This window comes from Eubalaena glacialis, chromosome 7 (genome assembly GCF_028564815.1).
Source record: "Eubalaena glacialis isolate mEubGla1 chromosome 7, mEubGla1.1.hap2.+ XY, whole genome shotgun sequence".
Lineage (NCBI taxonomy): Eukaryota > Metazoa > Chordata > Mammalia > Artiodactyla > Balaenidae > Eubalaena > Eubalaena glacialis.
Window position 1 is genome coordinate 119460275 of NC_083722.1, and position 71670 is coordinate 119531944.

Below are 71670 nucleotides of genomic sequence, written 5' to 3' on the forward strand. Positions count from 1 at the left end.
CTTCTTTGTAGCGCTGATTTGCCTTTCGGGCTTGCCTGGTTGGCCAAAAAGGGCGTATGCGTTTTTTCCTGAATATATTCAGGAAAAAACGCATACGCCCCTTTTGGCCAAGGGCATCATTGTCAACGCTTTGCCGCTTTTCATGTGCTTTCAAGGCGAGTCGACTCTGCCTCCTGAAACCTGTTTCCTGCAATTCTGCCTTGCTTTCAAATCCTCTTCGTTGCCTTCCCTCAATATATTTGTGGACGAGAGTTATCATTTATAACTCTGCAGGTTTGTGAATTGCAGTGCCCCTGAGCTCCATTTGTCAACTCGCTTTTTTGGGAGCTGGCCGCCAAAGCGCAGGATTGCTTCAGGCCGTATTCTGGTTCCGGGGGGCAGGCTGAGCCTGTGGTTCATTCTTCTTCCTGATGGGAAAATAGAGTGACCTGTGCCTGTCCCAACACCTAGAGCTAGTCTCTCATTGGTTCCCCGTCTTCCCGTTCATCCTCAGGCCAAATTGCGACCTGTCCGAAACAGGAGGTTAAAGGTGCAGATTCTCCAAGTAGGGAGATTGTTAGTAGAGCGGCTGGAATGGCGAACCCGAGCACAAGGAGAGGAGAAATGAGGTGCGTTTGAGAACCCTTTCCCGATCACACGGTGTACCATCTTCTGGGTTTCCCACACATGTTTTCGATGTAGGAAGATGCCCTTGAACCTGGAGATTTGGGACCCACGGCATGGGTACCACGCAGTAGGACTTTAAAGGGTCTGCGTTTGCTCACCCAAGCTCACCAATCCTCTCAGCCCCAAGAGTGTCCAGCCTCATGTCTCATCCAGCTGTGGGTCTAGATATGGTCAATCCAGGTTGCATCAGAGCCCCTGAACGGATTTTGTAAGAATTTCTCTCTCTTTCACTGTCTTTGTTTTATGGGGTTTTTTTTTAAGTAATCTATTTTTATAATGGGGTTTAGCTGCTTTTCACTGCTGTGTTTATGCCGCTTTACACCCTCTTGATGCACTTCCAGAGAGAGATCAATACATAGGTTTTAAGACTCTTACTCGTCAGATATATTCTTGGGCGGTGAATAGGGGCTGTTGAGTCCAGTTCACTGAGCAGGGAGTAGGTCTTGTCTATTACATATTTGGCTTGTGGAACGGTATCTGAGCTAATTTCAAACCCTTGTTTTATGCATCACCCCACCTCACCTTTCCCGTTAAGCAGCCATAGTGTGTTTTCTAAATGTGTGACTCTGTTCTGTTTTGTAATTCAGTTCAAGTGTAGCGATTTTGACATTCCCTCTATAAGTGATATCTTAGGATAAGTGTCTTTTTCTCTGTGACTTATTTCACTGAGAGTCATCGTACCTAAATCCACTCATCCTGCTGCTACTAGCCTTATGACATTGATTTCATGGCTGAGTGATATTCCATTGTGCCTAAGTACCACAACTTCTTTATCCATTTTTCGCTTTCCTGGGATATTGAAGGTGTACCGAAGTGGAGGTTCTTGGAAACAGAGCAGCCCTAAACTTTGGGGTGCCTGTGTCTTGTTGATTTTTAGGTTTCCCGATTTATACGCCCATGAGTGGAAGTGCCCTATGCTCTCTAAGCTGTGCTTATTACATGTTTCAGGACACACCGTACACTTCTCCAGAGTGGCTGCTGGCAATTTACAGCCCGCCCATCAGCGTAGCAAGGCTCCCATGTCTCCATGGCCTGTCCTGCATTTCTGGTTTTTACACTTTTTTCAGCATGGCCCTTTTGACCGATGGCAAGCGAGACTTCTCTGTAGCGCTGATTTGCCTTTCGGGCTTGCCTGGTTGGCCAAAAGGGGCGTATGCGTTTTTTCCTGAATATATTCAGGAAAAAACGCATACGCCCCTTTTGGCCAAGGGCATCATTGTCAACGCTTTGCCGCTTTTCATGTGCTTTCAAGGCGAGTCGACTCTGCCTCCTGAAACCTGTTTCCTGCAATTCTGCCTTGCTTTCAAATCCTCTTCGTTGCCTTCCCTCAATATATTTGTGGACGAGAGTTATCATTTATAACTCTGCAGGTTTGTGAATTGCAGTGCCCTTGAGCTCCATTTGTCAACTCGCTTTTTTGGGAGCTGGCCGCCAAAGCGCAGGATTGCTTCAGGCCGTATTCTGGTTCCGGGGGGCAGGCTGAGCCTGTGGTTCATTCTTCTTCCTGATGGGAAAATAGAGTGACCTGTGCCTGTCCCAACACCTAGAGCTAGTCTCTCATTGGTTCCCCGTCTTCCCGTTCATCCTCAGGCCAAATTGCGACCTGTCCGAAACAGGAGGTTAAAGGTGCAGATTCTCCAAGTAGGGAGATTGTTAGTAGAGCGGCTGGAATGGCGAACCCGAGCACAAGGAGAGGAGAAATGAGGTGCGTTTGAGAACCCTTTCCCGATCACACGGTGTACCATCTTCTGGGTTTCCCACGCATGTTTTCGATGTAGGAAGATGCCCTTGAACCTGGAGATTTGGGACCCACGGCATGGGTACCACGCAGTAGGACTTTAAAGGGTCTGCGTTTGCTCACCCAAGCTCACCAATCCTCTCAGCCCCAAGAGTGTCCAGCCTCATGTCTCATCCAGCTGTGGGTCTAGATATGGTCAATCCAGGTTGCATCAGAGCCCCTGAACGGATTTTGTAAGAATTTCTCTCTCTTTCACTGTCTTTGTTTTATGGGGTTTTTTTTAAGTAATCTATTTTTATAATGGGGTTTAGCTGCTTTTCACTGCTGTGTTTATGCCGCTTTACACCCTCTTGATGCACTTCCAGAGAGAGATCAATACATAGGTTTTAAGACTCTTACTCGTCAGATATATTCTTGGGCGGTGAATAGGGGCTGTTGAGTCCAGTTCACTGAGCAGGGAGTAGGTCTTGTCTATTACATATTTGGCTTGTGGAACGGTATCTGAGCTAATTTCAAACCCTTGTTTTATGCATCACCCCACCTCACCTTTCCCGTTAAGCAGCCATAGTGTGTTTTCTAAATGTGTGACTCTGTTCTGTTTTGTAATTCAGTTCAAGTGTAGCGATTTTGACATTCCCTCTATAAGTGATATCTTAGGATAAGTGTCTTTTTCTCTGTGACTTATTTCACTGAGAGTCATCGTACCTAAATCCACTCATCCTGCTGCTACTAGCCTTATGACATTGATTTCATGGCTGAGTGATATTCCATTGTGCCTAAGTACCACAACTTCTTTATCCATTTTTCGCTTTCCTGGGATATTGAAGGTGTACCGAAGTGGAGGTTCTTGGAAACAGAGCAGCCCTAAACTTTGGGGTGCCTGTGTCTTGTTGATTTTTAGGTTTCCCGATTTATACGCCCATGAGTGGAAGTGCCCTATGCTCTCTAAGCTGTGCTTATTACATGTTTCAGGACACACCGTACACTTCTCCAGAGTGGCTGCTGGCAATTTACAGCCCGCCCATCAGCGTAGCAAGGCTCCCATGTCTCCATGGCCTGTCCTGCATTTCTGGTTTTTACACTTTTTTCAGCATGGCCCTTTTGACCGATGGCAAGCGAGACTTCTTTGTAGCGCTGATTTGCCTTTCGGGCTTGCCTGGTTGGCCAAAAAGGGCGTATGCGTTTTTTCCTGAATATATTCAGGAAAAAACGCATACGCCCTTTTTGGCCAAGGGCATCATTGTCAACGCTTTGCCGCTTTTCATGTGCTTTCAAGGCGAGTCGAGTCTGCCTCCTGAAACCTGTTTCCTGCAATTCTGCCTTGCTTTCAAATCCTCTTCGTTGCCTTCCCTCAATATATTTGTGGACGAGAGTTATCATTTATAACTCTGCAGGTTTGTGAATTGCAGTGCCCCTGAGCTCCATTTGTCAACTCGCTTTTTTGGGAGCTGGCCGCCAAAGCGCAGGATTGCTTCAGGCCGTATTCTGGTTCCGGGGGGCAGGCTGAGCCTGTGGTTCATTCTTCTTCCTGATGGGAAAATAGAGTGACCTGTGCCTGTCCCAACACCTAGAGCTAGTCTCTCATTGGTTCCCCGTCTTCCCGTTCATCCTCAGGCCAAATTGCGACCTGTCCGAAACAGGAGGTTAAAGGTGCAGATTCTCCAAGTAGGGAGATTGTTAGTAGAGCGGCTGGAATGGCGAACCCGAGCACAAGGAGAGGAGAAATGAGGTGCGTTTGAGAACCCTTTCCCGATCACACGGTGTACCATCTTCTGGGTTTCCCACGCATGTTTTCGATGTAGGAAGATGCCCTTGAACCTGGAGATTTGGGACCCACGGCATGGGTACCACGCAGTAGGACTTTAAAGGGTCTGCGTTTGCTCACCCAAGCTCACCAATCCTCTCAGCCCCAAGAGTGTCCAGCCTCATGTCTCATCCAGCTGTGGGTCTAGATATGGTCAATCCAGGTTGCATCAGAGCCCCTGAACGGATTTTGTAAGAATTTCTCTCTCTTTCACTGTCTTTGTTTTATGGGGTTTTTTTTAAGTAATCTATTTTTATAATGGGGTTTAGCTGCTTTTCACTGCTGTGTTTATGCCGCTTTACACCCTCTTGATGCACTTCCAGAGAGAGATCAATACATAGGTTTTAAGACTCTTACTCGTCAGATATATTCTTGGGCGGTGAATAGGGGCTGTTGAGTCCAGTTCACTGAGCAGGGAGTAGGTCTTGTCTATTACATATTTGGCTTGTGGAACGGTATCTGAGCTAATTTCAAACCCTTGTTTTATGCATCACCCCACCTCACCTTTCCCGTTAAGCAGCCATAGTGTGTTTTCTAAATGTGTGACTCTGTTCTGTTTTGTAATTCAGTTCAAGTGTAGCGATTTTGACATTCCCTCTATAAGTGATATCTTAGGATAAGTGTCTTTTTCTCTGTGACTTATTTCACTGAGAGTCATCGTACCTAAATCCACTCATCCTGCTGCTACTAGCCTTATGACATTGATTTCATGGCTGAGTGATATTCCATTGTGCCTAAGTACCACAACTTCTTTATCCATTTTTCGCTTTCCTGGGATATTGAAGGTGTACCGAAGTGGAGGTTCTTGGAAACAGAGCAGCCCTAAACTTTGGGGTGCCTGTGTCTTGTTGATTTTTAGGTTTCCCGATTTATACGCCCATGAGTGGAAGTGCCCTATGCTCTCTAAGCTGTGCTTATTACATGTTTCAGGACACACCGTACACTTCTCCAGAGTGGCTGCTGGCAATTTACAGCCCGCCCATCAGCGTAGCAAGGCTCCCATGTCTCCATGGCCTGTCCTGCATTTCTGGTTTTTACACTTTTTTCAGCATGGCCCTTTTGACCGATGGCAAGCGAGACTTCTTTGTAGCGCTGATTTGCCTTTCGGGCTTGCCTGGTTGGCCAAAAGGGGCGTATGCGTTTTTTCCTGAATATATTCAGGAAAAAACGCATACGCCCCTTTTGGCCAAGGGCATCATTGTCAACGCTTTGCCGCTTTTCATGTGCTTTCAAGGCGAGTCGACTCTGCCTCCTGAAACCTGTTTCCTGCAATTCTGCCTTGCTTTCAAATCCTCTTCGTTGCCTTCCCTCAATATATTTGTGGACGAGAGTTATCATTTATAACTCTGCAGGTTTGTGAATTGCAGTGCCCTTGAGCTCCATTTGTCAACTCGCTTTTTTGGGAGCTGGCCGCCAAAGCGCAGGATTGCTTCAGGCCGTATTCTGGTTCCGGGGGGCAGGCTGAGCCTGTGGTTCATTCTTCTTCCTGATGGGAAAATAGAGTGACCTGTGCCTGTCCCAACACCTAGAGCTAGTCTCTCATTGGTTCCCCGTCTTCCCGTTCATCCTCAGGCTAAATTGCGACCTGTCCGAAACAGGAGGTTAAAGGTGCAGATTCTCCAAGTAGGGAGATTGTTAGTAGAGCGGCTGGAATGGCGAACCCGAGCACAAGGAGAGGAGAAATGAGGTGCGTTTGAGAACCCTTTCCCGATCACACGGCGTACCATCTTCTGGGTTTCCCACGCATGTTTTCGATGTAGGAAGATGCCCTTGAACCTGGAGATTTGGGACCCACGGCATGGGTACCACGCAGTAGGACTTTAAAGGGTCTGCGTTTGCTCACCCAAGCTCACCAATCCTCTCAGCCCCAAGAGTGTCCAGCCTCATGTCTCATCCAGCTGTGGGTCTAGATATGGTCAATCCAGGTTGCATCAGAGCCCCTGAACGGATTTTGTAAGAATTTCTCTCTCTTTCACTGTCTTTGTTTTATGGGGTTTTTTTTAAGTAATCTATTTTTATAATGGGGTTTAGCTGCTTTTCACTGCTGTGTTTATGCCGCTTTACACCCTCTTGATGCACTTCCAGAGAGAGATCAATACATAGGTTTTAAGACTCTTACTCGTCAGATATATTCTTGGGCGGTGAATAGGGGCTGTTGAGTCCAGTTCACTGAGCAGGGAGTAGGTCTTGTCTATTACATATTTGGCTTGTGGAACGGTATCTGAGCTAATTTCAAACCCTTGTTTTATGCATCACCCCACCTCACCTTTCCCGTTAAGCAGCCATAGTGTGTTTTCTAAATGTGTGACTCTGTTCTGTTTTGTAATTCCGTTCAAGTGTAGCGATTTTGACATTCCCTCTATAAGTGATATCTTAGGATAAGTGTCTTTTTCTCTGTGACTTATTTCACTGAGAGTCATCGTACCTAAATCCACTCATCCTGCTGCTACTAGCCTTATGACATTGATTTCATGGCTGAGTGATATTCCATTGTGCCTAAGTACCACAACTTCTTTATCCATTTTTCGCTTTCCTGGGATATTGAAGGTGTACCGAAGTGGAGGTTCTTGGAAACAGAGCAGCCCTAAACTTTGGGGTGCCTGTGTCTTGTTGATTTTTAGGTTTCCCGATTTATACGCCCATGAGTGGAAGTGCCCTATGCTCTCTAAGCTGTGCTTATTACATGTTTCAGGACACACCGTACACTTCTCCAGAGTGGCTGCTGGCAATTTACAGCCCGCCCATCAGCGTAGCAAGGCTCCCATGTCTCCATGGCCTGTCCTGCATTTCTGGTTTTTACACTTTTTTCAGCATGGCCCTTTTGACCGATGGCAAGCGAGACTTCTTTGTAGCGCTGATTTGCCTTTCGGGCTTGCCTGGTTGGCCAAAAAGGGCGTATGCGTTTTTTCCTGAATATATTCAGGAAAAAACGCATACGCCCTTTTTGGCCAAGGGCATCATTGTCAACGCTTTGCCGCTTTTCATGTGCTTTCAAGGCGAGTCGACTCTGCCTCCTGAAACCTGTTTCCTGCAATTCTGCCTTGCTTTCAAATCCTCTTCGTTGCCTTCCCTCAATATATTTGTGGACGAGAGTTATCATTTATAACTCTGCAGGTTTGTGAATTGCAGTGCCCCTGAGCTCCATTTGTCAACTCGCTTTTTTGGGAGCTGACCGCCAAAGCGCAGGATTGCTTCAGGCCGTATTCTGGTTCCGGGGGGCAGGCTGAGCCTGTGGTTCATTCTTCTTCCTGATGGGAAAATAGAGTGACCTGTGCCTGTCCCAACACCTAGAGCTAGTCTCTCATTGGTTCCCCGTCTTCCCGTTCATCCTCAGGCCAAATTGCGACCTGTCCGAAACAGGAGGTTCAAGGTGCAGATTCTCCAAGTAGGGAGATTGTTAGTAGAGCGGCTGGAATGGCGAACCCGAGCACAAGGAGAGGAGAAATGAGGTGCGTTTGAGAACCCTTTCCCGATCACACGGTGTACCATCTTCTGGGTTTCCCACACATGTTTTCGATGTAGGAAGATGCCCTTGAACCTGGAGATTTGGGACCCACGGCATGGGTACCACGCAGTAGGACTTTAAAGGGTCTGCGTTTGCTCACCCAAGCTCACCAATCCTCTCAGCCCCAAGAGTGTCCAGCCTCATGTCTCATCCAGCTGTGGGTCTAGATATGGTCAATCCAGGTTGCATCAGAGCCCCTGAACGGATTTTGTAAGAATTTCTCTCTCTTTCACTGTCTTTGTTTTATGGGGTTTTTTTTAAGTAATCTATTTTTATAATGGGGTTTAGCTGCTTTTCACTGCTGTGTTTATGCCGCTTTACACCCTCTTGATGCACTTCCAGAGAGAGATCAATACATAGGTTTTAAGACTCTTACTCGTCAGATATATTCTTGGGCGGTGAATAGGGGCTGTTGAGTCCAGTTCACTGAGCAGGGAGTAGGTCTTGTCTATTACATATTTGGCTTGTGGAACGGTATCTGAGCTAATTTCAAACCCTTGTTTTATGCATCACCCCACCTCACCTTTCCCGTTAAGCAGCCATAGTGTGTTTTCTAAATGTGTGACTCTGTTCTGTTTTGTAATTCAGTTCAAGTGTAGCGATTTTGACATTCCCTCTATAAGTGATATCTTAGGATAAGTGTCTTTTTCTCTGTGACTTATTTCACTGAGAGTCATCGTACCTAAATCCACTCATCCTGCTGCTACTAGCCTTATGACATTGATTTCATGGCTGAGTGATATTCCATTGTGCCTAAGTACCACAACTTCTTTATCCATTTTTCGCTTTCCTGGGATATTGAAGGTGTACCGAAGTGGAGGTTCTTGGAAACAGAGCAGCCCTAAACTTTGGGGTGCCTGTGTCTTGTTGATTTTTAGGTTTCCCGATTTATACGCCCATGAGTGGAAGTGCCCTATGCTCTCTAAGCTGTGCTTATTACATGTTTCAGGACACACCGTACACTTCTCCAGAGTGGCTGCTGGCAATTTACAGCCCGCCCATCAGCGTAGCAAGGCTCCCATGTCTCCATGGCCTGTCCTGCATTTCTGGTTTTTACACTTTTTTCAGCATGGCCCTTTTGACCGATGGCAAGCGAGACTTCTCTGTAGCGCTGATTTGCCTTTCGGGCTTGCCTGGTTGGCCAAAAGGGGCGTATGCGTTTTTTCCTGAATATATTCAGGAAAAAACGCATACGCCCCTTTTGGCCAAGGGCATCATTGTCAACGCTTTGCCGCTTTTCATGTGCTTTCAAGGCGAGTCGACTCTGCCTCCTGAAACCTGTTTCCTGCAATTCTGCCTTGCTTTCAAATCCTCTTCGTTGCCTTCCCTCAATATATTTGTGGACGAGAGTTATCATTTATAACTCTGCAGGTTTGTGAATTGCAGTGCCCTTGAGCTCCATTTGTCAACTCGCTTTTTTGGGAGCTGGCCGCCAAAGCGCAGGATTGCTTCAGGCCGTATTCTGGTTCCGGGGGGCAGGCTGAGCCTGTGGTTCATTCTTCTTCCTGATGGGAAAATAGAGTGACCTGTGCCTGTCCCAACACCTAGAGCTAGTCTCTCATTGGTTCCCCGTCTTCCCGTTCATCCTCAGGCCAAATTGCGACCTGTCCGAAACAGGAGGTTAAAGGTGCAGATTCTCCAAGTAGGGAGATTGTTAGTAGAGCGGCTGGAATGGCGAACCCGAGCACAAGGAGAGGAGAAATGAGGTGCGTTTGAGAACCCTTTCCCGATCACACGGTGTACCATCTTCTGGGTTTCCCACGCATGTTTTCGATGTAGGAAGATGCCCTTGAACCTGGAGATTTGGGACCCACGGCATGGGTACCACGCAGTAGGACTTTAAAGGGTCTGCGTTTGCTCACCCAAGCTCACCAATCCTCTCAGCCCCAAGAGTGTCCAGCCTCATGTCTCATCCAGCTGTGGGTCTAGATATGGTCAATCCAGGTTGCATCAGAGCCCCTGAACGGATTTTGTAAGAATTTCTCTCTCTTTCACTGTCTTTGTTTTATGGGGTTTTTTTTAAGTAATCTATTTTTATAATGGGGTTTAGCTGCTTTTCACTGCTGTGTTTATGCCGCTTTACACCCTCTTGATGCACTTCCAGAGAGAGATCAATACATAGGTTTTAAGACTCTTACTCGTCAGATATATTCTTGGGCGGTGAATAGGGGCTGTTGAGTCCAGTTCACTGAGCAGGGAGTAGGTCTTGTCTATTACATATTTGGCTTGTGGAACGGTATCTGAGCTAATTTCAAACCCTTGTTTTATGCATCACCCCACCTCACCTTTCCCGTTAAGCAGCCATAGTGTGTTTTCTAAATGTGTGACTCTGTTCTGTTTTGTAATTCAGTTCAAGTGTAGCGATTTTGACATTCCCTCTATAAGTGATATCTTAGGATAAGTGTCTTTTTCTCTGTGACTTATTTCACTGAGAGTCATCGTACCTAAATCCACTCATCCTGCTGCTACTAGCCTTATGACATTGATTTCATGGCTGAGTGATATTCCATTGTGCCTAAGTACCACAACTTCTTTATCCATTTTTCGCTTTCCTGGGATATTGAAGGTGTACCGAAGTGGAGGTTCTTGGAAACAGAGCAGCCCTAAACTTTGGGGTGCCTGTGTCTTGTTGATTTTTAGGTTTCCCGATTTATACGCCCATGAGTGGAAGTGCCCTATGCTCTCTAAGCTGTGCTTATTACATGTTTCAGGACACACCGTACACTTCTCCAGAGTGGCTGCTGGCAATTTACAGCCCGCCCATCAGCGTAGCAAGGCTCCCATGTCTCCATGGCCTGTCCTGCATTTCTGGTTTTTACACTTTTTTCAGCATGGCCCTTTTGACCGATGGCAAGCGAGACTTCTTTGTAGCGCTGATTTGCCTTTCGGGCTTGCCTGGTTGGCCAAAAAGGGCGTATGCGTTTTTTCCTGAATATATTCAGGAAAAAACGCATACGCCCTTTTTGGCCAAGGGCATCATTGTCAACGCTTTGCCGCTTTTCATGTGCTTTCAAGGCGAGTCGAGTCTGCCTCCTGAAACCTGTTTCCTGCAATTCTGCCTTGCTTTCAAATCCTCTTCGTTGCCTTCCCTCAATATATTTGTGGACGAGAGTTATCATTTATAACTCTGCAGGTTTGTGAATTGCAGTGCCCCTGAGCTCCATTTGTCAACTCGCTTTTTTGGGAGCTGGCCGCCAAAGCGCAGGATTGCTTCAGGCCGTATTCTGGTTCCGGGGGGCAGGCTGAGCCTGTGGTTCATTCTTCTTCCTGATGGGAAAATAGAGTGACCTGTGCCTGTCCCAACACCTAGAGCTAGTCTCTCATTGGTTCCCCGTCTTCCCGTTCATCCTCAGGCCAAATTGCGACCTGTCCGAAACAGGAGGTTAAAGGTGCAGATTCTCCAAGTAGGGAGATTGTTAGTAGAGCGGCTGGAATGGCGAACCCGAGCACAAGGAGAGGAGAAATGAGGTGCGTTTGAGAACCCTTTCCCGATCACACGGTGTACCATCTTCTGGGTTTCCCACGCATGTTTTCGATGTAGGAAGATGCCCTTGAACCTGGAGATTTGGGACCCACGGCATGGGTACCACGCAGTAGGACTTTAAAGGGTCTGCGTTTGCTCACCCAAGCTCACCAATCCTCTCAGCCCCAAGAGTGTCCAGCCTCATGTCTCATCCAGCTGTGGGTCTAGATATGGTCAATCCAGGTTGCATCAGAGCCCCTGAACGGATTTTGTAAGAATTTCTCTCTCTTTCACTGTCTTTGTTTTATGGGGTTTTTTTTAAGTAATCTATTTTTATAATGGGGTTTAGCTGCTTTTCACTGCTGTGTTTATGCCGCTTTACACCCTCTTGATGCACTTCCAGAGAGAGATCAATACATAGGTTTTAAGACTCTTACTCGTCAGATATATTCTTGGGCGGTGAATAGGGGCTGTTGAGTCCAGTTCACTGAGCAGGGAGTAGGTCTTGTCTATTACATATTTGGCTTGTGGAACGGTATCTGAGCTAATTTCAAACCCTTGTTTTATGCATCACCCCACCTCACCTTTCCCGTTAAGCAGCCATAGTGTGTTTTCTAAATGTGTGACTCTGTTCTGTTTTGTAATTCAGTTCAAGTGTAGCGATTTTGACATTCCCTCTATAAGTGATATCTTAGGATAAGTGTCTTTTTCTCTGTGACTTATTTCACTGAGAGTCATCGTACCTAAATCCACTCATCCTGCTGCTACTAGCCTTATGACATTGATTTCATGGCTGAGTGATATTCCATTGTGCCTAAGTACCACAACTTCTTTATCCATTTTTCGCTTTCCTGGGATATTGAAGGTGTACCGAAGTGGAGGTTCTTGGAAACAGAGCAGCCCTAAACTTTGGGGTGCCTGTGTCTTGTTGATTTTTAGGTTTCCCGATTTATACGCCCATGAGTGGAAGTGCCCTATGCTCTCTAAGCTGTGCTTATTACATGTTTCAGGACACACCGTACACTTCTCCAGAGTGGCTGCTGGCAATTTACAGCCCGCCCATCAGCGTAGCAAGGCTCCCATGTCTCCATGGCCTGTCCTGCATTTCTGGTTTTTACACTTTTTTCAGCATGGCCCTTTTGACCGATGGCAAGCGAGACTTCTTTGTAGCGCTGATTTGCCTTTCGGGCTTGCCTGGTTGGCCAAAAGGGGCGTATGCGTTTTTTCCTGAATATATTCAGGAAAAAACGCATACGCCCCTTTTGGCCAAGGGCATCATTGTCAACGCTTTGCCGCTTTTCATGTGCTTTCAAGGCGAGTCGACTCTGCCTCCTGAAACCTGTTTCCTGCAATTCTGCCTTGCTTTCAAATCCTCTTCGTTGCCTTCCCTCAATATATTTGTGGACGAGAGTTATCATTTATAACTCTGCAGGTTTGTGAATTGCAGTGCCCTTGAGCTCCATTTGTCAACTCGCTTTTTTGGGAGCTGGCCGCCAAAGCGCAGGATTGCTTCAGGCCGTATTCTGGTTCCGGGGGGCAGGCTGAGCCTGTGGTTCATTCTTCTTCCTGATGGGAAAATAGAGTGACCTGTGCCTGTCCCAACACCTAGAGCTAGTCTCTCATTGGTTCCCCGTCTTCCCGTTCATCCTCAGGCCAAATTGCGACCTGTCCGAAACAGGAGGTTAAAGGTGCAGATTCTCCAAGTAGGGAGATTGTTAGTAGAGCGGCTGGAATGGCGAACCCGAGCACAAGGAGAGGAGAAATGAGGTGCGTTTGAGAACCCTTTCCCGATCACACGGTGTACCATCTTCTGGGTTTCCCACGCATGTTTTCGATGTAGGAAGATGCCCTTGAACCTGGAGATTTGGGACCCACGGCATGGGTACCACGCAGTAGGACTTTAAAGGGTCTGCGTTTGCTCACCCAAGCTCACCAATCCTCTCAGCCCCAAGAGTGTCCAGCCTCATGTCTCATCCAGCTGTGGGTCTAGATATGGTCAATCCAGGTTGCATCAGAGCCCCTGAACGGATTTTGTAAGAATTTCTCTCTCTTTCACTGTCTTTGTTTTATGGGGTTTTTTTTAAGTAATCTATTTTTATAATGGGGTTTAGCTGCTTTTCACTGCTGTGTTTATGCCGCTTTACACCCTCTTGATGCACTTCCAGAGAGAGATCAATACATAGGTTTTAAGACTCTTACTCGTCAGATATATTCTTGGGCGGTGAATAGGGGCTGTTGAGTCCAGTTCACTGAGCAGGGAGTAGGTCTTGTCTATTACATATTTGGCTTGTGGAACGGTATCTGAGCTAATTTCAAACCCTTGTTTTATGCATCACCCCACCTCACCTTTCCCGTTAAGCAGCCATAGTGTGTTTTCTAAATGTGTGACTCTGTTCTGTTTTGTAATTCAGTTCAAGTGTAGCGATTTTGACATTCCCTCTATAAGTGATATCTTAGGATAAGTGTCTTTTTCTCTGTGACTTATTTCACTGAGAGTCATCGTACCTAAATCCACTCATCCTGCTGCTACTAGCCTTATGACATTGATTTCATGGCTGAGTGATATTCCATTGTGCCTAAGTACCACAACTTCTTTATCCATTTTTCGCTTTCCTGGGATATTGAAGGTGTACCGAAGTGGAGGTTCTTGGAAACAGAGCAGCCCTAAACTTTGGGGTGCCTGTGTCTTGTTGATTTTTAGGTTTCCCGATTTATACGCCCATGAGTGGAAGTGCCCTATGCTCTCTAAGCTGTGCTTATTACATGTTTCAGGACACACCGTACACTTCTCCAGAGTGGCTGCTGGCAATTTACAGCCCGCCCATCAGCGTAGCAAGGCTCCCATGTCTCCATGGCCTGTCCTGCATTTCTGGTTTTTACACTTTTTTCAGCATGGCCCTTTTGACCGATGGCAAGCGAGACTTCTTTGTAGCGCTGATTTGCCTTTCGGGCTTGCCTGGTTGGCCAAAAGGGGCGTATGCGTTTTTTCCTGAATATATTCAGGAAAAAACGCATACGCCCCTTTTGGCCAAGGGCATCATTGTCAACGCTTTGCCGCTTTTCATGTGCTTTCAAGGCGAGTCGACTCTGCCTCCTGAAACCTGTTTCCTGCAATTCTGCCTTGCTTTCAAATCCTCTTCGTTGCCTTCCCTCAATATATTTGTGGACGAGAGTTATCATTTATAACTCTGCAGGTTTGTGAATTGCAGTGCCCTTGAGCTCCATTTGTCAACTCGCTTTTTTGGGAGCTGGCCGCCAAAGCGCAGGATTGCTTCAGGCCGTATTCTGGTTCCGGGGGGCAGGCTGAGCCTGTGGTTCATTCTTCTTCCTGATGGGAAAATAGAGTGACCTGTGCCTGTCCCAACACCTAGAGCTAGTCTCTCATTGGTTCCCCGTCTTCCCGTTCATCCTCAGGCTAAATTGCGACCTGTCCGAAACAGGAGGTTAAAGGTGCAGATTCTCCAAGTAGGGAGATTGTTAGTAGAGCGGCTGGAATGGCGAACCCGAGCACAAGGAGAGGAGAAATGAGGTGCGTTTGAGAACCCTTTCCCGATCACACGGCGTACCATCTTCTGGGTTTCCCACGCATGTTTTCGATGTAGGAAGATGCCCTTGAACCTGGAGATTTGGGACCCACGGCATGGGTACCACGCAGTAGGACTTTAAAGGGTCTGCGTTTGCTCACCCAAGCTCACCAATCCTCTCAGCCCCAAGAGTGTCCAGCCTCATGTCTCATCCAGCTGTGGGTCTAGATATGGTCAATCCAGGTTGCATCAGAGCCCCTGAACGGATTTTGTAAGAATTTCTCTCTCTTTCACTGTCTTTGTTTTATGGGGGTTTTTTTAAGTAATCTATTTTTATAATGGGGTTTAGCTGCTTTTCACTGCTGTGTTTATGCCGCTTTACACCCTCTTGATGCACTTCCAGAGAGAGATCAATACATAGGTTTTAAGACTCTTACTCGTCAGATATATTCTTGGGCGGTGAATAGGGGCTGTTGAGTCCAGTTCACTGAGCAGGGAGTAGGTCTTGTCTATTACATATTTGGCTTGTGGAACGGTATCTGAGCTAATTTCAAACCCTTGTTTTATGCATCACCCCACCTCACCTTTCCCGTTAAGCAGCCATAGTGTGTTTTCTAAATGTGTGACTCTGTTCTGTTTTGTAATTCCGTTCAAGTGTAGCGATTTTGACATTCCCTCTATAAGTGATATCTTAGGATAAGTGTCTTTTTCTCTGTGACTTATTTCACTGAGAGTCATCGTACCTAAATCCACTCATCCTGCTGCTACTAGCCTTATGACATTGATTTCATGGCTGAGTGATATTCCATTGTGCCTAAGTACCACAACTTCTTTATCCATTTTTCGCTTTCCTGGGATATTGAAGGTGTACCGAAGTGGAGGTTCTTGGAAACAGAGCAGCCCTAAACTTTGGGGTGCCTGTGTCTTGTTGATTTTTAGGTTTCCCGATTTATACGCCCATGAGTGGAAGTGCCCTATGCTCTCTAAGCTGTGCTTATTACATGTTTCAGGACACACCGTACACTTCTCCAGAGTGGCTGCTGGCAATTTACAGCCCGCCCATCAGCGTAGCAAGGCTCCCATGTCTCCATGGCCTGTCCTGCATTTCTGGTTTTTACACTTTTTTCAGCATGGCCCTTTTGACCGATGGCAAGCGAGACTTCTTTGTAGCGCTGATTTGCCTTTCGGGCTTGCCTGGTTGGCCAAAAAGGGCGTATGCGTTTTTTCCTGAATATATTCAGGAAAAAACGCATACGCCCTTTTTGGCCAAGGGCATCATTGTCAACGCTTTGCCGCTTTTCATGTGCTTTCAAGGCGAGTCGACTCTGCCTCCTGAAACCTGTTTCCTGCAATTCTGCCTTGCTTTCAAATCCTCTTCGTTGCCTTCCCTCAATATATTTGTGGACGAGAGTTATCATTTATAACTCTGCAGGTTTGTGAATTGCAGTGCCCCTGAGCTCCATTTGTCAACTCGCTTTTTTGGGAGCTGACCGCCAAAGCGCAGGATTGCTTCAGGCCGTATTCTGGTTCCGGGGGGCAGGCTGAGCCTGTGGTTCATTCTTCTTCCTGATGGGAAAATAGAGTGACCTGTGCCTGTCCCAACACCTAGAGCTAGTCTCTCATTGGTTCCCCGTCTTCCCGTTCATCCTCAGGCCAAATTGCGACCTGTCCGAAACAGGAGGTTCAAGGTGCAGATTCTCCAAGTAGGGAGATTGTTAGTAGAGCGGCTGGAATGGCGAACCCGAGCACAAGGAGAGGAGAAATGAGGTGCGTTTGAGAACCCTTTCCCGATCACACGGTGTACCATCTTCTGGGTTTCCCACACATGTTTTCGATGTAGGAAGATGCCCTTGAACCTGGAGATTTGGGACCCACGGCATGGGTACCACGCAGTAGGACTTTAAAGGGTCTGCGTTTGCTCACCCAAGCTCACCAATCCTCTCAGCCCCAAGAGTGTCCAGCCTCATGTCTCATCCAGCTGTGGGTCTAGATATGGTCAATCCAGGTTGCATCAGAGCCCCTGAACGGATTTTGTAAGAATTTCTCTCTCTTTCACTGTCTTTGTTTTATGGGGTTTTTTTTAAGTAATCTATTTTTATAATGGGGTTTAGCTGCTTTTCACTGCTGTGTTTATGCCGCTTTACACCCTCTTGATGCACTTCCAGAGAGAGATCAATACATAGGTTTTAAGACTCTTACTCGTCAGATATATTCTTGGGCGGTGAATAGGGGCTGTTGAGTCCAGTTCACTGAGCAGGGAGTAGGTCTTGTCTATTACATATTTGGCTTGTGGAACGGTATCTGAGCTAATTTCAAACCCTTGTTTTATGCATCACCCCACCTCACCTTTCCCGTTAAGCAGCCATAGTGTGTTTTCTAAATGTGTGACTCTGTTCTGTTTTGTAATTCAGTTCAAGTGTAGCGATTTTGACATTCCCTCTATAAGTGATATCTTAGGATAAGTGTCTTTTTCTCTGTGACTTATTTCACTGAGAGTCATCGTACCTAAATCCACTCATCCTGCTGCTACTAGCCTTATGACATTGATTTCATGGCTGAGTGATATTCCATTGTGCCTAAGTACCACAACTTCTTTATCCATTTTTCGCTTTCCTGGGATATTGAAGGTGTACCGAAGTGGAGGTTCTTGGAAACAGAGCAGCCCTAAACTTTGGGGTGCCTGTGTCTTGTTGATTTTTAGGTTTCCCGATTTATACGCCCATGAGTGGAAGTGCCCTATGCTCTCTAAGCTGTGCTTATTACATGTTTCAGGACACACCGTACACTTCTCCAGAGTGGCTGCTGGCAATTTACAGCCCGCCCATCAGCGTAGCAAGGCTCCCATGTCTCCATGGCCTGTCCTGCATTTCTGGTTTTTACACTTTTTTCAGCATGGCCCTTTTGACCGATGGCAAGCGAGACTTCTTTGTAGCGCTGATTTGCCTTTCGGGCTTGCCTGGTTGGCCAAAAAGGGCGTATGCGTTTTTTCCTGAATATATTCAGGAAAAAACGCATACGCCCTTTTTGGCCAAGGGCATCATTGTCAACGCTTTGCCACTTTTCATGTGCTTTCAAGGCGAGTCGACTCTGCCTCCTGAAACCTGTTTCCTGCAATTCTGCCTTGCTTTCAAATCCTCTTCGTTGCCTTCCCTCAATATATTTGTGGACGAGAGTTATCATTTATAACTCTGCAGGTTTGTGAATTGCAGTGCCCCTGAGCTCCATTTGTCAACTCGCTTTTTTGGGAGCTGGCCGCCAAAGCGCAGGATTGCTTCAGGCCGTATTCTGGTTCCGGGGGGCAGGCTGAGCCTGTGGTTCATTCTTCTTCCTGATGGGAAAATAGAGTGACCTGTGCCTGTCCCAACACCTAGAGCTAGTCTCTCATTGGTTCCCCGTCTTCCCGTTCATCCTCAGGCCAAATTGCGACCTGTCCGAAACAGGAGGTTAAAGGTGCAGATTCTCCAAGTAGGGAGATTGTTAGTAGAGCGGCTGGAATGGCGAACCCGAGCACAAGGAGAGGAGAAATGAGGTGCGTTTGAGAACCCTTTCCCGATCACACGGCGTACCATCTTCTGGGTTTCCCACGCATGTTTTCGATGTAGGAAGATGCCCTTGAACCTGGAGATTTGGGACCCACGGCATGGGTACCACGCAGTAGGACTTTAAAGGGTCTGCGTTTGCTCACCCAAGCTCACCAATCCTCTCAGCCCCAAGAGTGTCCAGCCTCATGTCTCATCCAGCTGTGGGTCTAGATATGGTCAATCCAGGTTGCATCAGAGCCCCTGAACGGATTTTGTAAGAATTTCTCTCTCTTTCACTGTCTTTGTTTTATGGGTTTTTTTTTAAGTAATCTATTTTTATAATGGGGTTTAGCTGCTTTTCACTGCTGTGTTTATGCCGCTTTACACCCTCTTGATGCACTTCCAGAGAGAGATCAATACATAGGTTTTAAGACTCTTACTCGTCAGATATATTCTTGGGCGGTGAATAGGGGCTGTTGAGTCCAGTTCACTGAGCAGGGAGTAGGTCTTGTCTATTACATATTTGGCTTGTGGAACGGTATCTGAGCTAATTTCAAACCCTTGTTTTATGCATCACCCCACCTCACCTTTCCCGTTAAGCAGCCATAGTGTGTTTTCTAAATGTGTGACTCTGTTCTGTTTTGTAATTCCGTTCAAGTGTAGCGATTTTGACATTCCCTCTATAAGTGATATCTTAGGATAAGTGTCTTTTTCTCTGTGACTTATTTCACTGAGAGTCATCGTACCTAAATCCACTCATCCTGCTGCTACTAGCCTTATGACATTGATTTCATGGCTGAGTGATATTCCATTGTGCCTAAGTACCACAACTTCTTTATCCATTTTTCGCTTTCCTGGGATATTGAAGGTGTACCGAAGTGGAGGTTCTTGGAAACAGAGCAGCCCTAAACTTTGGGGTGCCTGTGTCTTGTTGATTTTTAGGTTTCCCGATTTATACGCCCATGAGTGGAAGTGCCCTATGCTCTCTAAGCTGTGCTTATTACATGTTTCAGGACACACCGTACACTTCTCCAGAGTGGCTGCTGTCAATTTACAGCCCGCCCATCAGCGTAGCAAGGCTCCCATGTCTCCATGGCCTGTCCTGCATTTCTGGTTTTTACACTTTTTTCAGCATGGCCCTTTTGACCGATGGCAAGCGAGACTTCTTTGTAGCGCTGATTTGCCTTTCGGGCTTGCCTGGTTGGCCAAAAAGGGCGTATGCGTTTTTTCCTGAATATATTCAGGAAAAAACGCATACGCCCTTTTTGGCCAAGGGCATCATTGTCAACGCTTTGCCGCTTTTCATGTGCTTTCAAGGCGATTCGACTCTGCCTCCTGAAACCTGTTTCCTGCAATTCTGCCTTGCTTTCAAATCCTCTTCGTTGCCTTCCCTCAATATATTTGTGGACGAGAGTTATCATTTATAACTCTGCAGGTTTGTGAATTGCAGTGCCCCTGAGCTCCATTTGTCAACTCGCTTTTTTGGGAGCTGACCGCCAAAGCGCAGGATTGCTTCAGGCCGTATTCTGGTTCCGGGGGGCAGGCTGAGCCTGTGGTTCATTCTTCTTCCTGATGGGAAAATAGAGTGACCTGTGCCTGTCCCAACACCTAGAGCTAGTCTCTCATTGGTTCCCCGTCTTCCCGTTCATCCTCAGGTCAAATTGCGACCTGTCCGAAACAGGAGGTTCAAGGTGCAGATTCTCCAAGTAGGGAGATTGTTAGTAGAGCGGCTGGAATGGCGAACCCGAGCACAAGGAGAGGAGAAATGAGGTGCGTTTGAGAACCCTTTCCCGATCACACGGTGTACCATCTTCTGGGTTTCCCACACATGTTTTCGATGTAGGAAGATGCCCTTGAACCTGGAGATTTGGGACCCACGGCATGGGTACCACGCAGTAGGACTTTAAAGGGTCTGCGTTTGCTCACCCAAGCTCACCAATCCTCTCAGCCCCAAGAGTGTCCAGCCTCATGTCTCATCCAGCTGTGGGTCTAGATATGGTCAATCCAGGTTGCATCAGAGCCCCTGAACGGATTTTGTAAGAATTTCTCTCTCTTTCACTGTCTTTGTTTTATGGGGTTTTTTTTAAGTAATCTATTTTTATAATGGGGTTTAGCTGCTTTTCACTGCTGTGTTTATGCCGCTTTACACCCTCTTGATGCACTTCCAGAGAGAGATCAATACATAGGTTTTAAGACTCTTACTCGTCAGATATATTCTTGGGCGGTGAATAGGGGCTGTTGAGTCCAGTTCACTGAGCAGGGAGTAGGTCTTGTCTATTACATATTTGGCTTGTGGAACGGTATCTGAGCTAATTTCAAACCCTTGTTTTATGCATCACCCCACCTCACCTTTCCCGTTAAGCAGCCATAGTGTGTTTTCTAAATGTGTGACTCTGTTCTGTTTTGTAATTCCGTTCAAGTGTAGCGATTTTGACATTCCCTCTATAAGTGATATCTTAGGATAAGTGTCTTTTTCTCTGTGACTTATTTCACTGAGAGTCATCGTACCTAAATCCACTCATCCTGCTGCTACTAGCCTTATGACATTGATTTCATGGCTGAGTGATATTCCATTGTGCCTAAGTACCACAACTTCTTTATCCATTTTTCGCTTTCCTGGGATATTGAAGGTGTACCGAAGTGGAGGTTCTTGGAAACAGAGCAGCCCTAAACTTTGGGGTGCCTGTGTCTTGTTGATTTTTAGGTTTCCCGATTTATACGCCCATGAGTGGAAGTGCCCTATGCTCTCTAAGCTGTGCTTATTACATGTTTCAGGACACACCGTACACTTCTCCAGAGTGGCTGCTGGCAATTTACAGCCCGCCCATCAGCGTAGCAAGGCTCCCATGTCTCCATGGCCTGTCCTGCATTTCTGGTTTTTACACTTTTTTCAGCATGGCCCTTTTGACCGATGGCAAGCGAGACTTCTTTGTAGCGCTGATTTGCCTTTCGTGCTTGCCTGGTTGGCCAAAAAGGGCGTATGCGTTTTTTCCTGAATATATTCAGGAAAAAACGCATACGCCCTTTTTGGCCAAGGGCATCATTGTCAACGCTTTGCCGCTTTTCATGTGCTTTCAAGGCGAGTCGACTCTGCCTCCTGAAACCTGTTTCCTGCAATTCTGCCTTGCTTTCAAATCCTCTTCGTTGCCTTCCCTCAATATATTTGTGGACGAGAGTTATCATTTATAACTCTGCAGGTTTGTGAATTGCAGTGCCCCTGAGCTCCATTTGTCAACTCGCTTTTTTGGGAGCTGGCCGCCAAAGCGCAGGATTGCTTCAGGCCGTATTCTGGTTCCGGGGGGCAGGCTGAGCCTGTGGTTCATTCTTCTTCCTGATGGGAAAATAGAGTGACCTGTGCCTGTCCCAACACCTAGAGCTAGTCTCTCATTGGTTCCCCGTCTTCCCGTTCATCCTCAGGCCAAATTGCGACCTGTCCGAAACAGGAGGTTAAAGGTGCAGATTCTCCAAGTAGGGAGATTGTTAGTAGAGCGGCTGGAATGGCGAACCCGAGCACAAGGAGAGGAGAAATGAGGTGCGTTTGAGAACCCTTTCCCGATCACACGGCGTACCATCTTCTGGGTTTCCCACGCATGTTTTCGATGTAGGAAGATGCCCTTGAACCTGGAGATTTGGGACCCACGGCATGGGTACCACGCAGTAGGACTTTAAAGGGTCTGCGTTTGCTCACCCAAGCTCACCAATCCTCTCAGCCCCAAGAGTGTCCAGCCTCATGTCTCATCCAGCTGTGGGTCTAGATATGGTCAATCCAGGTTGCATCAGAGCCCCTGAACGGATTTTGTAAGAATTTCTCTCTCTTTCACTGTCTTTGTTTTATGGGTTTTTTTTTAAGTAATCTATTTTTATAATGGGGTTTAGCTGCTTTTCACTGCTGTGTTTATGCCGCTTTACACCCTCTTGATGCACTTCCAGAGAGAGATCAATACATAGGTTTTAAGACTCTTACTCGTCAGATATATTCTTGGGCGGTGAATAGGGGCTGTTGAGTCCAGTTCACTGAGCAGGGAGTAGGTCTTGTCTATTACATATTTGGCTTGTGGAACGGTATCTGAGCTAATTTCAAACCCTTGTTTTATGCATCACCCCACCTCACCTTTCCCGTTAAGCAGCCATAGTATGTTTTCTAAATGTGTGACTCTGTTCTGTTTTGTAATTCCGTTCAAGTGTAGCGATTTTGACATTCCCTCTATAAGTGATATCTTAGGATAAGTGTCTTTTTCTCTGTGACTTATTTCACTGAGAGTCATCGTACCTAAATCCACTCATCCTGCTGCTACTAGCCTTATGACATTGATTTCATGGCTGAGTGATATTCCATTGTGCCTAAGTACCACAACTTCTTTATCCATTTTTCGCTTTCCTGGGATATTGAAGGTGTACCGAAGTGGAGGTTCTTGGAAACAGAGCAGCCCTAAACTTTGGGGTGCCTGTGTCTTGTTGATTTTTAGGTTTCCCGATTTATACGCCCATGAGTGGAAGTGCCCTATGCTCTCTAAGCTGTGCTTATTACATGTTTCAGGACACACCGTACACTTCTCCAGAGTGGCTGCTGGCAATTTACAGCCCGCCCATCAGCGTAGCAAGGCTCCCATGTCTCCATGGCCTGTCCTGCATTTCTGGTTTTTACACTTTTTTCAGCATGGCCCTTTTGACCGATGGCAAGCGAGACTTCTTTGTAGCGCTGATTTGCCTTTCGGGCTTGCCTGGTTGGCCAAAAAGGGCGTATGCGTTTTTTCCTGAATATATTCAGGAAAAAACGCATACGCCCTTTTTGGCCAAGGGCATCATTGTCAACGCTTTGCCGCTTTTCATGTGCTTTCAAGGCGAGTCGACTCTGCCTCCTGAAACCTGTTTCCTGCAATTCTGCCTTGCTTTCAAATCCTCTTCGTTGCCTTCCCTCAATATATTTGTGGACGAGAGTTATCATTTATAACTCTGCAGGTTTGTGAATTGCAGTGCCCCTGAGCTCCATTTGTCAACTCGCTTTTTTGGGAGCTGGCCGCCAAAGCGCAGGATTGCTTCAGGCCGTATTCTGGTTCCGGGGGGCAGGCTGAGCCTGTGGTTCATTCTTCTTCCTGATGGGAAAATAGAGTGACCTGTGCCTGTCCCAACACCTAGAGCTAGTCTCTCATTGGTTCCCCGTCTTCCCGTTCATCCTCAGGTCAAATTGCGACCTGTCCGAAACAGGAGGTTCAAGGTGCAGATTCTCCAAGTAGGGAGATTGTTAGTAGAGCGGCTGGAATGGCGAACCCGAGCACAAGGAGAGGAGAAATGAGGTGCGTTTGAGAACCCTTTCCCGATCACACGGTGTACCATCTTCTGGGTTTCCCACGCATGTTTTCGATGTAGGAAGATGCCCTTGAACCTGGAGATTTGGGACCCACGGCATGGGTACCACGCAGTAGGACTTTAAAGGGTCTGCGTTTGCTCACCCAAGCTCACCAATCCTCTCAGCCCCAAGAGTGTCCAGCCTCATGTCTCATCCAGCTGTGGGTCTAGATATGGTCAATCCAGGTTGCATCAGAGCCCCTGAACGGATTTTGTAAGAATTTCTCTCTCTTTCACTGTCTTTGTTTTATGGGGTTTTTTTTAAGTAATCTATTTTTATAATGGGGTTTAGCTGCTTTTCACTGCTGTGTTTATGCCGCTTTACACCCTCTTGATGCACTTCCAGAGAGAGATCAATACATAGGTTTTAAGACTCTTACTCGTCAGATATATTCTTGGGCGGTGAATAGGGGCTGTTGAGTCCAGTTCACTGAGCAGGGAGTAGGTCTTGTCTATTACATATTTGGCTTGTGGAACGGTATCTGAGCTAATTTCAAACCCTTGTTTTATGCATCACCCCACCTCACCTTTCCCGTTAAGCAGCCATAGTGTGTTTTCTAAATGTGTGACTCTGTTCTGTTTTGTAATTCCGTTCAAGTGTAGCGATTTTGACATTCCCTCTATAAGTGATATCTTCGGATAAGTGTCTTTTTCTCTGTGACTTATTTCACTGAGAGTCATCGTACCTAAATCCACTCATCCTGCTGCTACTAGCCTTATGACATTGATTTCATGGCTGAGTGATATTCCATTGTGCCTAAGTACCACAACTTCTTTATCCATTTTTCGCTTTCCTGGGATATTGAAGGTGTACCGAAGTGGAGGTTCTTGGAAACAGAGCAGCCCTAAACTTTGGGGTGCCTGTGTCTTGTTGATTTTTAGGTTTCCCGATTTATACGCCCATGAGTGGAAGTGCCCTATGCTCTCTAAGCTGTGCTTATTACATGTTTCAGGACACACCGTACACTTCTCCAGAGTGGCTGCTGGCAATTTACAGCCCGCCCATCAGCGTAGCAAGGCTCCCATGTCTCCATGGCCTGTCCTGCATTTCTGGTTTTTACACTTTTTTCAGCATGGCCCTTTTGACCGATGGCAAGCGAGACTTCTTTGTAGCGCTGATTTGCCTTTCGTGCTTGCCTGGTTGGCCAAAAAGGGCGTATGCGTTTTTTCCTGAATATATTCAGGAAAAAACGCATACGCCCTTTTTGGCCAAGGGCGTATGCGTTTTTTCCTGAATATATTCAGGAAAAAACGCATACGCCCTTTTTGGCCAAGGGCATCATTGTCAACGCTTTGCCGCTTTTCATGTGCTTTCAAGGCGAGTCGACTCTGCCTCCTGAAACCTGTTTCCTGCAATTCTGCCTTGCTTTCAAATCCTCTTCGTTGCCTTCCCTCAATATATTTGTGGACGAGAGTTATCATTTATAACTCTGCAGGTTTGTGAATTGCAGTGCCCCTGAGCTCCATTTGTCAACTCGCTTTTTTGGGAGCTGGCCGCCAAAGCGCAGGATTGCTTCAGGCCGTATTCTGGTTCCGGGGGGCAGGCTGAGCCTGTGGTTCATTCTTCTTCCTGATGGGAAAATAGAGTGACCTGTGCCTGTCCCAACACCTAGAGCTAGTCTCTCATTGGTTCCCCGTCTTCCCGTTCATCCTCAGGCCAAATTGCGACCTGTCCGAAACAGGAGGTTAAAGGTGCAGATTCTCCAAGTAGGGAGATTGTTAGTAGAGCGGCTGGAATGGCGAACCCGAGCACAAGGAGAGGAGAAATGAGGTGCGTTTGAGAACCCTTTCCCGATCACACGGTGTACCATCTTCTGGGTTTCCCACGCATGTTTTCGATGTAGGAAGATGCCCTTGAACCTGGAGATTTGGGACCCACGGCATGGGTACCACGCAGTAGGACTTTAAAGGGTCTGCGTTTGCTCACCCAAGCTCACCAATCCTCTCAGCCCCAAGAGTGTCCAGCCTCATGTCTCATCCAGCTGTGGGTCTAGATATGGTCAATCCAGGTTGCATCAGAGCCCCTGAACGGATTTTGTAAGAATTTCTCTCTCTTTCACTGTCTTTGTTTTATGGGGTTTTTTTTAAGTAATCTATTTTTATAATGGGGTTTAGCTGCTTTTCACTGCTGTGTTTATGCCGCTTTACACCCTCTTGATGCACTTCCAGAGAGAGATCAATACATAGGTTTTAAGACTCTTACTCGTCAGATATATTCTTGGGCGGTGAATAGGGGCTGTTGAGTCCAGTTCACTGAGCAGGGAGTAGGTCTTGTCTATTACATATTTGGCTTGTGGAACGGTATCTGAGCTAATTTCAAACCCTTGTTTTATGCATCACCCCACCTCACCTTTCCCGTTAAGCAGCCATAGTGTGTTTTCTAAATGTGTGACTCTGTTCTGTTTTGTAATTCCGTTCAAGTGTAGCGATTTTGACATTCCCTCTATAAGTGATATCTTAGGATAAGTGTCTTTTTCTCTGTGACTTATTTCACTGAGAGTCATCGTACCTAAATCCACTCATCCTGCTGCTACTAGCCTTATGACATTGATTTCATGGCTGAGTGATATTCCATTGTGCCTAAGTACCACAACTTCTTTATCCATTTTTCGCTTTCCTGGGATATTGAAGGTGTACCGAAGTGGAGGTTCTTGGAAACAGAGCAGCCCTAAACTTTGGGGTGCCTGTGTCTTGTTGATTTTTAGGTTTCCCGATTTATACGCCCATGAGTGGAAGTGCCCTATGCTCTCTAAGCTGTGCTTATTACATGTTTCAGGACACACCGTACACTTCTCCAGAGTGGCTGCTGGCAATTTACAGCCCGCCCATCAGCGTAGCAAGGCTCCCATGTCTCCATGGCCTGTCCTGCATTTCTGGTTTTTACACTTTTTTCAGCATGGCCCTTTTGACCGATGGCAAGCGAGACTTCTTTGTAGCGCTGATTTGCCTTTCGGGCTTGCCTGGTTGGCCAAAAAGGGCGTATGCGTTTTTTCCTGAATATATTCAGGAAAAAACGCATACGCCCTTTTTGGCCAAGGGCATCATTGTCAACGCTTTGCCGCTTTTCATGTGCTTTCAAGGTGAGTCGACTCTGCCTCCTGAAACCTGTTTCCTGCAATTCTGCCTTGCTTTCAAATCCTCTTCGTTGCCTTCCCTCAATATATTTGTGGACGAGAGTTATCATTTATAACTCTGCAGGTTTGTGAATTGCAGTGCCCCTGAGCTCCATTTGTCAACTCGCTTTTTTGGGAGCTGGCCGCCAAAGCGCAGGATTGCTTCAGGCCGTATTCTGGTTCCGGGGGGCAGGCTGAGCCTGTGGTTCATTCTTCTTCCTGATGGGAAAATAGAGTGACCTGTGCCTGTCCCAACACCTAGAGCTAGTCTCTCATTGGTTCCCCGTCTTCCCGTTCATCCTCAGGCCAAATTGCGACCTGTCCGAAACAGGAGGTTAAAGGTGCAGATTCTCCAAGTAGGGAGATTGTTAGTAGAGCGGCTGGAATGGCGAACCCGAGCACAAGGAGAGGAGAAATGAGGTGCGTTTGAGAACCCTTTCCCGATCACACGGTGTACCATCTTCTGGGTTTCCCACGCATGTTTTCGATGTAGGAAGATGCCCTTGAACCTGGAGATTTGGGACCCACGGCATGGGTACCACGCAGTAGGACTTTAAAGGGTCTGCGTTTGCTCACCCAAGCTCACCAATCCTCTCAGCCCCAAGAGTGTCCAGCCTCATGTCTCATCCAGCTGTGGGTCTAGATATGGTCAATCCAGGTTGCATCAGAGCCCCTGAACGGATTTTGTAAGAATTTCTCTCTCTTTCACTGTCTTTGTTTTATGGGGTTTTTTTTAAGTAATCTATTTTTATAATGGGGTTTAGCTGCTTTTCACTGCTGTGTTTATGCCGCTTTACACCCTCTTGATGCACTTCCAGAGAGAGATCAATACATAGGTTTTAAGACTCTTACTCGTCAGATATATTCTTGGGCGGTGAATAGGGGCTGTTGAGTCCAGTTCACTGAGCAGGGAGTAGGTCTTGTCTATTACATATTTGGCTTGTGGAACGGTATCTGAGCTAATTTCAAACCCTTGTTTTATGCATCACCCCACCTCACCTTTCCCGTTAAGCAGCCATAGTGTGTTTTCTAAATGTGTGACTCTGTTCTGTTTTGTAATTCCGTTCAAGTGTAGCGATTTTGACATTCCCTCTATAAGTGATATCTTAGGATAAGTGTCTTTTTCTCTGTGACTTATTTCACTGAGAGTCATCGTACCTAAATCCACTCATCCTGCTGCTACTAGCCTTATGACATTGATTTCATGGCTGAGTGATATTCCATTGTGCCTAAGTACCACAACTTCTTTATCCATTTTTCGCTTTCCTGGGATATTGAAGGTGTACCGAAGTGGAGGTTCTTGGAAACAGAGCAGCCCTAAACTTTGGGGTGCCTGTGTCTTGTTGATTTTTAGGTTTCCCGATTTATACGCCCATGAGTGGAAGTGCCCTATGCTCTCTAAGCTGTGCTTATTACATGTTTCAGGACACACCGTACACTTCTCCAGAGTGGCTGCTGGCAATTTACAGCCCGCCCATCAGCGTAGCAAGGCTCCCATGTCTCCATGGCCTGTCCTGCATTTCTGGTTTTTACACTTTTTTCAGCATGGCCCTTTTGACCGATGGCAAGCGAGACTTCTTTGTAGCGCTGATTTGCCTTTCGGGCTTGCCTGGTTGGCCAAAAAGGGCGTATGCGTTTTTTCCTGAATATATTCAGGAAAAAACGCATACGCCCTTTTTGGCCAAGGGCATCATTGTCAACGCTTTGCCGCTTTTCATGTGCTTTCAAGGTGAGTCGACTCTGCCTCCTGAAACCTGTTTCCTGCAATTCTGCCTTGCTTTCAAATCCTCTTCGTTGCCTTCCCTCAATATATTTGTGGACGAGAGTTATCATTTATAACTCTGCAGGTTTGTGAATTGCAGTGCCCCTGAGCTCCATTTGTCAACTCGCTTTTTTGGGAGCTGGCCGCCAAAGCGCAGGATTGCTTCAGGCCGTATTCTGGTTCCGGGGGGCAGGCTGAGCCTGTGGTTCATTCTTCTTCCTGATGGGAAAATAGAGTGACCTGTGCCTGTCCCAACACCTAGAGCTAGTCTCTCATTGGTTCCCCGTCTTCCCGTTCATCCTCAGGCCAAATTGCGACCTGTCCGAAACAGGAGGTTAAAGGTGCAGATTCTCCAAGTAGGGAGATTGTTAGTAGAGCGGCTGGAATGGCGAACCCGAGCACAAGGAGAGGAGAAATGAGGTGCGTTTGAGAACCCTTTCCCGATCACACGGTGTACCATCTTCTGGGTTTCCCACGCATGTTTTCGATGTAGGAAGATGCCCTTGAACCTGGAGATTTGGGACCCACGGCATGGGTACCACGCAGTAGGACTTTAAAGGGTCTGCGTTTGCTCACCCAAGCTCACCAATCCTCTCAGCCCCAAGAGTGTCCAGCCTCATGTCTCATCCAGCTGTGGGTCTAGATATGGTCAATCCAGGTTGCATCAGAGCCCCTGAACGGATTTTGTAAGAATTTCTCTCTCTTTCACTGTCTTTGTTTTATGGGGTTTTTTTTAAGTAATCTATTTTTATAATGGGGTTTAGCTGCTTTTCACTGCTGTGTTTATGCCGCTTTACACCCTCTTGATGCACTTCCAGAGAGAGATCAATACATAGGTTTTAAGACTCTTACTCGTCAGATATATTCTTGGGCGGTGAATAGGGGCTGTTGAGTCCAGTTCACTGAGCAGGGAGTAGGTCTTGTCTATTACATATTTGGCTTGTGGAACGGTATCTGAGCTAATTTCAAACCCTTGTTTTATGCATCACCCCACCTCACCTTTCCCGTTAAGCAGCCATAGTGTGTTTTCTAAATGTGTGACTCTGTTCTGTTTTGTAATTCCGTTCAAGTGTAGCGATTTTGACATTCCCTCTATAAGTGATATCTTAGGATAAGTGTCTTTTTCTCTGTGACTTATTTCACTGAGAGTCATCGTACCTAAATCCACTCATCCTGCTGCTACTAGCCTTATGACATTGATTTCATGGCTGAGTGATATTCCATTGTGCCTAAGTACCACAACTTCTTTATCCATTTTTCGCTTTCCTGGGATATTGAAGGTGTACCGAAGTGGAGGTTCTTGGAAACAGAGCAGCCCTAAACTTTGGGGTGCCTGTGTCTTGTTGATTTTTAGGTTTCCCGATTTATACGCCCATGAGTGGAAGTGCCCTATGCTCTCTAAGCTGTGCTTATTACATGTTTCAGGACACACCGTACACTTCTCCAGAGTGGCTGCTGGCAATTTACAGCCCGCCCATCAGCGTAGCAAGGCTCCCATGTCTCCATGGCCTGTCCTGCATTTCTGGTTTTTACACTTTTTTCAGCATGGCCCTTTTGACCGATGGCAAGCGAGACTTCTTTGTAGCGCTGATTTGCCTTTCGGGCTTGCCTGGTTGGCCAAAAAGGGCGTATGCGTTTTTTCCTGAATATATTCAGGAAAAAACGCATACGCCCTTTTTGGCCAAGGGCATCATTGTCAACGCTTTGCCGCTTTTCATGTGCTTTCAAGGCGAGTCGACTCTGCCTCCTGAAACCTGTTTCCTGCAATTCTGCCTTGCTTTCAAATCCTCTTCGTTGCCTTCCCTCAATATATTTGTGGACGAGAGTTATCATTTATAACTCTGCAGGTTTGTGAATTGCAGTGCCCCTGAGCTCCATTTGTCAACTCGCTTTTTTGGGAGCTGGCCGCCAAAGTGCAGGATTGCTTCAGGCCGTATTCTGGTTCCGGGGGGCAGGCTGAGCCTGTGGTTCATTCTTCTTCCTGATGGGAAAATAGAGTGACCTGTGCCTGTCCCAACACCTAGAGCTAGTCTCTCATTGGTTCCCCGTCTTCCCGTTCATCCTCAGGCCAAATTGCGACCTGTCCGAAACAGGAGGTTAAAGGTGCAGATTCTCCAAGTAGGGAGATTGTTAGTAGAGCGGCTGGAATGGCGAACCCGAGCACAAGGAGAGGAGAAATGAGGTGCGTTTGAGAACCCTTTCCCGATCACACGGTGTACCATCTTCTGGGTTTCCCACGCATGTTTTCGATGTAGGAAGATGCCCTTGAACCTGGAGATTTGGGACCCACGGCATGGGTACCACGCAGTAGGACTTTAAAGGGTCTGCGTTTGCTCACCCAAGCTCACCAATCCTCTCAGCCCCAAGAGTGTCCAGCCTCATGTCTCATCCAGCTGTGGGTCTAGATATGGTCAATCCAGGTTGCATCAGAGCCCCTGAACGGATTTTGTAAGAATTTCTCTCTCTTTCACTGTCTTTGTTTTATGGGGTTTTTTTTAAGTAATCTATTTTTATAATGGGGTTTAGCTGCTTTTCACTGCTGTGTTTATGCCGCTTTACACCCTCTTGATGCACTTCCAGAGAGAGATCAATACATAGGTTTTAAGACTCTTACTCGTCAGATATATTCTTGGGCGGTGAATAGGGGCTGTTGAGTCCAGTTCACTGAGCAGGGAGTAGGTCTTGTCTATTACATATTTGGCTTGTGGAACGGTATCTGAGCTAATTTCAAACCCTTGTTTTATGCATCACCCCACCTCACCTTTCCCGTTAAGCAGCCATAGTGTGTTTTCTAAATGTGTGACTCTGTTCTGTTTTGTAATTCAGTTCAAGTGTAGCGATTTTGACATTCCCTCTATAAGTGATATCTTAGGATAAGTGTCTTTTTCTCTGTGACTTATTTCACTGAGAGTCATCGTACCTAAATCCACTCATCCTGCTGCTACTAGCCTTATGACATTGATTTCATGGCTGAGTGATATTCCATTGTGCCTAAGTACCACAACTTCTTTATCCATTTTTCGCTTTCCTGGGATATTGAAGGTGTACCGAAGTGGAGGTTCTTGGAAACAGAGCAGCCCTAAACTTTGGGGTGCCTGTGTCTTGTTGATTTTTAGGTTTCCCGATTTATACGCCCATGAGTGGAAGTGCCCTATGCTCTCTAAGCTGTGCTTATTACATGTTTCAGGACACACCGTACACTTCTCCAGAGTGGCTGCTGGCAATTTACAGCCCGCCCATCAGCGTAGCAAGGCTCCCATGTCTCCATGGCCTGTCCTGCATTTCTGGTTTTTACACTTTTTTCAGCATGGCCCTTTTGACCGATGGCAAGCGAGACTTCTTTGTAGCGCTGATTTGCCTTTCAGGCTTGCCTGGTTGGCCAAAAAGGGCGTATGCGTTTTTTCCTGAATATATTCAGGAAAAAACGCATACGCCCTTTTTGGCCAAGGGCATCATTGTCAACGCTTTGCCGCTTTTCATGTGCTTTCAAGGCGAGTCGACTCTGCCTCCTGAAACCTGTTTCCTGCAATTCTGCCTTGCTTTCAAATCCTCTTCGTTGCCTTCCCTCAATATATTTGTGGACGAGAGTTATCATTTATAACTCTGCAGGTTTGTGAATTGCAGTGCCCCTGAGCTCCATTTGTCAACTCGCTTTTTTGGGAGCTGGCCGCCAAAGCGCAGGATTGCTTCAGGCCGTATTCTGGTTCCGGGGGGCAGGCTGAGCCTGTGGTTCATTCTTCTTCCTGATGGGAAAATAGAGTGACCTGTGCCTGTCCCAACACCTAGAGCTAGTCTCTCATTGGTTCCCCGTCTTCCCGTTCATCCTCAGGCCAAATTGCGACCTGTCCGAAACAGGAGGTTAAAGGTGCAGATTCTCCAAGTAGGGAGATTGTTAGTAGAGCGGCTGGAATGGCGAACCCGAGCACAAGGAGAGGAGAAATGAGGTGCGTTTGAGAACCCTTTCCCGATCACACGGCGTACCATCTTCTGGGTTTCCCACGCATGTTTTCGATGTAGGAAGATGCCCTTGAACCTGGAGATTTGGGACCCACGGCATGGGTACCACGCAGTAGGACTTTAAAGGGTCTGCGTTTGCTCACCCAAGCTCACCAATCCTCTCAGCCCCAAGAGTGTCCAGCCTCATGTCTCATCCAGCTGTGGGTCTAGATATGGTCAATCCAGGTTGCATCAGAGCCCCTGAACGGATTTTGTAAGAATTTCTCTCTCTTTCACTGTCTTTGTTTTATGGGGTTTTTTTTAAGTAATCTATTTTTATAATGGGGTTTAGCTGCTTTTCACTGCTGTGTTTATGCCGCTTTACACCCTCTTGATGCACTTCCAGAGAGAGATCAATACATAGGTTTTAAGACTCTTACTCGTCAGATATATTCTTGGGCGGTGAATAGGGGCTGTTGAGTCCAGTTCACTGAGCAGGGAGTAGGTCTTGTCTATTACATATTTGGCTTGTGGAACGGTATCTGAGCTAATTTCAAACCCTTGTTTTATGCATCACCCCACCTCACCTTTCCCGTTAAGCAGCCATAGTGTGTTTTCTAAATGTGTGACTCTGTTCTGTTTTGTAATTCAGTTCAAGTGTAGCGATTTTGACATTCCCTCTATAAGTGATATCTTAGGATAAGTGTCTTTTTCTCTGTGACTTATTTCACTGAGAGTCATCGTACCTAAATCCACTCATCCTGCTGCTACTAGCCTTATGACATTGATTTCATGGCTGAGTGATATTCCATTGTGCCTAAGTACCACAACTTCTTTATCCATTTTTCGCTTTCCTGGGATATTGAAGGTGTACCGAAGTGGAGGTTCTTGGAAACAGAGCAGCCCTAAACTTTGGGGTGCCTGTGTCTTGTTGATTTTTAGGTTTCCCGATTTATACGCCCATGAGTGGAAGTGCCCTATGCTCTCTAAGCTGTGCTTATTACATGTTTCAGGACACACCGTACACTTCTCCAGAGTGGCTGCTGGCAATTTACAGCCCGCCCATCAGCATAGCAAGGCTCCCATGTCTCCATGGCCTGTCCTGCATTTCTGGTTTTTACACTTTTTTCAGCATGGCCCTTTTGACCGATGGCAAGCGAGACTTCTTTGTAGCGCTGATTTGCCTTTCGGGCTTGCCTGGTTGGCCAAAAAGGGCGTATGCGTTTTTTCCTGAATATATTCAGGAAAAAACGCATACGCCCTTTTTGGCCAAGGGCATCATTGTCAACGCTTTGCCGCTTTTCATGTGCTTTCAAGGCGAGTCGACTCTGCCTCCTGAAACCTGTTTCCTGCAATTCTGCCTTGCTTTCAAATCCTCTTCGTTGCCTTCCCTCAATATATTTGTGGACGAGAGTTATCATTTATAACTCTGCAGGTTTGTGAATTGCAGTGCCCCTGAGCTCCATTTGTCAACTCGCTTTTTTGGGAGCTGACCGCCAAAGCGCAGGATTGCTTCAGGCCGTATTCTGGTTCCGGGGGGCAGGCTGAGCCTGTGGTTCATTCTTCTTCCTGATGGGAAAATAGAGTGACCTGTGCCTGTCCCAACACCTAGAGCTAGTCTCTCATTGGTTCCCCGTCTTCCCGTTCATCCTCAGGCCAAATTGCGACCTGTCCGAAACAGGAGGTTCAAGGTGCAGATTCTCCAAGTAGGGAGATTGTTAGTAGAGCGGCTGGAATGGCGAACCCGAGCACAAGGAGAGGAGAAATGAGGTGCGTTTGAGAACCCTTTCCCGATCACACGGTGTACCATCTTCTGGGTTTCCCACGCATGTTTTCGATGTAGGAAGATGCCCTTGAACCTGGAGATTTGGGACCCACGGCATGGGTACCACGCAGTAGGACTTTAAAGGGTCTGCGTTTGCTCACCCAAGCTCACCAATCCTCTCAGCCCCAAGAGTGTCCAGCCTCATGTCTCATCCAGCTGTGGGTCTAGATATGGTCAATCCAGGTTGCATCAGAGCCCCTGAACGGATTTTGTAAGAATTTCTCTCTCTTTCACTGTCTTTGTTTTATGGGGTTTTTTTTAAGTAATCTATTTTTATAATGGGGTTTAGCTGCTTTTCACTGCTGTGTTTATGCCGCTTTACACCCTCTTGATGCACTTCCAGAGAGAGATCAATACATAGGTTTTAAGACTCTTACTCGTCAGATATATTCTTGGGCGGTGAATAGGGGCTGTTGAGTCCAGTTCACTGAGCAGGGAGTAGGTCTTGTCTATTACATATTTGGCTTGTGGAACGGTATCTGAGCTAATTTCAAACCCTTGTTTTATGCATCACCCCACCTCACCTTTCCCGTTAAGCAGCCATAGTGTGTTTTCTAAATGTGTGACTCTGTTCTGTTTTGTAATTCAGTTCAAGTGTAGCGATTTTGACATTCCCTCTATAAGTGATATCTTAGGATAAGTGTCTTTTTCTCTGTGACTTATTTCACTGAGAGTCATCGTACCTAAATCCACTCATCCTGCTGCTACTAGCCTTATGACATTGATTTCATGGCTGAGTGATATTCCATTGTGCCTAAGTACCACAACTTCTTTATCCATTTTTCGCTTTCCTGGGATATTGAAGGTGTACCGAAGTGGAGGTTCTTGGAAACAGAGCAGCCCTAAACTTTGGGGTGCCTGTGTCTTGTTGATTTTTAGGTTTCCCGATTTATACGCCCATGAGTGGAAGTGCCCTATGCTCTCTAAGCTGTGCTTATTACATGTTTCAGGACACACCGTACACTTCTCCAGAGTGGCTGCTGGCAATTTACAGCCCGCCCATCAGCGTAGCAAGGCTCCCATGTCTCCATGGCCTGTCCTGCATTTCTGGTTTTTACACTTTTTTCAGCATGGCCCTTTTGACCGATGGCAAGCGAGACTTCTTTGTAGCGCTGATTTGCCTTTCGGGCTTGCCTGGTTGGCCAAAAAGGGCGTATGCGTTTTTTCCTGAATATATTCAGGAAAAAACGCATACGCCCTTTTTGGCCAAGGGCATCATTGTCAACGCTTTGCCGCTTTTCATGTGCTTTCAAGGCGAGTCGACTCTGCCTCCTGAAACCTGTTTCCTGCAATTCTGCCTTGCTTTCAAATCCTCTTCGTTGCCTTCCCTCAATATATTTGTGGACGAGAGTTATCATTTATAACTCTGCAGGTTTGTGAATTGCAGTGCCCCTGAGCTCCATTTGTCAACTCGCTTTTTTGGGAGCTGGCCGCCAAAGCGCAGGATTGCTTCAGGCCGTATTCTGGTTCCGGGGGGCAGGCTGAGCCTGTGGTTCATTCTTCTTCCTGATGGGAAAATAGAGTGACCTGTGCCTGTCCCAACACCTAGAGCTAGTCTCTCATTGGTTCCCCGTCTTCGCGTTCATCCTCAGGCCAAATTGCAACCTGTCCGAAACAGGAGGTTCAAGGTGCAGATTCTCCAAGTAGGGAGATTGTTAGTAGAGCGGCTGGAATGGCGAACCCGAGCACAAGGAGAGGAGAAATGAGGTGCGTTTGAGAACCCTTTCCCGATCACACGGTGTACCATCTTCTGGGTTTCCCACGCATGTTTTCGATGTAGGAAGATGCCCTTGAACCTGGAGATTTGGGACCCACGGCATGGGTACCACGCAGTAGGACTTTAAAGGGTCTGCGTTTGCTCACCCAAGCTCACCAATCCTCTCAGCCCCAAGAGTGTCCAGCCTCATGTCTCATCCAGCTGTGGGTCTAGATATGGTCAATCCAGGTTGCATCAGAGCCCCTGAACGGATTTTGTAAGAATTTCTCTCTCTTTCACTGTCTTTGTTTTATGGGGTTTTTTTTAAGTAATCTATTTTTATAATGGGGTTTAGCTGCTTTTCACTGCTGTGTTTATGCCGCTTTACACCCTCTTGATGCACTTCCAGAGAGAGATCAATACATAGGTTTTAAGACTCTTACTCGTCAGATATATTCTTGGGCGGTGAATAGGGGCTGTTGAGTCCAGTTCACTGAGCAGGGAGTAGGTCTTGTCTATTACATATTTGGCTTGTGGAACGGTATCTGAGCTAATTTCAAACCCTTGTTTTATGCATCACCCCACCTCACCTTTCCCGTTAAGCAGCCATAGTGTGTTTTCTAAATGTGTGACTCTGTTCTGTTTTGTAATTCAGTTCAAGTGTAGCGATTTTGACATTCCCTCTATAAGTGATATCTTAGGATAAGTGTCTTTTTCTCTGTGACTTATTTCACTGAGAGTCATCGTACCTAAATCCACTCATCCTGCTGCTACTAGCCTTATGACATTGATTTCATGGCTGAGTGATATTCCATTGTGCCTAAGTACCACAACTTCTTTATCCATTTTTCGCTTTCCTGGGATATTGAAGGTGTACCGAAGTGGAGGTTCTTGGAAACAGAGCAGCCCTAAACTTTGGGGTGCCTGTGTCTTGTTGATTTTTAGGTTTCCCGATTTATACGCCCATGAGTGGAAGTGCCCTATGCTCTCTAAGCTGTGCTTATTACATGTTTCAGGACACACCGTACACTTCTCCAGAGTGGCTGCTGGCAATTTACAGCCCGCCCATCAGCGTAGCAAGGCTCCCATGTCTCCATGGCCTGTCCTGCATTTCTGGTTTTTACACTTTTTTCAGCATGGCCCTTTTGACCGATGGCAAGCGAGACTTCTTTGTAGCGCTGATTTGCCTTTCGGGCTTGCCTGGTTGGCCAAAAGGGGCGTATGCGTTTTTTCCTGAATATATTCAGGAAAAAACGCATACGCCCCTTTTGGCCAAGGGCATCGTTGTCAACGCTTTGCCGCTTTTCATGTGCTTTCAAGGCGAGTCGACTCTGCCTCCTGAAACCTGTTTCCTGCAATTCTGCCTTGCTTTCAAATCCTCTTCGTTGCCTTCCCTCAATATATTTGTGGACGAGAGTTATCATTTATAACTCTGCAGGTTTGTGAGTTGCAGTGCCCCTGAGCTCCATTTGTCAACTCGCTTTTTTGGGAGCTGGCCGCCAAAGCGCAGGATTGCTTCAGGCCGTATTCTGGTTCCGGGGGGCAGGCTGAGCCTGTGGTTCATTCTTCTTCCTGATGGGAAAATAGAGTGACCTGTGCCTGTCCCAACACCTAGAGCTAGTCTCTCATTGGTTCCCCGTCTTCCCGTTCATCCTCAGGCCAAATTGCGACCTGTCCGAAACAGGAGGTTCAAGGTGCAGATTCTCCAAGTAGGGAGATTGTTAGTAGAGCGGCTGGAATGGCGAACCCGAGCACAAGGAGAGGAGAAATGAGGTGCGTTTGAGAACCCTTTCCCGATCACACGGCGTACCATCTTCTGGGTTTCCCACGCATGTTTTCGATGTAGGAAGATGCCCTTGAACCTGGAGATTTGGGACCCACGGCATGGGTACCACGCAGTAGGACTTTAAAGGGTCTGCGTTTGCTCACCCAAGCTCACCAATCCTCTCAGCCCCAAGAGTGTCCAGCCTCATGTCTCATCCAGCTGTGGGTCTAGATATGGTCAATCCAGGTTGCATCAGAGCCCCTGAACGGATTTTGTAAGAATTTCTCTCTCTTTCACTGTCTTTGTTTTATGGGGTTTTTTTTAAGTAATCTATTTTTATAATGGGGTTTAGCTGCTTTTCACTGCTGTGTTTATGCCGCTTTACACCCTCTTGATGCACTTCCAGAGAGAGATCAATACATAGGTTTTAAGACTCTTACTCGTCAGATATATTCTTGGGCGGTGAATAGGGGCTGTTGAGTCCAGTTCACTGAGCAGGGAGTAGGTCTTGTCTATTACATATTTGGCTTGTGGAACGGTATCTGAGCTAATTTCAAACCCTTGTTTTATGCATCACCCCACCTCACCTTTCCCGTTAAGCAGCCATAGTGTGTTTTCTAAATGTGTGACTCTGTTCTGTTTTGTAATTCAGTTCAAGTGTAGCGATTTTGACATTCCCTCTATAAGTGATATCTTAGGATAAGTGTCTTTTTCTCTGTGACTTATTTCACTGAGAGTCATCGTACCTAAATCCACTCATCCTGCTGCTACTAGCCTTATGACATTGATTTCATGGCTGAGTGATATTCCATTGTGCCTAAGTACCACAACTTCTTTATCCATTTTTCGCTTTCCTGGGATATTGAAGGTGTACCGAAGTGGAGGTTCTTGGAAACAGAGCAGCCCTAAACTTTGGGGTGCCTGTGTCTTGTTGATTTTTAGGTTTCCCGATTTATACGCCCATGAGTGGAAGTGCCCTATGCTCTCTAAGCTGTGCTTATTACATGTTTCAGGACACACCGTACACTTCTCCAGAGTGGCTGCTGGCAATTTACAGCCCGCCCATCAGCGTAGCAAGGCTCCCATGTCTCCATGGCCTGTCCTGCATTTCTGGTTTTTACACTTTTTTCAGCATGGCCCTTTTGACCGATGGCAAGCGAGACTTCTTTGTAGCGCTGATTTGCCTTTCGGGTTTGCCTGGTTGGCCAAAAGGGGCGTATGCGTTTTTTCCTGAATATATTCAGGAAAAAACGCATACGCCCCTTTTGGCCAAGGGCATCATTGTCAACGCTTTGCCGCTTTTCATGTGCTTTCAAGGCGAGTCGACTCTGCCTCCTGAAACCTGTTTCCTGCAATTCTGCCTTGCTTTCAAATCCTCTTCGTTGCCTTCCCTCAATATATTTGTGGACGAGAGTTATCATTTATAACTCTGCAGGTTTGTGAATTGCAGTGCCCCTGAGCTCCATTTGTCAACTCGCTTTTTTGGGAGCTGGCCGCCAAAGCGCAGGATTGCTTCAGGCCGTATTCTGGTTCCGGGGGGCAGGCTGAGCCTGTGGTTCATTCTTCTTCCTGATGGGAAAATAGAGTGACCTGTGCCTGTCCCAACACCTAGAGCTAGTCTCTCATTGGTTCCCCGTCTTCCCGTTCATCCTCAGGCCAAATTGCGACCTGTCCGAAACAGGAGGTTAAAGGTGCAGATTCTCCAAGTAGGGAGATTGTTAGTAGAGCGGCTGGAATGGCGAACCCGAGCACAAGGAGAGGAGAAATGAGGTGCGTTTGAGAACCCTTTCCCGATCACACGGTGTACCATCTTCTGGGTTTCCCACGCATGTTTTCGATGTAGGAAGATGCCCTTGAACCTGGAGATTTGGGACCCACGGCATGGGTACCACGCAGTAGGACTTTAAAGGGTCTGCGTTTGCTCACCCAAGCTCACCAATCCTCTCAGCGCCAAGAGTGTCCAGCCTCATGTCTCATCCAGCTGTGGGTCTAGATATGGTCAATCCAGGTTGCATCAGAGCCCCTGAACGGATTTTGTAAGAATTTCTCTCTCTTTCACTGTCTTTGTTTTATGGGGTTTTTTTTAAGTAATCTATTTTTATAATGGGGTTTAGCTGCTTTTCACTGCTGTGTTTATGCCGCTTTACACCCTCTTGATGCACTTCCAGAGAGAGATCAATACATAGGTTTTAAGACTCTTACTCGTCAGATATATTCTTGGGCGGTGAATAGGGGCTGTTGAGTCCAGTTCACTGAGCAGGGAGTAGGTCTTGTCTATTACATATTTGGCTTGTGGAACGGTATCTGAGCTAATTTCAAACCCTTGTTTTATGCATCACCCCACCTCACCTTTCCCGTTAAGCAGCCATAGTGTGTTTTCTAAATGTGTGACTCTGTTCTGTTTTGTAATTCAGTTCAAGTGTAGCGATTTTGACATTCCCTCTATAAGTGATATCTTAGGATAAGTGTCTTTTTCTCTGTGACTTATTTCACTGAGAGTCATCGTACCTAAATCCACTCATCCTGCTGCTACTAGCCTTATGACATTGATTTCATGGCTGAGTGATATTCCATTGTGCCTAAGTACCACAACTTCTTTATCCATTTTTCGCTTTCCTGGGATATTGAAGGTGTACCGAAGTGGAGGTTCTTGGAAACAGAGCAGCCCTAAACTTTGGGGTGCCTGTGTCTTGTTGATTTTTAGCTTTCCCGATTTATACGCCCATGAGTGGAAGTGCCCTATGCTCTCTAAGCTGTGCTTATTACATGTTTCAGGACACACCGTACACTTCTCCAGAGTGGCTGCTGGCAATTTACAGCCCGCCCATCAGCGTAGCAAGGCTCCCATGTCTCCATGGCCTGTCCTGCATTTCTGGTTTTTACACTTTTTTCAGCATGGCCCTTTTGACCGATGGCAAGCGAGACTTCTTTGTAGCGCTGATTTGCCTTTCGGGCTTGCCTGGTTGGCCAAAAGGGGCGTATGCGTTTTTTCCTGAATATATTCAGGAAAAAACGCATACGCCCCTTTTGGCCAAGGGCATCATTGTCAACGCTTTGCCGCTTTTCATGTGCTTTCAAGGCGAGTCGACTCTGCCTCCTGAAACCTGTTTCCTGCAATTCTGCCTTGCTTTCAAATCCTCTTCGTTGCCTTCCCTCAATATATTTGTGGACGAGAGTTATCATTTATAACTCTGCAGGTTTGTGAATTGCAGTGCCCCTGAGCTCCATTTGTCAACTCGCTTTTTTGGGAGCTGGCCGCCAAAGCGCAGGATTGCTTCAGGCCGTATTCTGGTTCCGGGGGGCAGGCTGAGCCTGTGGTTCATTCTTCTTCCTGATGGGAAAATAGAGTGACCTGTGCCTGTCCCAACACCTAGAGCTAGTCTCTCATTGGTTCCCCGTCTTCCCGTTCATCCTCAGGCCAAATTGCGACCTGTCCGAAACAGGAGGTTAAAGGTGCAGATTCTCCAAGTAGGGAGATTGTTAGTAGAGCGGCTGGAATGGCGAACCCGAGCACAAGGAGAGGAGAAATGAGGTGCGTTTGAGAACCCTTTCCCGATCACACGGTGTACCATCTTCTGGGTTTCCCACGCATGTTTTCGATGTAGGAAGATGCCCTTGAACCTGGAGATTTGGGACCCACGGCATGGGTACCACGCAGTAGGACTTTAAAGGGTCTGCGTTTGCTCACCCAAGCTCACCAATCCTCTCAGCCCCAAGAGTGTCCAGCCTCATGTCTCATCCAGCTGTGGGTCTAGATATGGTCAATCCAGGTTGCATCAGAGCCCCTGAACGGATTTTGTAAGAATTTCTCTCTCTTTCACTGTCTTTGTTTTATGGGGTTTTTTTTAAGTAATCTATTTTTATAATGGGGTTTAGCTGCTTTTCACTGCTGTGTTTATGCCGCTTTACACCCTCTTGATGCACTTCCAGAGAGAGATCAATACATAGGTTTTAAGACTCTTACTCGTCAGATATATTCTTGGGCGGTGAATAGGGGCTGTTGAGTCCAGTTCACTGAGCAGGGAGTAGGTCTTGTCTATTACATATTTGGCTTGTGGAACGGTATCTGAGCTAATTTCAAACCCTTGTTTTATGCATCACCCCACCTCACCTTTCCCGTTAAGCAGCCATAGTGTGTTTTCTAAATGTGTGACTCTGTTCTGTTTTGTAATTCAGTTCAAGTGTAGCGATTTTGACATTCCCTCTATAAGTGATATCTTAGGATAAGTGTCTTTTTCTCTGTGACTTATTTCACTGAGAGTCATCGTACCTAAATCCACTCATCCTGCTGCTACTAGCCTTATGACATTGATTTCATGGCTGAGTGATATTCCATTGTGCCTAAGTACCACAACTTCTTTATCCATTTTTCGCTTTCCTGGGATATTGAAGGTGTACCGAAGTGGAGGTTCTTGGAAACAGAGCAGCCCTAAACTTTGGGGTGCCTGTGTCTTGTTGATTTTTAGGTTTCCCGATTTATACGCCCATGAGTGGAAGTGCCCTATGCTCTCTAAGCTGTGCTTATTACATGTTTCAGGACACACCGTACACTTCTCCAGAGTGGCTGCTGGCAATTTACAGCCCGCCCATCAGCGTAGCAAGGCTCCCATGTCTCCATGGCCTGTCCTGCATTTCTGGTTTTTACACTTTTTTCAGCATGGCCCTTTTGACCGATGGCAAGCGAGACTTCTTTGTAGCGCTGATTTGCCTTTCGGGCTTGCCTGGTTGGCCAAAAGGGGCGTATGCGTTTTTTCCTGAATATATTCAGGAAAAAACGCATACGCCCTTTTTGGCCAAGGGCATCATTGTCAACGCTTTGCCGCTTTTCATGTGCTTTCAAGGCGAGTCGACTCTGCCTCCTGAAACCTGTTTCCTGCAATTCTGCCTTGCTTTCAAATCCTCTTCGTTGCCTTCCCTCAATATATTTGTGGACGAGAGTTATCATTTATAACTCTGCAGGTTTGTGAATTGCAGTGCCCCTGAGCTCCATTTGTCAACTCGCTTTTTTGGGAGCTGGCCGCCAAAGCGCAGGATTGCTTCAGGCCGTATTCTGGTTCCGGGGGGCAGGCTGAGCCTGTGGTTCATTCTTCTTCCTGATGGGAAAATAGAGTGACCTGTGCCTGTCCCAACACCTAGAGCTAGTCTCTCATTGGTTCCCCGTCTTCCCGTTCATCCTCAGGCCAAATTGCGACCTGTCCGAAACAGGAGGTTAAAGGTGCAGATTCTCCAAGTAGGGAGATTGTTAGTAGAGCGGCTGGAATGGCGAACCCGAGCACAAGGAGAGGAGAAATGAGGTGCGTTTGAGAACCCTTTCCCGATCACACGGCGTACCATCTTCTGGGTTTCCCACGCATGTTTTCGATGTAGGAAGATGCCCTTGAACCTGGAGATTTGGGACCCACGGCATGGGTACCACGCAGTAGGACTTTAAAGGGTCTGCGTTTGCTCACCCAAGCTCACCAATCCTCTCAGCCCCAAGAGTGTCCAGCCTCATGTCTCATCCAGCTGTGGGTCTAGATATGGTCAATCCAGGTTGCATCAGAGCCCCTGAACGGATTTTGTAAGAATTTCTCTCTCTTTCACTGTCTTTGTTTTATGGGGTTTTTTTTAAGTAATCTATTTTTATAATGGGGTTTAGCTGCTTTTCACTGCTGTGTTTATGCCGCTTTACACCCTCTTGATGCACTTCCAGAGAGAGATCAATACATAGGTTTTAAGACTCTTACTCGTCAGATATATTCTTGGGCGGTGAATAGGGGCTGTTGAGTCCAGTTCACTGAGCAGGGAGTAGGTCTTGTCTATTACATATTTGGCTTGTGGAACGGTATCTGAGCTAATTTCAAACCCTTGTTTTATGCATCACCCCACCTCACCTTTCCCGTTAAGCAGCCATAGTGTGTTTTCTAAATGTGTGACTCTGTTCTGTTTTGTAATTCAGTTCAAGTGTAGCGATTTTGACATTCCCTCTATAAGTGATATCTTAGGATAAGTGTCTTTTTCTCTGTGACTTATTTCACTGAGAGTCATCGTACCTAAATCCACTCATCCTGCTGCTACTAGCCTTATGACATTGATTTCATGGCTGAGTGATATTCCATTGTGCCTAAGTACCACAACTTCTTTATCCATTTTTCGCTTTCCTGGGATATTGAAGGTGTACCGAAGTGGAGGTTCTTGGAAACAGAGCAGCCCTAAACTTTGGGGTGCCTGTGTCTTGTTGATTTTTAGGTTTCCCGATTTATACGCCCATGAGTGGAAGTGCCCTATGCTCTCTAAGCTGTGCTTATTACATGTTTCAGGACACACCGTACACTTCTCCAGAGTGGCTGCTGGCAATTTACAGCCCGCCCATCAGCGTAGCAAGGCTCCCATGTCTCCATGGCCTGTCCTGCATTTCTGGTTTTTACACTTTTTTCAGCATGGCCCTTTTGACCGATGGCAAGCGAGACTTCTTTGTAGCGCTGATTTGCCTTTCGGGCTTGCCTGGTTGGCCAAAAAGGGCGTATGCGTTTTTTCCTGAATATATTCAGGAAAAAACGCATACGCCCTTTTTGGCCAAGGGCATCATTGTCAACGCTTTGCCGCTTTTCATGTGCTTTCAAGGCGAGTCGACTCTGCCTCCTGAAACCTGTTTCCTGCAATTCTGCCTTGCTTTCAAATCCTCTTCGTTGCCTTCCCTCAATATATTTGTGGACGAGAGTTATCATTTATAACTCTGCAGGTTTGTGAATTGCAGTGCCCCTGAGCTCCATTTGTCAACTCGCTTTTTTGGGAGCTGACCGCCAAAGCGCAGGATTGCTTCAGGCCGTATTCTGGTTCCGGGGGGCAGGCTGAGCCTGTGGTTCATTCTTCTTCCTGATGGGAAAATAGAGTGACCTGTGCCTGTCCCAACACCTAGAGCTAGTCTCTCATTGGTTCCCCGTCTTCCCGTTCATCCTCAGGCCAAATTGCGACCTGTCCGAAACAGGAGGTTCAAGGTGCAGATTCTCCAAGTAGGGAGATTGTTAGTAGAGCGGCTGGAATGGCGAACCCGAGCACAAGGAGAGGAGAAATGAGGTGCGTTTGAGAACCCTTTCCCGATCACACGGTGTACCATCTTCTGGGTTTCCCACGCATGTTTTCGATGTAGGAAGATGCCCTTGAACCTGGAGATTTGGGACCCACGGCATGGGTACCACGCAGTAGGACTTTAAAGGGTCTGCGTTTGCTCACCCAAGCTCACCAATCCTCTCAGCCCCAAGAGTGTCCAGCCTCATGTCTCATCCAGCTGTGGGTCTAGATATGGTCAATCCAGGTTGCATCAGAGCCCCTGAACGGATTTTGTAAGAATTTCTCTCTCTTTCACTGTCTTTGTTTTATGGGGTTTTTTTTAAGTAATCTATTTTTATAATGGGGTTTAGCTGCTTTTCACTGCTGTGTTTATGCCGCTTTACACCCTCTTGATGCACTTCCAGAGAGAGATCAATACATAGGTTTTAAGACTCTTACTCGTCAGATATATTCTTGGGCGGTGAATAGGGGCTGTTGAGTCCAGTTCACTGAGCAGGGAGTAGGTCTTGTCTATTACATATTTGGCTTGTGGAACGGTATCTGAGCTAATTTCAAACCCTTGTTTTATGCATCACCCCACCTCACCTTTCCCGTTAAGCAGCCATAGTGTGTTTTCTAAATGTGTGACTCTGTTCTGTTTTGTAATTCAGTTCAAGTGTAGCGATTTTGACATTCCCTCTATAAGTGATATCTTAGGATAAGTGTCTTTTTCTCTGTGACTTATTTCACTGAGAGTCATCGTACCTAAATCCACTCATCCTGCTGCTACTAGCCTTATGACATTGATTTCATGGCTGAGTGATATTCCATTGTGCCTAAGTACCACAACTTCTTTATCCATTTTTCGCTTTCCTGGGATATTGAAGGTGTACCGAAGTGGAGGTTCTTGGAAACAGAGCAGCCCTAAACTTTGGGGTGCCTGTGTCTTGTTGATTTTTAGGTTTCCCGATTTATACGCCCATGAGTGGAAGTGCCCTATGCTCTCTAAGCTGTGCTTATTACATGTTTCAGGACACACCGTACACTTCTCCAGAGTGGCTGCTGGCAATTTACAGCCCGCCCATCAGCGTAGCAAGGCTCCCATGTCTCCATGGCCTGTCCTGCATTTCTGGTTTTTACACTTTTTTCAGCATGGCCCTTTTGACCGATGGCAAGCGAGACTTCTTTGTAGCGCTGATTTGCCTTTCGGGCTTGCCTGGTTGGCCAAAAAGGGCGTATGCGTTTTTTCCTGAATATATTCAGGAAAAAACGCATACGCCCTTTTTGGCCAAGGGCATCATTGTCAACGCTTTGCCGCTTTTCATGTGCTTTCAAGGCGAGTCGACTCTGCCTCCTGAAACCTGTTTCCTGCAATTCTGCCTTGCTTTCAAATCCTCTTCGTTGCCTTCCCTCAATATATTTGTGGACGAGAGTTATCATTTATAACTCTGCAGGTTTGTGAGTTGCAGTGCCCCTGAGCTCCATTTGTCAACTCGCTTTTTTGGGAGCTGGCCGCCAAAGCGCAGGATTGCTTCAGGCCGTATTTTGGTTCCGGGGGGCAGGCTGAGCCTGTGGTTCATTCTTCTTCCTGATGGGAAAATAGAGTGACCTGTGCCTGTCCCAACACCTAGAGCTAGTCTCTCATTGGTTCCCCGTCTTCCCGTTCATCCTCAGGCCAAATTGCGACCTGTCCGAAACAGGAGGTTAAAGGTGCAGATTCTCCAAGTAGGGAGATTGTTAGTAGAGCGGCTGGAATGGCGAACCCGAGCACAAGGAGAGGAGAAATGAGGTGCGTTTGAGAACCCTTTCCCGATCACACGGCGTACCATCTTCTGGGTTTCCCACGCATGTTTTCGATGTAGGAAGATGCCCTTGAACCTGGAGATTTGGGACCCACGGCATGGGTACCACGCAGTAGGACTTTAAAGGGTCTGCGTTTGCTCACCCAAGCTCACCAATCCTCTCAGCCCCAAGAGTGTCCAGCCTCATGTCTCATCCAGCTGTGGGTCTAGATATGGTCAATCCAGGTTGCATCAGAGCCCCTGAACGGATTTTGTAAGAATTTCTCTCTCTTTCACTGTCTTTGTTTTATGGGGTTTTTTTTAAGTAATCTATTTTTATAATGGGGTTTAGCTGCTTTTCACTGCTGTGTTTATGCCGCTTTACACCCTCTTGATGCACTTCCAGAGAGAGATCAATACATAGGTTTTAAGACTCTTACTCGTCAGATATATTCTTGGGCGGTGAATAGGGGCTGTTGAGTCCAGTTCACTGAGCAGGGAGTAGGTCTTGTCTATTACATATTTGGCTTGTGGAACGGTATCTGAGCTAATTTCAAACCCTTGTTTTATGCATCACCCCACCTCACCTTTCCCGTTAAGCAGCCATAGTGTGTTTTCTAAATGTGTGACTCTGTTCTGTTTTGTAATTCAGTTCAAGTGTAGCGATTTTGACATTCCCTCTATAAGTGATATCTTAGGATAAGTGTCTTTTTCTCTGTGACTTATTTCACTGAGAGTCATCGTACCTAAATCCACTCATCCTGCTGCTACTAGCCTTATGACATTGATTTCATGGCTGAGTGATATTCCATTGTGCCTAAGTACCACAACTTCTTTATCCATTTTTCGCTTTCCTGGGATATTGAAGGTGTACCGAAGTGGAGGTTCTTGGAAACAGAGCAGCCCTAAACTTTGGGGTGCCTGTGTCTTGTTGATTTTTAGGTTTCCCGATTTATACGCCCATGAGTGGAAGTGCCCTATGCTCTCTAAGCTGTGCTTATTACATGTTTCAGGACACACCGTACACTTCTCCAGAGTGGCTGCTGGCAATTTACAGCCCGCCCATCAGCGTAGCAAGGCTCCCATGTCTCCATGGCCTGTCCTGCATTTCTGGTTTTTACACTTTTTTCAGCATGGCCCTTTTGACCGATGGCAAGCGAGACTTCTTTGTAGCGCTGATTTGCCTTTCGGGCTTGCCTGGTTGGCCAAAAAGGGCGTATGCGTTTTTTCCTGAATATATTCAGGAAAAAACGCATACGCCCTTTTTGGCCAAGGGCATCATTGTCAACGCTTTGCCGCTTTTCATGTGCTTTCAAGGCGAGTCGACTCTGCCTCCTGAAACCTGTTTCCTGCAATTCTGCCTTGCTTTCAAATCCTCTTCGTTGCCTTCCCTCAATATATTTGTGGACGAGAGTTATCATTTATAACTCTGCAGGTTTGTGAATTGCAGTGCCCCTGAGCTCCATTTGTCAACTCGCTTTTTTGGGAGCTGGCCGCCAAAGCGCAGGATTGCTTCAGGCCGTATTCTGGTTCCGGGGGGCAGGCTGAGCCTGTGGTTCATTCTTCTTCCTTCTGGGAAAATAGAGTGACCTGTGCCTGTCCCAACACCTAGAGCTAGTCTCTCATTGGTTCCCCGTCTTCGCGTTCATCCTCAGGCCAAATTGCAACCTGTCCGAAACAGGAGGTTCAAGGTGCAGATTCTCCAAGTAGGGAGATTGTTAGTAGAGCGGCTGGAATGGCGAACCCGAGCACAAGGAGAGGAGAAATGAGGTGCGTTTGAGAACCCTTTCCCGATCACACGGCGTACCATCTTCTGGGTTTCCCACGCATGTTTTCGATGTAGGAAGATGCCCTTGAACCTGGAGATTTGGGACCCACGGCATGGGTACCACGCAGTAGGACTTTAAAGGGTCTGCGTTTGCTCACCCAAGCTCACCAATCCTCTCAGCCCCAAGAGTGTCCAGCCTCATGTCTCATCCAGCTGTGGGTCTAGATATGGTCAATCCAGGTTGCATCAGAGCCCCTGAACGGATTTTGTAAGAATTTCTCTCTCTTTCACTGTCTTTGTTTTATGGGGTTTTTTTTAAGTAATCTATTTTTATAATGGGGTTTAGCTGCTTTTCACTGCTGTGTTTATGCCGCTTTACACCCTCTTGATGCACTTCCAGAGAGAGATCAATACATAGGTTTTAAGACTCTTACTCGTCAGATATATTCTTGGGCGGTGAATAGGGGCTGTTGAGTCCAGTTCACTGAGCAGGGAGTAGGTCTTGTCTATTACATATTTGGCTTGTGGAACGGTATCTGAGCTAATTTCAAACCCTTGTTTTATGCATCACCCCACCTCACCTTTCCCGTTAAGCAGCCATAGTGTGTTTTCTAAATGTGTGACTCTGTTCTGTTTTGTAATTCCGTTCAAGTGTAGCGATTTTGACATTCCCTCTATAAGTGATATCTTAGGATAAGTGTCTTTTTCTCTGTGACTTATTTCACTGAGAGTCATCGTACCTAAATCCACTCATCCTGCTGCTACTAGCCTTATGACATTGATTTCATGGCTGAGTGATATTCCATTGTGCCTAAGTACCACAACTTCTTTATCCATTTTTCGCTTTCCTGGGATATTGAAGGTGTACCGAAGTGGAGGTTCTTGGAAACAGAGCAGCCCTAAACTTTGGGGTGCCTGTGTCTTGTTGATTTTTAGGTTTCCCGATTTATACGCCCATGAGTGGAAGTGCCCTATGCTCTCTAAGCTGTGCTTATTACATGTTTCAGGACACACCGTACACTTCTCCAGAGTGGCTGCTGGCAATTTACAGCCCGCCCATCAGCGTAGCAAGGCTCCCATGTCTCCATGGCCTGTCCTGCATTTCTGGTTTTTACACTTTTTTCAGCATGGCCCTTTTGACCGATGGCAAGCGAGACTTCTTTGTAGCGCTGATTTGCCTTTCGGGCTTGCCTGGTTGGCCAAAAGGGGCGTATGCGTTTTTTCCTGAATATATTCAGGAAAAAACGCATACGCCCCTTTTGGCCAAGGGCATCGTTGTCAACGCTTTGCCGCTTTTCATGTGCTTTCAAGGCGAGTCGACTCTGCCTCCTGAAACCTGTTTCCTGCAATTCTGCCTTGCTTTCAAATCCTCTTCGTTGCCTTCCCTCAATATATTTGTGGACGAGAGTTATCATTTATAACTCTGCAGGTTTGTGAGTTGCAGTGCCCCTGAGCTCCATTTGTCAACTCGCTTTTTTGGGAGCTGGCCGCCAAAGCGCAGGATTGCTTCAGGCCGTATTCTGGTTCCGGGGGGCAGGCTGAGCCTGTGGTTCATTCTTCTTCCTGATGGGAAAATAGAGTGACCTGTGCCTGTCCCAACACCTAGAGCTAGTCTCTCATTGGTTCCCCGTCTTCCCGTTCATCCTCAGGCCAAATTGCGACCTGTCCGAAACAGGAGGTTAAAGGTGCAGATTCTCCAAGTAGGGAGATTGTTAGTAGAGCGGCTGGAATGGCGAACCCGAGCACAAGGAGAGGAGAAATGAGGTGCGTTTGAGAACCCTTTCCCGATCACACGGCGTACCATCTTCTGGGTTTCCCACGCATGTTTTCGATGTAGGAAGATGCCCTTGAACCTGGAGATTTGGGACCCACGGCATGGGTACCACGCAGTAGGACTTTAAAGGGTCTGCGTTTGCTCACCCAAGCTCACCAATCCTCTCAGCCCCAAGAGTGTCCAGCCTCATGTCTCATCCAGCTGTGGGTCTAGATATGGTCAATCCAGGTTGCATCAGAGCCCCTGAACGGATTTTGTAAGAATTTCTCTCTCTTTCACTGTCTTTGTTTTATGGGGTTTTTTTTAAGTAATCTATTTTTATAATGGGGTTTAGCTGCTTTTCACTGCTGTGTTTATGCCGCTTTACACCCTCTTGATGCACTTCCAGAGAGAGATCAATACATAGGTTTTAAGACTCTTACTCGTCAGATATATTCTTGGGCGGTGAATAGGGGCTGTTGAGTCCAGTTCACTGAGCAGGGAGTAGGTCTTGTCTATTACATATTTGGCTTGTGGAACGGTATCTGAGCTAATTTCAAACCCTTGTTTTATGCATCACCCCACCTCACCTTTCCCGTTAAGCAGCCATAGTGTGTTTTCTAAATGTGTGACTCTGTTCTGTTTTGTAATTCAGTTCAAGTGTAGCGATTTTGACATTCCCTCTATAAGTGATATCTTAGGATAAGTGTCTTTTTCTCTGTGACTTATTTCACTGAGAGTCATCGTACCTAAATCCACTCATCCTGCTGCTACTAGCCTTATGACATTGATTTCATGGCTGAGTGATATTCCATTGTGCCTAAGTACCACAACTTCTTTATCCATTTTTCGCTTTCCTGGGATATTGAAGGTGTACCGAAGTGGAGGTTCTTGGAAACAGAGCAGCCCTAAACTTTGGGGTGCCTGTGTCTTGTTGATTTTTAGGTTTCCCGATTTATACGCCCATGAGTGGAAGTGCCCTATGCTCTCTAAGCTGTGCTTATTACATGTTTCAGGACACACCGTACACTTCTCCAGAGTGGCTGCTGGCAATTTACAGCCCGCCCATCAGCGTAGCAAGGCTCCCATGTCTCCATGGCCTGTCCTGCATTTCTGGTTTTTACACTTTTTTCAGCATGGCCCTTTTGACCGATGGCAAGCGAGACTTCTTTGTAGCGCTGATTTGCCTTTCGGGCTTGCCTGGTTGGCCAAAAGGGGCGTATGCGTTTTTTCCTGAATATATTCAGGAAAAAACGCATACGCCCCTTTTGGCCAAGGGCATCGTTGTCAACGCTTTGCCGCTTTTCATGTGCTTTCAAGGCGAGTCGACTCTGCCTCCTGAAACCTGTTTCCTGCAATTCTGCCTTGCTTTCAAATCCTCTTCGTTGCCTTCCCTCAATATATTTGTGGACGAGAGTTATCATTTATAACTCTGCAGGTTTGTGAGTTGCAGTGCCCCTGAGCTCCATTTGTCAACTCGCTTTTTTGGGAGCTGGCCGCCAAAGCGCAGGATTGCTTCAGGCCGTATTCTGGTTCCGGGGGGCAGGCTGAGCCTGTGGTTCATTCTTCTTCCTGATGGGAAAATAGAGTGACCTGTGCCTGTCCCAACACCTAGAGCTAGTCTCTCATTGGTTCCCCGTCTTCCCGTTCATCCTCAGGCCAAATTGCGACCTGTCCGAAACAGGAGGTTCAAGGTGCAGATTCTCCAAGTAGGGAGATTGTTAGTAGAGCGGCTGGAATGGCGAACCCGAGCACAAGGAGAGGAGAAATGAGGTGCGTTTGAGAACCCTTTCCCGATCACACGGCGTACCATCTTCTGGGTTTCCCACGCATGTTTTCGATGTAGGAAGATGCCCTTGAACCTGGAGATTTGGGACCCACGGCATGGGTACCACGCAGTAGGACTTTAAAGGGTCTGCGTTTGCTCACCCAAGCTCACCAATCCTCTCAGCCCCAAGAGTGTCCAGCCTCATGTCTCATCCAGCTGTGGGTCTAGATATGGTCAATCCAGGTTGCATCAGAGCCCCTGAACGGATTTTGTAAGAATTTCTCTCTCTTTCACTGTCTTTGTTTTATGGGGTTTTTTTTAAGTAATCTATTTTTATAATGGGGTTTAGCTGCTTTTCACTGCTGTGTTTATGCCGCTTTACACCCTCTTGATGCACTTCCAGAGAGAGATCAATACATAGGTTTTAAGACTCTTACTCGTCAGATATATTCTTGGGCGGTGAATAGGGGCTGTTGAGTCCAGTTCACTGAGCAGGGAGTAGGTCTTGTCTATTACATATTTGGCTTGTGGAACGGTATCTGAGCTAATTTCAAACCCTTGTTTTATGCATCACCCCACCTCACCTTTCCCGTTAAGCAGCCATAGTGTGTTTTCTAAATGTGTGACTCTGTTCTGTTTTGTAATTCAGTTCAAGTGTAGCGATTTTGACATTCCCTCTATAAGTGATATCTTAGGATAAGTGTCTTTTTCTCTGTGACTTATTTCACTGAGAGTCATCGTACCTAAATCCACTCATCCTGCTGCTACTAGCCTTATGACATTGATTTCATGGCTGAGTGATATTCCATTGTGCCTAAGTACCACAACTTCTTTATCCATTTTTCGCTTTCCTGGGATATTGAAGGTGTACCGAAGTGGAGGTTCTTGGAAACAGAGCAGCCCTAAACTTTGGGGTGCCTGTGTCTTGTTGATTTTTAGGTTTCCCGATTTATACGCCCATGAGTGGAAGTGCCCTATGCTCTCTAAGCTGTGCTTATTACATGTTTCAGGACACACCGTACACTTCTCCAGAGTGGCTGCTGGCAATTTACAGCCCGCCCATCAGCGTAGCAAGGCTCCCATGTCTCCATGGCCTGTCCTGCATTTCTGGTTTTTACACTTTTTTCAGCATGGCCCTTTTGACCGATGGCAAGCGAGACTTCTTTGTAGCGCTGATTTGCCTTTCGGGCTTGCCTGGTTGGCCAAAAGGGGCGTATGCGTTTTTTCCTGAATATATTCAGGAAAAAACGCATACGCCCCTTTTGGCCAAGGGCATCATTGTCAACGCTTTGCCGCTTTTCATGTGCTTTCAAGGCGAGTCGACTCTGCCTCCTGAAACCTGTTTCCTGCAATTCTGCCTTGCTTTCAAATCCTCTTCGTTGCCTTCCCTCAATATATTTGTGGACGAGAGTTATCATTTATAACTCTGCAGGTTTGTGAATTGCAGTGCCCCTGAGCTCCATTTGTCAACTCGCTTTTTTGGGAGCTGGCCGCCAAAGCGCAGGATTGCTTCAGGCCGTATTCTGGTTCCGGGGGGCAGGCTGAGCCTGTGGTTCATTCTTCTTCCTGATGGGAAAATAGAGTGACCTGTGCCTGTCCCAACACCTAGAGCTAGTCTCTCATTGGTTCCCCGTCTTCCCGTTCATCCTCAGGCCAAATTGCGACCTGTCCGAAACAGGAGGTTAAAGGTGCAGATTCTCCAAGTAGGGAGATTGTTAGTAGAGCGGCTGGAATGGCGAACCCGAGCACAAGGAGAGGAGAAATGAGGTGCGTTTGAGAACCCTTTCCCGATCACACGGTGTACCATCTTCTGGGTTTCCCACGCATGTTTTCGATGTAGGAAGATGCCCTTGAACCTGGAGATTTGGGACCCACGGCATGGGTACCACGCAGTAGGACTTTAAAGGGTCTGCGTTTGCTCACCCAAGCTCACCAATCCTCTCAGCGCCAAGAGTGTCCAGCCTCATGTCTCATCCAGGTGTGGGTCTAGATATGGTCAATCCAGGTTGCATCAGAGCCCCTGAACGGATTTTGTAAGAATTTCTCTCTCTTTCACTGTCTTTGTTTTATGGGTTTTTTTTTAAGTAATCTATTTTTATAATGGGGTTTAGCTGCTTTTCACTGCTGTGTTTATGCCGCTTTACACCCTCTTGATGCACTTCCAGAGAGAGATCAATACATAGGTTTTAAGACTCTTACTCGTCAGATATATTCTTGGGCGGTGAATAGGGGCTGTTGAGTCCAGTTCACTGAGCAGGGAGTAGGTCTTGTCTATTACATATTTGGCTTGTGGAACGGTATCTGAGCTAATTTCAAACCCTTGTTTTATGCATCACCCCACCTCACCTTTCCCGTTAAGCAGCCATAGTGTGTTTTCTAAATGTGTGACTCTGTTCTGTTTTGTAATTCAGTTCAAGTGTAGCGATTTTGACATTCCCTCTATAAGTGATATCTTAGGATAAGTGTCTTTTTCTCTGTGACTTATTTCACTGAGAGTCATCGTACCTAAATCCACTCATCCTGCTGCTACTAGCCTTATGACATTGATTTCATGGCTGAGTGATATTCCATTGTGCCTAAGTACCACAACTTCTTTATCCATTTTTCGCTTTCCTGGGATATTGAAGGTGTACCGAAGTGGAGGTTCTTGGAAACAGAGCAGCCCTAAACTTTGGGGTGCCTGTGTCTTGTTGATTTTTAGGTTTCCCGATTTATACGCCCATGAGTGGAAGTGCCCTATGCTCTCTAAGCTGTGCTTATTACATGTTTCAGGACACACCGTACACTTCTCCAGAGTGGCTGCTGGCAATTTACAGCCCGCCCATCAGCGTAGCAAGGCTCCCATGTCTCCATGGCCTGTCCTGCATTTCTGGTTTTTACACTTTTTTCAGCATGGCCCTTTTGACCGATGGCAAGCGAGACTTCTTTGTAGCGCTGATTTGCCTTTCGGGCTTGCCTGGTTGGCCAAAAGGGGCGTATGCGTTTTTTCCTGAATATATTCAGGAAAAAACGCATACGCCCCTTTTGGCCAAGGGCATCATTGTCAACGCTTTGCCGCTTTTCATGTGCTTTCAAGGCGAGTCGACTCTGCCTCCTGAAACCTGTTTCCTGCAATTCTGCCTTGCTTTCAAATCCTCTTCGTTGCCTTCCCTCAATATATTTGTGGACGAGAGTTATCATTTATAACTCTGCAGGTTTGTGAATTGCAGTGCCCCTGAGCTCCATTTGTCAACTCGCTTTTTTGGGAGCTGGCCGCCAAAGCGCAGGATTGCTTCAGGCCGTATTCTGGTTCCGGGGGGCAGGCTGAGCCTGTGGTTCATTCTTCTTCCTGATGGGAAAATAGAGTGACCTGTGCCTGTCCCAACACCTAGAGCTAGTCTCTCATTGGTTCCCCGTCTTCCCGTTCATCCTCAGGCCAAATTGCGACCTGTCCGAAACAGGAGGTTAAAGGTGCAGATTCTCCAAGTAGGGAGATTGTTAGTAGAGCGGCTGGAATGGCGAACCCGAGCACAAGGAGAGGAGAAATGAGGTGCGTTTGAGAACCCTTTCCCGATCACACGGTGTACCATCTTCTGGGTTTCCCACGCATGTTTTCAATGTAGGAAGATGCCCTTGAACCTGGAGATTTGGGACCCACGGCATGGGTACCACGCAGTAGGACTTTAAAGGGTCTGCGTTTGCTCACCCAAGCTCACCAATCCTCTCAGCGCCAAGAGTGTCCAGCCTCATGTCTCATCCAGCTGTGGGTCTAGATATGGTCAATCCAGGTTGCATCAGAGCCCCTGAACGGATTTTGTAAGAATTTCTCTCTCTTTCACTGTCTTTGTTTTATGGGTTTTTTTTTAAGTAATCTATTTTTATAATGGGGTTTAGCTGCTTTTCACTGCTGTGTTTATGCCGCTTTACACCCTCTTGATGCACTTCCAGAGAGAGATCAATACATAGGTTTTAAGACTCTTACTCGTCAGATATATTCTTGGGCGGTGAATAGGGGCTGTTGAGTCCAGTTCACTGAGCAGGGAGTAGGTCTTGTCTATTACATATTTGGCTTGTGGAACGGTATCTGAGCTAATTTCAAACCCTTGTTTTATGCATCACCCCACCTCACCTTTCCCGTTAAGCAGCCATAGTGTGTTTTCTAAATGTGTGACTCTGTTCTGTTTTGTAATTCAGTTCAAGTGTAGCGATTTTGACATTCCCTCTATAAGTGATATCTTAGGATAAGTGTCTTTTTCTCTGTGACTTATTTCACTGAGAGTCATCGTACCTAAATCCACTCATCCTGCTGCTACTAGCCTTATGACATTGATTTCATGGCTGAGTGATATTCCATTGTGCCTAAGTACCACAACTTCTTTATCCATTTTTCGCTTTCCTGGGATATTGAAGGTGTACCGAAGTGGAGGTTCTTGGAAACAGAGCAGCCCTAAACTTTGGGGTGCCTGTGTCTTGTTGATTTTTAGGTTTCCCGATTTATACGCCCATGAGTGGAAGTGCCCTATGCTCTCTAAGCTGTGCTTATTACATGTTTCAGGACACACCGTACACTTCTCCAGAGTGGCTGCTGGCAATTTACAGCCCGCCCATCAGCGTAGCAAGGCTCCCATGTCTCCATGGCCTGTCCTGCATTTCTGGTTTTTACACTTTTTTCAGCATGGCCCTTTTGACCGATGGCAAGCGAGACTTCTTTGTAGCGCTGATTTGCCTTTCGGGCTTGCCTGGTTGGCCAAAAGGGGCGTATGCGTTTTTTCCTGAATATATTCAGGAAAAAACGCATACGCCCCTTTTGGCCAAGGGCATCATTGTCAACGCTTTGCCGCTTTTCATGTGCTTTCAAGGCGAGTCGACTCTGCCTCCTGAAACCTGTTTCCTGCAATTCTGCCTTGCTTTCAAATCCTCTTCGTTGCCTTCCCTCAATATATTTGTGGACGAGAGTTATCATTTATAACTCTGCAGGTTTGTGAATTGCAGTGCCCCTGAGCTCCATTTGTCAACTCGCTTTTTTGGGAGCTGGCCGCCAAAGCGCAGGATTGCTTCAGGCCGTATTCTGGTTCCGGGGGGCAGGCTGAGCCTGTGGTTCATTCTTCTTCCTGATGGGAAAATAGAGTGACCTGTGCCTGTCCCAACACCTAGAGCTAGTCTCTCATTGGTTCCCCGTCTTCCCGTTCATCCTCAGGCCAAATTGCGACCTGTCCGAAACAGGAGGTTAAAGGTGCAGATTCTCCAAGTAGGGAGATTGTTAGTAGAGCGGCTGGAATGGCGAACCCGAGCACAAGGAGAGGAGAAATGAGGTGCGTTTGAGAACCCTTTCCCGATCACACGGTGTACCATCTTCTGGGTTTCCCACGCATGTTTTCGATGTAGGAAGATGCCCTTGAACCTGGAGATTTGGGACCCACGGCATGGGTACCACGCAGTAGGACTTTAAAGGGTCTGCGTTTGCTCACCCAAGCTCACCAATCCTCTCAGCCCCAAGAGTGTCCAGCCTCATGTCTCATCCAGCTGTGGGTCTAGATATGGTCAATCCAGGTTGCATCAGAGCCCCTGAACGGATTTTGTAAGAATTTCTCTCTCTTTCACTGTCTTTGTTTTATGGGGTTTTTTTTAAGTAATCTATTTTTATAATGGGGTTTAGCTGCTTTTCACTGCTGTGTTTATGCCGCTTTACACCCTCTTGATGCACTTCCAGAGAGAGATCAATACATAGGTTTTAAGACTCTTACTCGTCAGATATATTCTTGGGCGGTGAATAGGGGCTGTTGAGTCCAGTTCACTGAGCAGGGAGTAGGTCTTGTCTATTACATATTTGGCTTGTGGAACGGTATCTGAGCTAATTTCAAACCCTTGTTTTATGCATCACCCCACCTCACCTTTCCCGTTAAGCAGCCATAGTGTGTTTTCTAAATGTGTGACTCTGTTCTGTTTTGTAATTCAGTTCAAGTGTAGCGATTTTGACATTCCCTCTATAAGTGATATCTTAGGATAAGTGTCTTTTTCTCTGTGACTTATTTCACTGAGAGTCATCGTACCTAAATCCACTCATCCTGCTGCTACTAGCCTTATGACATTGATTTCATGGCTGAGTGATATTCCATTGTGCCTAAGTACCACAACTTCTTTATCCATTTTTCGCTTTCCTGGGATATTGAAGGTGTACCGAAGTGGAGGTTCTTGGAAACAGAGCAGCCCTAAACTTTGGGGTGCCTGTGTCTTGTTGATTTTTAGGTTTCCCGATTTATACGCCCATGAGTGGAAGTGCCCTATGCTCTCTAAGCTGTGCTTATTACATGTTTCAGGACACACCGTACACTTCTCCAGAGTGGCTGCTGGCAATTTACAGCCCGCCCATCAGCGTAGCAAGGCTCCCATGTCTCCATGGCCTGTCCTGCATTTCTGGTTTTTACACTTTTTTCAGCATGGCCCTTTTGACCGATGGCAAGCGAGACTTCTTTGTAGCGCTGATTTGCCTTTCGGGCTTGCCTGGTTGGCCAAAAGGGGCGTATGCGTTTTTTCCTGAATATATTCAGGAAAAAACGCATACGCCCCTTTTGGCCAAGGGCATCATTGTCAACGCTTTGCCGCTTTTCATGTGCTTTCAAGGCGAGTCGACTCTGCCTCCTGAAACCTGTTTCCTGCAATTCTGCCTTGCTTTCAAATCCTCTTCGTTGCCTTCCCTCAATATATTTGTGGACGAGAGTTATCATTTATAACTCTGCAGGTTTGTGAATTGCAGTGCCCCTGAGCTCCATTTGTCAACTCGCTTTTTTGGGAGCTGGCCGCCAAAGCGCAGGATTGCTTCAGGCCGTATTCTGGTTCCGGGGGGCAGGCTGAGCCTGTGGTTCATTCTTCTTCCTGATGGGAAAATAGAGTGACCTGTGCCTGTCCCAACACCTAGAGCTAGTCTCTCATTGGTTCCCCGTCTTCCCGTTCATCCTCAGGCCAAATTGCGACCTGTCCGAAACAGGAGGTTAAAGGTGCAGATTCTCCAAGTAGGGAGATTGTTAGTAGAGCGGCTGGAATGGCGAACCCGAGCACAAGGAGAGGAGAAATGAGGTGCGTTTGAGAACCCTTTCCCGATCACACGGTGTACCATCTTCTGGGTTTCCCACGCATGTTTTCGATGTAGGAAGATGCCCTTGAACCTGGAGATTTGGGACCCACGGCATGGGTACCACGCAGTAGGACTTTAAAGGGTCTGCGTTTGCTCACCCAAGCTCACCAATCCTCTCAGCGCCAAGAGTGTCCAGCCTCATGTCTCATCCAGCTGTGGGTCTAGATATGGTCAATCCAGGTTGCATCAGAGCCCCTGAACGGATTTTGTAAGAATTTCTCTCTCTTTCACTGTCTTTGTTTTATGGGTTTTTTTTTAAGTAATCTATTTTTATAATGGGGTTTAGCTGCTTTTCACTGCTGTGTTTATGCCGCTTTACACCCTCTTGATGCACTTCCAGAGAGAGATCAATACATAGGTTTTAAGACTCTTACTCGTCAGATATATTCTTGGGCGGTGAATAGGGGCTGTTGAGTCCAGTTCACTGAGCAGGGAGTAGGTCTTGTCTATTACATATTTGGCTTGTGGAACGGTATCTGAGCTAATTTCAAACCCTTGTTTTATGCATCACCCCACCTCACCTTTCCCGTTAAGCAGCCATAGTGTGTTTTCTAAATGTGTGACTCTGTTCTGTTTTGTAATTCAGTTCAAGTGTAGCGATTTTGACATTCCCTCTATAAGTGATATCTTAGGATAAGTGTCTTTTTCTCTGTGACTTATTTCACTGAGAGTCATCGTACCTAAATCCACTCATCCTGCTGCTACTAGCCTTATGACATTGATTTCATGGCTGAGTGATATTCCATTGTGCCTAAGTACCACAACTTCTTTATCCATTTTTCGCTTTCCTGGGATATTGAAGGTGTACCGAAGTGGAGGTTCTTGGAAACAGAGCAGCCCTAAACTTTGGGGTGCCTGTGTCTTGTTGATTTTTAGGTTTCCCGATTTATACGCCCATGAGTGGAAGTGCCCTATGCTCTCTAAGCTGTGCTTATTACATGTTTCAGGACACACCGTACACTTCTCCAGAGTGGCTGCTGGCAATTTACAGCCCGCCCATCAGCGTAGCAAGGCTCCCATGTCTCCATGGCCTGTCCTGCATTTCTGGTTTTTACACTTTTTTCAGCATGGCCCTTTTGACCGATGGCAAGCGAGACTTCTTTGTAGCGCTGATTTGCCTTTCGGGCTTGCCTGGTTGGCCAAAAGGGGCGTATGCGTTTTTTCCTGAATATATTCAGGAAAAAACGCATACGCCCCTTTTGGCCAAGGGCATCGTTGTCAACGCTTTGCCGCTTTTCATGTGCTTTCAAGGCGAGTCGACTCTGCCTCCTGAAACCTGTTTCCTGCAATTCTGCCTTGCTTTCAAATCCTCTTCGTTGCCTTCCCTCAATATATTTGTGGACGAGAGTTATCATTTATAACTCTGCAGGTTTGTGAGTTGCAGTGCCCCTGAGCTCCATTTGTCAACTCGCTTTTTTGGGAGCTGGCCGCCAAAGCGCAGGATTGCTTCAGGCCGTATTCTGGTTCCGGGGGGCAGGCTGAGCCTGTGGTTCATTCTTCTTCCTGATGGGAAAATAGAGTGACCTGTGCCTGTCCCAACACCTAGAGCTAGTCTCTCATTGGTTCCCCGTCTTCCCGTTCATCCTCAGGCCAAATTGCGACCTGTCCGAAACAGGAGGTTAAAGGTGCAGATTCTCCAAGTAGGGAGATTGTTAGTAGAGCGGCTGGAATGGCGAACCCGAGCACAAGGAGAGGAGAAATGAGGTGCGTTTGAGAACCCTTTCCCGATCACACGGTGTACCATCTTCTGGGTTTCCCACGCATGTTTTCGATGTAGGAAGATGCCCTTGAACCTGGAGATTTGGGACCCACGGCATGGGTACCACGCAGTAGGACTTTAAAGGGTCTGCGTTTGCTCACCCAAGCTCACCAATCCTCTCAGCCCCAAGAGTGTCCAGCCTCATGTCTCATCCAGCTGTGGGTCTAGATATGGTCAATCCAGGTTGCATCAGAGCCCCTGAACGGATTTTGTAAGAATTTCTCTCTCTTTCACTGTCTTTGTTTTATGGGGTTTTTTTTAAGTAATCTATTTTTATAATGGGGTTTAGCTGCTTTTCACTGCTGTGTTTATGCCGCTTTACACCCTCTTGATGCACTTCCAGAGAGAGATCAATACATAGGTTTTAAGACTCTTACTCGTCAGATATATTCTTGGGCGGTGAATAGGGGCTGTTGAGTCCAGTTCACTGAGCAGGGAGTAGGTCTTGTCTATTACATATTTGGCTTGTGGAACGGTATCTGAGCTAATTTCAAACCCTTGTTTTATGCATCACCCCACCTCACCTTTCCCGTTAAGCAGCCATAGTGTGTTTTCTAAATGTGTGACTCTGTTCTGTTTTGTAATTCAGTTCAAGTGTAGCGATTTTGACATTCCCTCTATAAGTGATATCTTAGGATAAGTGTCTTTTTCTCTGTGACTTATTTCACTGAGAGTCATCGTACCTAAATCCACTCATCCTGCTGCTACTAGCCTTATGACATTGATTTCATGGCTGAGTGATATTCCATTGTGCCTAAGTACCACAACTTCTTTATCCATTTTTCGCTTTCCTGGGATATTGAAGGTGTACCGAAGTGGAGGTTCTTGGAAACAGAGCAGCCCTAAACTTTGGGGTGCCTGTGTCTTGTTGATTTTTAGGTTTCCCGATTTATACGCCCATGAGTGGAAGTGCCCTATGCTCTCTAAGCTGTGCTTATTACATGTTTCAGGACACACCGTACACTTCTCCAGAGTGGCTGCTGGCAATTTACAGCCCGCCCATCAGCGTAGCAAGGCTCCCATGTCTCCATGGCCTGTCCTGCATTTCTGGTTTTTACACTTTTTTCAGCATGGCCCTTTTGACCGATGGCAAGCGAGACTTCTTTGTAGCGCTGATTTGCCTTTCGGGCTTGCCTGGTTGGCCAAAAGGGGCGTATGCGTTTTTTCCTGAATATATTCAGGAAAAAACGCATACGCCCCTTTTGGCCAAGGGCATCGTTGTCAACGCTTTGCCGCTTTTCATGTGCTTTCAAGGCGAGTCGACTCTGCCTCCTGAAACCTGTTTCCTGCAATTCTGCCTTGCTTTCAAATCCTCTTCGTTGCCTTCCCTCAATATATTTGTGGACGAGAGTTATCATTTATAACTCTGCAGGTTTGTGAGTTGCAGTGCCCCTGAGCTCCATTTGTCAACTCGCTTTTTTGGGAGCTGGCCGCCAAAGCGCAGGATTGCTTCAGGCCGTATTCTGGTTCCGGGGGGCAGGCTGAGCCTGTGGTTCATTCTTCTTCCTGATGGGAAAATAGAGTGACCTGTGCCTGTCCCAACACCTAGAGCTAGTCTCTCATTGGTTCCCCGTCTTCCCGTTCATCCTCAGGCCAAATTGCGACCTGTCCGAAACAGGAGGTTAAAGGTGCAGATTCTCCAAGTAGGGAGATTGTTAGTAGAGCGGCTGGAATGGCGAACCCGAGCACAAGGAGAGGAGAAATGAGGTGCGTTTGAGAACCCTTTCCCGATCACACGGCGTACCATCTTCTGGGTTTCCCACGCATGTTTTCGATGTAGGAAGATGCCCTTGAACCTGGAGATTTGGGACCCACGGCATGGGTACCACGCAGTAGGACTTTAAAGGGTCTGCGTTTGCTCACCCAAGCTCACCAATCCTCTCAGCCCCAAGAGTGTCCAGCCTCATGTCTCATCCAGCTGTGGGTCTAGATATGGTCAATCCAGGTTGCATCAGAGCCCCTGAACGGATTTTGTAAGAATTTCTCTCTCTTTCACTGTCTTTGTTTTATGGGGTTTTTTTTAAGTAATCTATTTTTATAATGGGGTTTAGCTGCTTTTCACTGCTGTGTTTATGCCGCTTTACACCCTCTTGATGCACTTCCAGAGAGAGATCAATACATAGGTTTTAAGACTCTTACTCGTCAGATATATTCTTGGGCGGTGAATAGGGGCTGTTGAGTCCAGTTCACTGAGCAGGGAGTAGGTCTTGTCTATTACATATTTGGCTTGTGGAACGGTATCTGAGCTAATTTCAAACCCTTGTTTTATGCATCACCCCACCTCACCTTTCCCGTTAAGCAGCCATAGTGTGTTTTCTAAATGTGTGACTCTGTTCTGTTTTGTAATTCAGTTCAAGTGTAGCGATTTTGACATTCCCTCTATAAGTGATATCTTAGGATAAGTGTCTTTTTCTCTGTGACTTATTTCACTGAGAGTCATCGTACCTAAATCCACTCATCCTGCTGCTACTAGCCTTATGACATTGATTTCATGGCTGAGTGATATTCCATTGTGCCTAAGTACCACAACTTCTTTATCCATTTTTCGCTTTCCTGGGATATTGAAGGTGTACCGAAGTGGAGGTTCTTGGAAACAGAGCAGCCCTAAACTTTGGGGTGCCTGTGTCTTGTTGATTTTTAGGTTTCCCGATTTATACGCCCATGAGTGGAAGTGCCCTATGCTCTCTAAGCTGTGCTTATTACATGTTTCAGGACACACCGTACACTTCTCCAGAGTGGCTGCTGGCAATTTACAGCCCGCCCATCAGCGTAGCAAGGCTCCCATGTCTCCATGGCCTGTCCTGCATTTCTGGTTTTTACACTTTTTTCAGCATGGCCCTTTTGACCGATGGCAAGCGAGACTTCTTTGTAGCGCTGATTTGCCTTTCGGGCTTGCCTGGTTGGCCAAAAGGGGCGTATGCGTTTTTTCCTGAATATATTCAGGAAAAAACGCATACGCCCCTTTTGGCCAAGGGCATCATTGTCAACGCTTTGCCGCTTTTCATGTGCTTTCAAGGCGAGTCGACTCTGCCTCCTGAAACCTGTTTCCTGCAATTCTGCCTTGCTTTCAAATCCTCTTCGTTGCCTTCCCTCAATATATTTGTGGACGAGAGTTATCATTTATAACTCTGCAGGTTTGTGAATTGCAGTGCCCCTGAGCTCCATTTGTCAACTCGCTTTTTTGGGAGCTGGCCGCCAAAGCGCAGGATTGCTTCAGGCCGTATTCTGGTTCCGGGGGGCAGGCTGAGCCTGTGGTTCATTCTTCTTCCTGATGGGAAAATAGAGTGACCTGTGCCTGTCCCAACACCTAGAGCTAGTCTCTCATTGGTTCCCCGTCTTCCCGTTCATCCTCAGGCCAAATTGCGACCTGTCCGAAACAGGAGGTTAAAGGTGCAGATTCTCCAAGTAGGGAGATTGTTAGTAGAGCGGCTGGAATGGCGAACCCGAGCACAAGGAGAGGAGAAATGAGGTGCGTTTGAGAACCCTTTCCCGATCACACGGTGTACCATCTTCTGGGTTTCCCACGCATGTTTTCGATGTAGGAAGATGCCCTTGAACCTGGAGATTTGGGACCCACGGCATGGGTACCACGCAGTAGGACTTTAAAGGGTCTGCGTTTGCTCACCCAAGCTCACCAATCCTCTCAGCCCCAAGAGTGTCCAGCCTCATGTCTCATCCAGCTGTGGGTCTAGATATGGTCAATCCAGGTTGCATCAGAGCCCCTGAACGGATTTTGTAAGAATTTCTCTCTCTTTCACTGTCTTTGTTTTATGGGGTTTTTTTTAAGTAATCTATTTTTATAATGGGGTTTAGCTGCTTTTCACTGCTGTGTTTATGCCGCTTTACACCCTCTTGATGCACTTCCAGAGAGAGATCAATACATAGGTTTTAAGACTCTTACTCGTCAGATATATTCTTGGGCGGTGAATAGGGGCTGTTGAGTCCAGTTCACTGAGCAGGGAGTAGGTCTTGTCTATTACATATTTGGCTTGTGGAACGGTATCTGAGCTAATTTCAAACCCTTGTTTTATGCATCACCCCACCTCACCTTTCCCGTTAAGCAGCCATAGTGTGTTTTCTAAATGTGTGACTCTGTTCTGTTTTGTAATTCAGTTCAAGTGTAGCGATTTTGACATTCCCTCTATAAGTGATATCTTAGGATAAGTGTCTTTTTCTCTGTGACTTATTTCACTGAGAGTCATCGTACCTAAATCCACTCATCCTGCTGCTACTAGCCTTATGACATTGATTTCATGGCTGAGTGATATTCCATTGTGCCTAAGTACCACAACTTCTTTATCCATTTTTCGCTTTCCTGGGATATTGAAGGTGTACCGAAGTGGAGGTTCTTGGAAACAGAGCAGCCCTAAACTTTGGGGTGCCTGTGTCTTGTTGATTTTTAGGTTTCCCGATTTATACGCCCATGAGTGGAAGTGCCCTATGCTCTCTAAGCTGTGCTTATTACATGTTTCAGGACACACCGTACACTTCTCCAGAGTGGCTGCTGGCAATTTACAGCCCGCCCATCAGCGTAGCAAGGCTCCCATGTCTCCATGGCCTGTCCTGCATTTCTGGTTTTTACACTTTTTTCAGCATGGCCCTTTTGACCGATGGCAAGCGAGACTTCTTTGTAGCGCTGATTTGCCTTTCGGGCTTGCCTGGTTGGCCAAAAGGGGCGTATGCGTTTTTTCCTGAATATATTCAGGAAAAAACGCATACGCCCCTTTTGGCCAAGGGCATCATTGTCAACGCTTTGCCGCTTTTCATGTGCTTTCAAGGCGAGTCGACTCTGCCTCCTGAAACCTGTTTCCTGCAATTCTGCCTTGCTTTCAAATCCTCTTCGTTGCCTTCCCTCAATATATTTGTGGACGAGAGTTATCATTTATAACTCTGCAGGTTTGTGAATTGCAGTGCCCCTGAGCTCCATTTGTCAACTCGCTTTTTTGGGAGCTGGCCGCCAAAGCGCAGGATTGCTTCAGGCCGTATTCTGGTTCCGGGGGGCAGGCTGAGCCTGTGGTTCATTCTTCTTCCTGATGGGAAAATAGAGTGACCTGTGCCTGTCCCAACACCTAGAGCTAGTCTCTCATTGGTTCCCCGTCTTCCCGTTCATCCTCAGGCCAAATTGCGACCTGTCCGAAACAGGAGGTTAAAGGTGCAGATTCTCCAAGTAGGGAGATTGTTAGTAGAGCGGCTGGAATGGCGAACCCGAGCACAAGGAGAGGAGAAATGAGGTGCGTTTGAGAACCCTTTCCCGATCACACGGTGTACCATCTTCTGGGTTTCCCACGCATGTTTTCGATGTAGGAAGATGCCCTTGAACCTGGAGATTTGGGACCCACGGCATGGGTACCACGCAGTAGGACTTTAAAGGGTCTGCGTTTGCTCACCCAAGCTCACCAATCCTCTCAGCCCCAAGAGTGTCCAGCCTCATGTCTCATCCAGCTGTGGGTCTAGATATGGTCAATCCAGGTTGCATCAGAGCCCCTGAACGGATTTTGTAAGAATTTCTCTCTCTTTCACTGTCTTTGTTTTATGGGGTTTTTTTTAAGTAATCTATTTTTATAATGGGGTTTAGCTGCTTTTCACTGCTGTGTTTATGCCGCTTTACACCCTCTTGATGCACTTCCAGAGAGAGATCAATACATAGGTTTTAAGACTCTTACTCGTCAGATATATTCTTGGGCGGTGAATAGGGGCTGTTGAGTCCAGTTCACTGAGCAGGGAGTAGGTCTTGTCTATTACATATTTGGCTTGTGGAACGGTATCTGAGCTAATTTCAAACCCTTGTTTTATGCATCACCCCACCTCACCTTTCCCGTTAAGCAGCCATAGTGTGTTTTCTAAATGTGTGACTCTGTTCTGTTTTGTAATTCCGTTCAAGTGTAGCGATTTTGACATTCCCTCTATAAGTGATATCTTAGGATAAGTGTCTTTTTCTCTGTGACTTATTTCACTGAGAGTCATCGTACCTAAATCCACTCATCCTGCTGCTACTAGCCTTATGACATTGATTTCATGGCTGAGTGATATTCCATTGTGCCTAAGTACCACAACTTCTTTATCCATTTTTCGCTTTCCTGGGATATTGAAGGTGTACCGAAGTGGAGGTTCTTGGAAACAGAGCAGCCCTAAACTTTGGGGTGCCTGTGTCTTGTTGATTTTTAGGTTTCCCGATTTATACGCCCATGAGTGGAAGTGCCCTATGCTCTCTAAGCTGTGCTTATTACATGTTTCAGGACACACCGTACACTTCTCCAGAGTGGCTGCTGGCAATTTACAGCCCGCCCATCAGCGTAGCAAGGCTCCCATGTCTCCATGGCCTGTCCTGCATTTCTGGTTTTTACACTTTTTTCAGCATGGCCCTTTTGACCGATGGCAAGCGAGACTTCTTTGTAGCGCTGATTTGCCTTTCGGGCTTGCCTGGTTGGCCAAAAGGGGCGTATGCGTTTTTTCCTGAATATATTCAGGAAAAAACGCATACGCCCCTTTTGGCCAAGGGCATCATTGTCAACGCTTTGCCGCTTTTCATGTGCTTTCAAGGCGAGTCGACTCTGCCTCCTGAAACCTGTTTCCTGCAATTCTGCCTTGCTTTCAAATCCTCTTCGTTGCCTTCCCTCAATATATTTGTGGACGAGAGTTATCATTTATAACTCTGCAGGTTTGTGAATTGCAGTGCCCCTGAGCTCCATTTGTCAACTCGCTTTTTTGGGAGCTGGCCGCCAAAGCGCAGGATTGCTTCAGGCCGTATTCTGGTTCCGGGGGGCAGGCTGAGCCTGTGGTTCATTCTTCTTCCTGATGGGAAAATAGAGTGACCTGTGCCTGTCCCAACACCTAGAGCTAGTCTCTCATTGGTTCCCCGTCTTCCCGTTCATCCTCAGGCCAAATTGCGACCTGTCCGAAACAGGAGGTTAAAGGTGCAGATTCTCCAAGTAGGGAGATTGTTAGTAGAGCGGCTGGAATGGCGAACCCGAGCACAAGGAGAGGAGAAATGAGGTGCGTTTGAGAACCCTTTCCCGATCACACGGTGTACCATCTTCTGGGTTTCCCACGCATGTTTTCGATGTAGGAAGATGCCCTTGAACCTGGAGATTTGGGACCCACGGCATGGGTACCACGCAGTAGGACTTTAAAGGGTCTGCGTTTGCTCACCCAAGCTCACCAATCCTCTCAGCCCCAAGAGTGTCCAGCCTCATGTCTCATCCAGCTGTGGGTCTAGATATGGTCAATCCAGGTTGCATCAGAGCCCCTGAACGGATTTTGTAAGAATTTCTCTCTCTTTCACTGTCTTTGTTTTATGGGGTTTTTTTTAAGTAATCTATTTTTATAATGGGGTTTAGCTGCTTTTCACTGCTGTGTTTATGCCGCTTTACACCCTCTTGATGCACTTCCAGAGAGAGATCAATACATAGGTTTTAAGACTCTTACTCGTCAGATATATTCTTGGGCGGTGAATAGGGGCTGTTGAGTCCAGTTCACTGAGCAGGGAGTAGGTCTTGTCTATTACATATTTGGCTTGTGGAACGGTATCTGAGCTAATTTCAAACCCTTGTTTTATGCATCACCCCACCTCACCTTTCCCGTTAAGCAGCCATAGTGTGTTTTCTAAATGTGTGACTCTGTTCTGTTTTGTAATTCCGTTCAAGTGTAGCGATTTTGACATTCCCTCTATAAGTGATATCTTAGGATAAGTGTCTTTTTCTCTGTGACTTATTTCACTGAGAGTCATCGTACCTAAATCCACTCATCCTGCTGCTACTAGCCTTATGACATTGATTTCATGGCTGAGTGATATTCCATTGTGCCTAAGTACCACAACTTCTTTATCCATTTTTCGCTTTCCTGGGATATTGAAGGTGTACCGAAGTGGAGGTTCTTGGAAACAGAGCAGCCCTAAACTTTGGGGTGCCTGTGTCTTGTTGATTTTTAGGTTTCCCGATTTATACGCCCATGAGTGGAAGTGCCCTATGCTCTCTAAGCTGTGCTTATTACATGTTTCAGGACACACCGTACACTTCTCCAGAGTGGCTGCTGGCAATTTACAGCCCGCCCATCAGCGTAGCAAGGCTCCCATGTCTCCATGGCCTGTCCTGCATTTCTGGTTTTTACACTTTTTTCAGCATGGCCCTTTTGACCGATGGCAAGCGAGACTTCTTTGTAGCGCTGATTTGCCTTTCGGGCTTGCCTGGTTGGCCAAAAGGGGCGTATGCGTTTTTTCCTGAATATATTCAGGAAAAAACGCATACGCCCCTTTTGGCCAAGGGCATCATTGTCAACGCTTTGCCGCTTTTCATGTGCTTTCAAGGCGAGTCGACTCTGCCTCCTGAAACCTGTTTCCTGCAATTCTGCCTTGCTTTCAAATCCTCTTCGTTGCCTTCCCTCAATATATTTGTGGACGAGAGTTATCATTTATAACTCTGCAGGTTTGTGAATTGCAGTGCCCTTGAGCTCCATTTGTCAACTCGCTTTTTTGGGAGCTGGCCGCCAAAGCGCAGGATTGCTTCAGGCCGTATTCTGGTTCCGGGGGGCAGGCTGAGCCTGTGGTTCATTCTTCTTCCTGATGGGAAAATAGAGTGACCTGTGCCTGTCCCAACACCTAGAGCTAGTCTCTCATTGGTTCCCCGTCTTCCCGTTCATCCTCAGGCCAAATTGCGACCTGTCCGAAACAGGAGGTTAAAGGTGCAGATTCTCCAAGTAGGGAGATTGTTAGTAGAGCGGCTGGAATGGCGAACCCGAGCACAAGGAGAGGAGAAATGAGGTGCGTTTGAGAACCCTTTCCCGATCACACGGTGTACCATCTTCTGGGTTTCCCACGCATGTTTTCGATGTAGGAAGATGCCCTTGAACCTGGAGATTTGGGACCCACGGCATGGGTACCACGCAGTAGGACTTTAAAGGGTCTGCGTTTGCTCACCCAAGCTCACCAATCCTCTCAGCCCCAAGAGTGTCCAGCCTCATGTCTCATCCAGCTGTGGGTCTAGATATGGTCAATCCAGGTTGCATCAGAGCCCCTGAACGGATTTTGTAAGAATTTCTCTCTCTTTCACTGTCTTTGTTTTATGGGGTTTTTTTTAAGTAATCTATTTTTATAATGGGGTTTAGCTGCTTTTCACTGCTGTGTTTATGCCGCTTTACACCCTCTTGATGCACTTCCAGAGAGAGATCAATACATAGGTTTTAAGACTCTTACTCGTCAGATATATTCTTGGGCGGTGAATAGGGGCTGTTGAGTCCAGTTCACTGAGCAGGGAGTAGGTCTTGTCTATTACATATTTGGCTTGTGGAACGGTATCTGAGCTAATTTCAAACCCTTGTTTTATGCATCACCCCACCTCACCTTTCCCGTTAAGCAGCCATAGTGTGTTTTCTAAATGTGTGACTCTGTTCTGTTTTGTAATTCCGTTCAAGTGTAGCGATTTTGACATTCCCTCTATAAGTGATATCTTAGGATAAGTGTCTTTTTCTCTGTGACTTATTTCACTGAGAGTCATCGTACCTAAATCCACTCATCCTGCTGCTACTAGCCTTATGACATTGATTTCATGGCTGAGTGATATTCCATTGTGCCTAAGTACCACAACTTCTTTATCCATTTTTCGCTTTCCTGGGATATTGAAGGTGTACCGAAGTGGAGGTTCTTGGAAACAGAGCAGCCCTAAACTTTGGGGTGCCTGTGTCTTGTTGATTTTTAGGTTTCCCGATTTATACGCCCATGAGTGGAAGTGCCCTATGCTCTCTAAGCTGTGCTTATTACATGTTTCAGGACACACCGTACACTTCTCCAGAGTGGCTGCTGGCAATTTACAGCCCGCCCATCAGCGTAGCAAGGCTCCCATGTCTCCATGGCCTGTCCTGCATTTCTGGTTTTTACACTTTTTTCAGCATGGCCCTTTTGACCGATGGCAAGCGAGACTTCTTTGTAGCGCTGATTTGCCTTTCGGGCTTGCCTGGTTGGCCAAAAGGGGCGTATGCGTTTTTTCCTGAATATATTCAGGAAAAAACGCATACGCCCCTTTTGGCCAAGGGCATCATTGTCAACGCTTTGCCGCTTTTCATGTGCTTTCAAGGCGAGTCGACTCTGCCTCCTGAAACCTGTTTCCTGCAATTCTGCCTTGCTTTCAAATCCTCTTCGTTGCCTTCCCTCAATATATTTGTGGACGAGAGTTATCATTTATAACTCTGCAGGTTTGTGAGTTGCAGTGCCCCTGAGCTCCATTTGTCAACTCGCTTTTTTGGGAGCTGGCCGCCAAAGCGCAGGATTGCTTCAGGCCGTATTCTGGTTCCGGGGGGCAGGCTGAGCCTGTGGTTCATTCTTCTTCCTGATGGGAAAATAGAGTGACCTGTGCCTGTCCCAACACCTAGAGCTAGTCTCTCATTGGTTCCCCGTCTTCCCGTTCATCCTCAGGCCAAATTGCGACCTGTCCGAAACAGGAGGTTCAAGGTGCAGATTCTCCAAGTAGGGAGATTGTTAGTAGAGCGGCTGGAATGGCGAACCCGAGCACAAGGAGAGGAGAAATGAGGTGCGTTTGAGAACCCTTTCCCGATCACACGGTGTACCATCTTCTGGGTTTCCCACGCATGTTTTCGATGTAGGAAGATGCCCTTGAACCTGGAGATTTGGGACCCACGGCATGGGTACCACGCAGTAGGACTTTAAAGGGTCTGCGTTTGCTCACCCAAGCTCACCAATCCTCTCAGCCCCAAGAGTGTCCAGCCTCATGTCTCATCCAGCTGTGGGTCTAGATATGGTCAATCCAGGTTGCATCAGAGCCCCTGAACGGATTTTGTAAGAATTTCTCTCTCTTTCACTGTCTTTGTTTTATGGGGTTTTTTTTAAGTAATCTATTTTTATAATGGGGTTTAGCTGCTTTTCACTGCTGTGTTTATGCCGCTTTACACCCTCTTGATGCACTTCCAGAGAGAGATCAATACATAGGTTTTAAGACTCTTACTCGTCAGATATATTCTTGGGCGGTGAATAGGGGCTGTTGAGTCCAGTTCACTGAGCAGGGAGTAGGTCTTGTCTATTACATATTTGGC